The sequence below is a fragment of the Dasypus novemcinctus genome, chromosome 27 (assembly GCF_030445035.2).
Source record: "Dasypus novemcinctus isolate mDasNov1 chromosome 27, mDasNov1.1.hap2, whole genome shotgun sequence".
In the NCBI taxonomy this organism is placed as follows: domain Eukaryota; kingdom Metazoa; phylum Chordata; class Mammalia; order Cingulata; family Dasypodidae; genus Dasypus; species Dasypus novemcinctus.
The window spans coordinates 29538431-29610519 of NC_080699.1; the positions used below are offsets into that span (position 1 = coordinate 29538431).

The following is a 72089-nucleotide window of genomic DNA, read 5'->3' on the forward strand; positions in this document are numbered from 1 at the left end:
AGAAACCCCCTCCACACCCCAACCCCCCATAACTGGGATGAGATGATGTGAGGCACACCCAGTTAATAAACCCATGAAAACTTAACCAAGAAGGCAAAAGAAACAAAAGGACTGCATTCACTGACTTCTGACTTTCTAACATGATCAGCATGTTTCAAACCATCTTTAAAAATTATTTTTTTAAAATTTAAAAAAATATTTTTGCCACTTAAGATTTTTCTTCTTTCATTAAATTCAGTGTGAAAAGAACATCTGAGCAGCAAAGGGGAAAAGTATCTCAAAGCCTGTTACCATAGGTGGAGGGCTTCTGAAGGAAAAGAATAAGGTGTAGCAAAGGGGAAGATAGGAAGACAAAGAGGAACAGGTCAAATTGGTGGTGGTTGAGATATAAGGATCTTCTGCTTGAAGTTTTATAGATTTTATGGTTAGGATCAAAGTACAAAATGGCATCGAGAATAAATGGAGACACTTAAAATGTAAAATAAAACTTTAAAAATCCTAACAATGCAAAAAAAAATTTTTTTAAAGGTATTGGGGATTGAATTCAGGACCTCATTTATGCAAGGCAGGCACTCAACTACTGAGTTACACCTGCTCTATTGCACTTAACTGAAATGGTTTTTTTAGTTGTCTATGATGGGCAGGACGTAGTGTTAAGACAGTGGAGAGCTCTGCCTTTGAAGGTAGATGGCCAGTGTTCTAGCACCTGCTCTCCCTCTTAAAGGTGTGTAATTTTGGACAGTCATATCAGTCTACATCTCAAGTGGGGAAGATTCTATATCTACCTAGTCAGAGAACTAAATCAGATCTTTTGAGAAACCACTCTGCTCTTTGATAAAGAAAGGGCCTTTGAGAGGAACAAATATAAATGGCTTCTGCATTTAGTATTTGGATCCTAATATATGAGCCTCAGAAAGTGAGAGATATGTATTCAAGGGTTGAGAAGGGCTAGAGGCTGAACACAGATTTGAAGAGGCCAGAATCATGATCATACTGGCTAAGCTCTAACACAAAGCTAGGCTTTTTAACCTGAAAGAATATTACCCAGAAGTGGCTATTGGGACTAATAAAGCAAGTCAATCCATATGCCTCAGTTTAAAACAGAACATCATGAACTAATCTGAATTAGGAACAGGGTGGGACATCAAACCTGCCACCCACCCTGTTGAGGGCAGCAGCTCTTATCTGGCAGCCAGAGTTAAACTAGATGTATTCAATTCTATAGACACAATCAATGCCAATCCCATGGGACGGTGAGAGGACCCATCGATTAACTGGCAATAGCAGGATATTATAAATACAGCCTGACCTGAAGTGTGGATATGAGAACAACAGTCAATTTAAAGCCATTTACTATGATTTTAGCTTTGTAATGAACATGATCTGCCAGGATATCCCCTGCTGTGTGTCTAGATGACCTATGATCAAGGCATATAAGACAATAAAGGAAGGGACCTGCACCAGCTGAACACAGGAATCTAAGGAGTGCCAGGTTTCCACTGTAGGTCCCCAAGTAGATGTATTACCATGATGCCATTCTTACTGTGGGCACTGTGTCCAACTAGACTGCGAGCTCCATGAGGACAGGGGCCTCTCTATTCAATTTTCTATTTCCAGTCCTAGCACTTTCAAGCACTTGGTGTAAAAGGTGTCCAATACATGTGTCCTGAATGTTAATAAGCTGTGTATTTCTCTTACCCCAACATGGCTATAGAAGAGGTCCTGGAATCTTGAAAATGGTGGGTACCAGGACTTTTGGGTAGTGAACTAGCCATAGAATGCCACAGGAATATGATATTAACATTCATTCCAATCTTTTGGGGGAATCAGTGCCATAGCAATATCCCGCCTAACTGTGTGGCATATTAGTGGAGAAAAGCTCCTTTAAGGGGTTAAAGGGGCAGGAGATCGGGGCCATTTATTCCATAAGCCTCATTCAGCATTAATTGTGTATCACACTACCCAAGTTGTAGGGCACAGAAAGACTAAAAGAACAACCTCTGATCTTGAGGAACTTCACAGGTAGGTACGAAACTGCAGGGACTTAATCAATACCAGGAATTTAGAGCAAAAATCTAAGTGGGTGGAACCTGTATGATCAATATGGTATGCGCCAATTGAGAGAATTAAGAAAGAAAATCAAGAGAATCTGTGATTAATGCTTTATCTTAAATTTGGCATAAAATAATGTAGATTTCAGAGTTCTTTTAGCACATCTTTTTAATTTTATAAATGAAAGCTCAGACCTAAAAAGTTAAATTACCCACCTGAGGTAAGTTTCCAGCACAGAAGCACTGAAAGCACTAGCCTTTTGATTCCCAAACCACTGCAGTGTTTATGGCAAGAAGAGGTTTGACCAAAGGCTGTGGTTCTCAAAAGGACCCAGATCAGCACTTGGGAACTTGTTTGAATATAAATTCTCAAGCCCCATTCCAGAACTCTTATCAGAATCTCTAGGGGTTGGCCTCGACAATCTGTGTTTTAACAAATCGTTCATTTGCGGAAGATACCTAATAAGTATGGGAAGCACTTTCCAAGGCATAGGAAGTAAATTTGGAGGTCATGCAGGAAGGAACCATCTTTTCCTGTGTTGTCTAAACGAGGGTTTGTTGGCAAGAGGACAAGCAAAAGGAGAAAGAGGCTAGGGTGGTGTCATGTTTTATGCCTGAGCCAAATTTAACGAGAAAAACGACCCAAGGGGGCAAAATTCCCTTCTTCCCTCCAACACTGCCCACCCTCTCATCCTAGGTACCAAGATAAACTGCCATAAACGCTGACCGCCCCACCAGCAAAGCTCCCATGGCTACCTCATAACCTTCCTGCAGTGGTTTTCTGGATCAAGGCCCACGGGACAGCTTGGAAGAGAAGTTGGCTGGAGGAATTCCACTAGCATTCCTTAAAATAACTTCCGAGTGAGGCTGCCCCTGAGGTGTCACCTGCAGAGTGTGGACAGAGAAAAAGCAACAATTCTAAGCCTAGCTTCTAAACAAGAGGCTGGTTGTGGCGCTCAACCCAGGACCAAGGTGCTTCAAGAAGAGCTGGGCCTAGCAGCTTCCTTCTGGGGTAGCCACAACAGGGACGGAGGCAGACATGGCTATCAAAATGCCTGGGAGATGGAAGACATCCAATGCCCAGAAAAACTAAAATTGGGCTGCCAACCTTCTGAGAGAACTCAGCATTATCCACGGCATACAAATTAACTTTTAGTCAAGACAGAAGCAAGGGGCCGAACACTCCTGCTGAGAGTCACGGTGGTGTTGGGCAGAGGAGTGCCCAAACTGGCTGTCGGGAGTGGGGACACAGAAGTTGCAAGTGGAGACACCAAGTACCGTCTTGAAGGGAAGCTGGGGGTCTGTCACAGTGACAGCTGAAAAGCCACAGGCCAGATGGTCTCCAAGGCCTAGTATGATCACGGGTGATAAGATCACGGGTAAGTGTATCTGCGTGTGTGTTGGGAGCGGGGATGGGGGGAGAGGCGGGGGGGTAGTGGGAGAAGGGGTTCGCCGGACAGAAGGTAGGATACTCGACTATCTAAGATAAGAGGCGGGGTGAGAAAAGGCTGAGGGAAATAAAAGGGCCCAAACCACTCCTTCCTCCATTCCGGGGGGCAGTTGGCGCGGAAGCAGTACGGACTAACTGCGTTTCTGCAGGCCTCAGGAAGGGGCGGAGGGCGGCGGCTGGAAAGAGGAGGAAGGCCGGAGCACCATCCGCATCCCGGGAGGTCCTGGCTCCGTCACTGACCACGACGCTTCGAATCCCCGAGAACAGTCCGCCAGCGCCCCTTCCCCAGGACAGCACGATTTCCCCAGGCTCTCGGGGGGCGGGGTCTCCAGCCCCTCCCCCTCCTACCCTCCCTACCCGGCCCGGCACTGCCGGATCCAGCCCGGCCCGGCCCGGCCCCGCGCCCCCCGGCACTCACGGCTCCGACTGCTCTGGCGGCTCCTCCCCAGCCCCGGCTTCTCCCCCACCCACTCCCAGCCGAAGCAGCGCCGCCGGATCCGAGCCGCGCGGGGCCTGGCGGGGCGGAACACGTGGGGCCTTTACGCCCGGAACCGGAAGCTGCGGCTCGCCCCGCCTCCTCGCCGCGCTGGAGCCTGTCTAGACTGTAGGAGGTTCGGGCCTCTCTATGAGCCCTGAGGAGCGAGTGCCCGCCCGCCTGCTGGGTCTGTGCAGCCAGGCGACTACAGACGTGTGCTAACGTACACGCGTGCCTCTGTAGACTTTTTCTTTCTTTCTTTCTTTTTTTCCGTCCTTCCGTCCTCCTTTCCTCCCTTCCTCTTTCTCCCTCCCTCCCTCCCTTCCTTCTTCCTTCCTCCTTCCTTCTTCTCCCTTTATTTTCTTCCTTTCTCTCCTCTCTCCTTTCTTTCTCTCTTGCTCTTTCCTTTTTTCTTCTTCCCTCCGTCCCTCCGTCCCTCCCTCCCTCCCTTCCTTCCTTCTCTCCTCCATCTCCTTCTCTCCCTCCCTCTTTCTCTTCTTCCCTCCCTTCCTCCCTACCTCTTTCCCTCTTTCTTTCTCTCCCCTTCCTCCTTTCCTCCTTTCTCCACCCCCCCCCCCCCGTTTCTTTTGTGTTTATTTTATTTGTTTGTATTTCTTAACTTTAAGACTCTCTCCTTGGATGGCATTTGTTTATTTGTCTGACTTTTATACCTATACCTGCCATTTCCTTTTTTTAAAAAAGATTTCTTTATTTACTCCCCCCTCCCCACCCCTTGTCTGTTCTCTGTGTCTATTTGCTGCATGGTTTTCTTTGTCCACTTCTGTTGTTGTCAGTAGCATGGGAATCTGTTTCCTTTTTTTTTTTAATTTTAATTTATTTATTTTATTTATTTCTCTCCCCTTCCCCCCGCCCCCAGTTTGTCTGTTCTCTGTGTCCATTTGCTGCGCGTTCTTGTCCACTTCTGTTGTTGTTAGTGGCACGGGAATCTGTGTCTCTTTGTTGCTGCCTCATCTTGCTGTGTCAGCTCTCCATGTGTGGTGCCATTCCTGGGCAGGCTGCACTTTCTTTCACACTGGGTGGCTCTCCTTACGGGGCGCACTCCTTGTGCGTGGGGCTCCCCTACGCGGGGGACACCCCTGGGTGGCAGGGCACTCTGTGCGCGCATCAGCACTGCGCATGGGCCAGCTCCACACGGGTCAAGGAGGCCTGGGGTTTGAACCGTGGACCTCCCATGTGGTAGACGGACGCTCTCAGCCCTTTCTACCCTCTAAGGCACCACTCTCCATTTGTGGGGTCCTTCTCTTCTTTTCCCTGACTGCCTCTAACACTTTCATGAGACACCTTGTTGGGGGCAGTTTACCATGTTTTGAAACCCAAGGAATTCAACTCTTGTGGTGGGCAGTTCATGGAAGCATGTTGTGTGCTAGATGCTTTCTCAATATGTCTCACTTAATGTATTTAAATATTAAGTGCTTAAATTTGTTTTAAAAAACTAAAACATTACAGATAAAGCTAATGACCCTTTTTTCCTCTGTCTTGTCAAGAGTTAACTGTTCTGGGAGTCTGCCATGTTTATCTTGCAGATCTTTTCCTGTACTTTTATATACCATATACATATGTATGTATATGTCTATAGAAAATATATAGTAGTATTTTGTGTGTACATTTGTGAATGTGTATGTCTTCATGTTAAATTCCTCAATTTGTTGTTTTCTTTTATCAGTACAACTTGGAGATATGTCCATAGTAGTAGATACAGATTTTCCTTATTCATTTTACTTTCTGCATAGTATTCTTTTCTCTTTTTTTTCTGCATAGCATTCTTGTCTTTGTTTGCCAGGGTTGCTAGAACAATGTACTACAGACTAGCTGGCTTAAATAACAGGTGTTTTTTGTCTCAAAGTTTTGGAGGCTGGAAGTCTGAATTCAGGGTGTTGGCAGGATCCTTCTTCCTCTGAGGTCTGTAGGACTCTCACCAGAGTACTGGCTTGCCAGCAATCCATACCCCCCCCAGCCTCTGTCTCTCTCTCGGCTAATCTCTTCCTATCTACCTCCTACTGTGTCCAAGTTTCCTATAGATATAAAGACTCCAGTTATATTGCCTTAAGGTCCCGACCTCATTCAGATTGGCCTCATCATAATAAGGCCTTTGAAGATCCTATTTACAAATGAGTTCATTCAGAGGGCCAGGGTTTAGGACTTGAACATGGCTTTGGGGGGACATGATTGAATCCCAAATGATTCCACAGTCTGAATAACACAGTTTATTTAGCCATTTGCTTACTGATAACCTATAAGTTGTACGTAACTGTCGCTACCACAAACCATGCTGTAATGAATCTCCTCTTTGTGCATATATGTAAAATTTACTCTTGGTCAGATACTGAGAAAAGGTATTGTTGGGTCAGAGGGTATGCACATTTAATAGGTAACTGCCCAATTGTTCTCCCAAATCATTGCACCAGTTTACACTCTTAAGAGAAATATATAAGAATATTTTTCCCATATCCATTCCATTTTGTTAGCAAATTCAAAAATTTTGTCTAATCTGACAGGTAAAAAACAGTGAGTCATTGTTTTAATTTGCCTTTCCCTGATTAAAAGTAACACTCAATATCCTTTCATAAGTTTATTTGTAATTTGTAGTTTTCCTGTGAATTTGCCCAAATTTCTTTTGGATTGCTTGTCTTTTTCTTATTGACTGTTGGATGTTCTTTGTGTATTCTAGATATCAGTCCTTTGACACATGTATTGCAGATACTTCATTCAAATTTATTGCTTATATTTTAACTATGTCTATAGTACTGAAGTTTTATATTGGATACAGTATTTTACTTTGCATCTTATTTAAGAACATCTTTTCTATATCAAGATCCTGAGGGGAATCCACTTATAGTTTTTATACTACATTTTCGTTCAGTTTTTTAATGTTTAGATTTTTTATCTATTTTTGTGAATGGTACAAGTTGGGAATTCTAATTTAATTTGTCTATCTAATTAATTTCCACTTTGAAAACATGTAATATGGATATTTACTTACTAGAACTACAGATGATATAATCCACATGTAATTTGTTTTGTCAGTCCATTCATCTTGTCCATCAAGAGTCTGTTCATGCATTCATCAGTGGTTTATTGAACAACCACTATTTCCAGGCAATGCACTAATTATTCACAATATGCTGGAGAACAAGAAAGATACCATAACTGTCCTCATGGAGCTAACTTTCATGTGAGGTACAAGTGTGTATGTGTGTATGTTTGTGTGTGTGACATGAAGGAAGCACTTGGAAGGAAGGAAATAGTTGAAGTAATTTGCACAATAAATTAATTATGACTGGGATAAGTTCTACCAAGAGAAGTACAGGGTGCTATGAGAGATGGTAACTGGAGGTCCGAATCCTGGTGGTGGTAAAGAGGCTGTCTTGAATAGTGATGTGATTGAATCACATTATCCGCAAAAACCACGGTTGGGTCCTAAACCCTGGTTTTGTGGATGTGAACCTATTTGTGAATATGACATTTGAAGGTGTTATCAGTTACGTGTGCCCAAACTGCATGAGGGTAGGCCTTGATCCAATATGGCTGAGGTCTTATAAGTAAAGGAAATTGGCCACAGAAGAGAAAGCCGTGGGGAGGAGCTAGGAGTCAACAGAGCCCAGAAGAGAAAGGAGAGGACATTGCCATGTGATGGGAATGCCAAGGAACCCCTCTGAATGCATCTAGCTGGCACCAGAAGGCTACCTACCCCAGGAGCAAGCAAGCCTTCTAGTGTCAGAAACTGTAAGACAATAAATTCCTGTTGTATAACCCAACCCATTGTATGGTGTTAGAGGTTTGCTATAATTAAAAATCTGTAGCTCAGTTTCCCCTGATATGCACTGAGGAAAGTCTGATTCCATCCCCCATAAGCCTACTTGCCTAAGGGCATGGCACTTCCCCATAGGCTAAATAAAGAAACCACTTAGAGACCAGAGTAAAGGGAAATGGAAACCTTCCCTACCTACATATCGCAGGGAGATAAAATTCCTACAGAACGAAGAAACATCTGCTCCTGCAGCATTCCAAGAAACCATAACTCCCTAACCCACTATCTTCTAGTCACTATCAGGAAAAATTTTCACCTCTAGGGCTTCCTATTGGCCTTCAACCCCCTCCCACCAACTATCATTCCCCTGCCTAGGAAAGTTCTGTATAAATTCAAGTTCCTCTTTCCAAGGCGGGGGGGGGGGGGGGGGGGGGGTCTGTTTCTTAACCATCAATTGAGTTCCATGTGTCTGTCTTTATGCCAGTACCATGTTTTTACCACTGTAGCTAGCTAATATGATTTAAAGTCTGGAAGTGAGAGTCCTCCAACTTCACTTTTCCTTTTTAAGATGTTTCTGCCTATTCAGGAGCCTACTCTTTCAAATAAATTTGATAATCATGTTTTCCATTTATTTAAAAATTGCTTGTGGAATTTTTCTCAGGATTGCTTTGAATTTGTGTATCAATTTTGGTAGAGTTGATATCTTAATGGTATTTGTCTTCCAATCTGTGAGCATGGAAGGCTTTTCCAATTATTTAGGTCTCTTTTGATTTCATTTAACAGTGAGTTGTAGTTTTCTGAATACAAGTGCTTTATGCCATTTGTTAAGTTTATTCCTAAATATTTAATTCTTTTAGTTACTATTGTAAATAGAACTTTTTTCCTGACTTGCTCCTCAGATTGCACATTACTAATATCTTTTAAAGTCTATTTCATTTAATATAAACATAGATACTCTGGCTTTTTTGGGGGGTTACCGAATGCATGAAAAGTTTTTTCCAGCCTTTCACTTCCAATCTATTGGTTACCTTGGGTCTAAGGTGAGTCTCTTGCAGACAGCATATAGGTGGCTCATATTTTCTTATCCCTTCTGCCAGTCTGTGTCTTTTGATTGGGGAGTTTAATCCATTAACATTCAATGTTATTATTGTAAAGGCAGTTCTTATTTCACCCATTTTGACCTTTGGGTTTTATCTATCATGTTTTATTTTCACCATGCTTTTTGAGTCTTTTAGTTACTTTTACTGATATAATCTTCATTTCTAGACTCTCTTCCAAGCCTCTCTCTCCTGTCTTTTCTGACTGCAGCATGCCCTTTAGTATTTCTTGCAAAGCTGGTTTCTTGGTTACAGACTTCCTCAGTTTCTGTTTATCTGTTGCTGGATATAAGATTCTTGGCTGGAAGTTTTTCTCTTGCAGTATCTTAAATATATCATACCACTGTATTCTTGTCTCCATAATTTCTGATGAGATATACATTTTTAGAAGATCCTCTGTCTGCTGAGGAGAAAGGAGGGATAGGTGAGAGATGGTGGTGTTTGGATTAAAGAAGTAGTAGTGAAGATGGAGGGAATTAGGCTGTTACGTCTTTAGTACTATTTCGTGAAGAGCAAAGAATTAATTGTTAGGAAATAGTTATTTTGTACTTAGAATAGAGAGAGGTTATCTTCCAAAAATCAAAGAGGTGGCAGGAGTAATTAATGGAGTGGGCTATACCGGAAGTATATGTAGGAGTTCCTGTCTACATTTTCAGCCTAAGTCTGGTTGAATGTGGGTATAGAAAAGTGGATGGTTCTGGAAGACCTATGTGTAAATGGAATTTTTAGAATTGGAGTTATTTTAAACTTGCAACGAGAATTAGTCATTTAAAGTGCCCTGGTGGTGAGCCACTTTGTCAGATACTAGAGATTTTGGCAAATATTTCCAAATTTGTCTGTATAGTACTTCAAATTTTCTTGTACTGGATTTTAAAAATCTTATCTGTCTGTTAGCTGGACAATTGTGAATAACACAGAGTTATAAAATCCTGATAAAAACAGACCTTAGAGACCTTCAGGAAGACAGCAGAAAATCTTTAGCTTGAGGCACATTGAGAAAAATTGTTCTGTAGTTAGATAAGCTTGGGAGAGGCCATATACACTATCTTTGTGTGGGGATTTGCAATGCTCACAAAGATCATTAGAACTGAAAAAGCGAGATTGAATTTATTACTTGCAGGGTAAGGGAGAGCTGCATCATTCAAATATGATTTCAGTGAGTCTTTATGAGTTAAAGGGGAAAGGGCTAGATCTAGGATAAGAAGATGGAGGTTTTTCCGCAAAGGTGGTCTTCTGAAGACAATTACTTGATTGGTTAAGGAGAGGGTCATGAAGTCTCCTTTTAGAATGGTCATTACTCTAGTTTGATCAGTAATTATGTACACATTTCTTAAAGAAGCCCAAGATGGTTTGCATAGATGATCTGTTGGGTTCAAGATCATCTGGCAGGCACTTTCATATGCAGGCACATTCATAAGCTTAGGATTTGGAAAACTTTTTCTTCAGTGTAGTGTCAAAGATTCTGAGCAGTTCTGGAGTGAAGGAATCTCCTTAACCTTGTCAAACTCTTTGTTACCACAATCTGAACTATATTTTAAAAAACTAATAGCCTGTGGAACGCATCATGGAAGCACTACTTTACTTTAAGTATATGTGTGTACATTTTCAGAAACAAATTAAGTCAAGAGCTTATTGTCAAGCCAGGATTTACCTTAGACCTATCTATGAGCTCAAGCTTGTCATTAAAGTTACCAATAGTAAAAAAAAAAACCAAAAACCCAGTATCTAGAGGTTGCAGGTTTATGATATTGTTTGGATGGGTCCTTATGTTATTCTGACTTTTTTTGGAGAAAGATAGGATATGCACATTCTGGAGAGACATATGGGCTCTAGAGACATAGGAAACAGTAGGACATATAGTGAAATCTCAAGCTCTGTCATGTTGTCTCAGTGTCCAGGGATACATTGCCTCAAACAATCTTCTAGCACCTCCAGGCACTGGAGGTACACAACACTCTCCTTTGACCTCCCATGTTGGTGAAGGAAAGTTATATTTAAGGCATGGCTCTCTGGAAGTCCACTTGTAATTCCCATCGCTCTTGATACTCAGGTATTGGAAACACCACCGTAGCACTTGCATAGACTTCTCCAACTCCTAGAATTAATTCTCTGACAGATTGCAAAAATTTTTCTTTTCAGTAGAAACAGCACCAAGCACATTACTTGGTACACAATGGTGCTTAATAAAAGTGAAAAAAAAACCCAACATGAATAAATGGTGTCTATTTTGAGTTTTGTAACTTGAAACCAATGTGATATTCTTACACCTGCTCTCCTCGCTTTTATAGGATCTGACATTGTGGTTTTCTTTTTAAAGATTTATTTATTTATTTCTCTTCCTTTCCCCCCCATCTGCTCTCCGTGTCCATTTTTTGTGTGTTCTTCTGTGTCCACTTACATTCTTGTAAGTAGCACCAGGAATCTGTCTCATTTTGTTGCGTCATATTGCTGCATCAGCTCTCCGTGTGTGTGGCACTACTCCTGGGCAGGTTGCACATTTTTCATGTGGGGCGGCTCTCCTTACGGGGTGCACTCCTTGCATGTGGAGCTCCCCTATGCAGGGGACACCCCTGCGTGGCATGGCACTCCTTGCGTGCATCAGCGCTGTGTGTGGGCCAGCTCACCACACAGGTCAGGAGGCCTGGGGTTTGAACCCTGGACCTCCCATATGGTAGGCAGATGCTCTATCAGTTGAGCCAAATCCATTTTCCTGTCATTGTGTTTTATGTTACCTCTGTCTGCCATCAAACATGAAGTCCTTGAGATAATAGGCTCAGCCCAGGAAAATGAGTGTTTATGAAACTCAAAGGTAGATTTTAAATATGTTTCCAAATAGCATTATAACCCAGATGCCTGAAGTCCTCTAGATAGAGATCACGTAGGGCTACTTGCTCACCTCCCTTGAAAGTCTGAAGTTCTTCCTAAAATTTTGGCAATTTCTAGGGTCATCTCTGTGAGCCTTTCTGTGGACTGTTTCTAATCCAAACCAGGCCATTCCAGACATGAAACTCAACTCCATCTTGATTTACATACACAACACATGCACACATGTGTGTGTGACATCCATATCCCATTCAAAAATGAATTTGTTAATGTAGGAGACTTTCCTGAAGGTTCAAAGGGAAAACAGACTAACATTGTAGAAACATGACCTCAAATTGTGCAATAGACATCCTCATTCTTAAAATGTTCCTTGAATGCCACAACTCTGGGGAATTTCCACTGGTTTCTTCCCACAAACTTCTGTGCTTCATTACATCTTTTTGGTGCCTTTCTCCTCTCTCTTCTTTCTCTGTCCTTTTCTTCTGAAGAACATTAGGTATTACCCTAATTTTCTTGTCAGCTATTTAAACCATTATTTTAATAACAGGGATCTTGATGAAATTCATGTCCTTAGGGTCCCTCTCTTTACCTTCAAATGATTTATTTCTCCCCCTGTGACCCTCCTCAAGAAAGTTCTTTTCCTAAGATAACAGTAGTTGAGATAATAACACTTGCAACTAATTACACTTAGTTTTGCATTTTCAATTTTCAATTCATTACTAAAAGAAATGTGCAGTAGTCCTTTTTTTAAAAAAATTGCAGTTTTAATGGATTTTAGTAGTAGTCTTTCTTTACCTTGAAAGAGGGGCATACATAATACATATTACTACAAACTAGGACTCACCTGCATCACTATTCTTTTTTTTTAAAAGATTTATTTATTTATTTCTCTCTCTGTCCCCCCCCCACTCCCCCCATTGTCTGTTCTCTTTGTCTATTTGCTGTATCTTCTTTGTCCACTTCTGTTGTTGTCAGCAGCACAGGAATCTGTGTTTCTTTTTCGTGCGTCATCTTGTGTCAGCTTTCCATGTGTGCGGCGCCATCCTGGGCAGGCTGCACTTTCTTTTGTGCTGGGCTGCTCTACTTACGGAGTGCACTCCTTGCGTGTGGGCTCCCCTACACCGGGGCCACCCCTCTGTGGCAGGGCACTCGTTGCACACATCAGGACTGCACATGGGCCAGCTCCACACGGGTCAAGGAGGCCCAGGGTTTGAACCGCAGACCTCCCATGTGGTAGATGGACGCCCTAACCACAGGGCCAAGTCCACTGCCCATCACCATTCTATAAAAAGCTTTTTCAACTAGATGTCTGACTGAGGGCAAGGTTAAAGCAATTGATTTGTCACATGCATTGAGGGACCTTACAAGCCAACCCTCAATGCAGGATTTAAACTTCATATTAATCTTAGAGATGAATTTTTCCAGCAAGGAAGCCTACCTATTGTTTCTGAGATGTCTTTCTAGATTAAAGACATCCTGGGCACATGTCTTACCTAGATCAAAGCATAGAAACCAGGAGTTTTGTCAACTGTAAATTGGAAATTTTCACCAGATATTCCCAAGTTTTGGTGTTATGAGAGAAAGAAACCTTTAAGTTTATCTAAAGTTTGCATTATATCAAGGTGGAAGTCCCCATTTTGAGATATTACCAAACAAAACTGATTCATTTCAAACATTTCTGGAAGACCATTAGAATTGATTAAGAGGCTGCAGGTAGCTTCTTTTTTTCTCCCCCCTGCCTCCACTTTTATGAAGGGTATTTATTTGAAGTAGAAGCCTACAGTTACCAGGCCATAATGCATAAGTTACTTCCCTCACCAAAGACTGTTGCCATGTATTGGAGCAAGGAGCTTATTTTACTGTGAGGAAAAGAGGTACTGAGAAAATGAGACGTGGAGCTTCTTATGCCTTTGCCTTGGAGATGAGGGGCAGAGGGTTGTCATAAGCAAAGAGGGAGACAGGGTTCCCTACATTTCTGCTAAGTAGCAGGCAGTCTCAGACCTTAATGATTTCTAGTTCCAGCTTACAGTTGAGAAAGCCCTGACTTCTGCCTCATGCAGCTGAGGATATCTCAGGATTTTTCTTTTTTTGTGTGTGGGAGAATTAGGACATTTCTCCTTCTCAGGGAGAACTCCCAGGTCATTTATATGTAGCATATTATTATAGCGGACCCTATCCACATCTTTATCTTGCTACAAGAATGAACCTGAACTTCTGAGAAGTTTTATCACACCTCTCCCCAATCCTCTCTTACAGTTTACGTTTGTATCTACATTAAGTTCTTTTTGCTGTTTTACATGTTTTACTCTTGATGATGAGACTTTGGAAAGGCCATCACTTTCCTTAAAGCTCCTTTCACCTCCTTGTTTCTAATGGTATAAATAAAGGGATTCAAGAGTGGGGTGAAGATAGTATTTAGTACAGATACAACCTTATTAATCTTAAAGGAGGAGTGTGTTGTGGGTCTCAGGTACATGAACAGAACAGCTCCATAGAGCAGTGACACAACAGTCAGGTGAGAAGCACAGGTGGAGAAAGCCTTCTGGCGGCCAGTGGCTGAAGGAATCTGGAGGATGGTGGACAGGATGTAGATATAAGAAATCATAGTAAAGAGGAGTGATCCTGGGATCACCAGGATGGTTGCCAGGAGACCCAGTAGCTCCAAAAGGCTGGTGTCTGCACAGGCGGCTTTCAAGATGGGGCCAACATCACAGTAGAAATGATTGATGACATTGTTGCCACAGAATGACAACTGGATGAGCAGCAGCATCTGACAAAAGACAATGGCAAAGCTGATCAACCAGGAGCTGAGGGCGAGCTGCAGGCAAAGGTGGTTTGTCATGATGGTGGGGTAGCGAAGAGGCTTGCAGATGGCCAGGTAGCGGTCAAAAGACATGACCGTGAGGATGAAAAACTCAGTTGTGCCCAGGAAGAAGTGGAAGAAGGCCTGCAGCAGGCAGCAGGAAATGCAGATGACAGCTCTTGTCACAACAAAGGTCTCTAGCAATTTGGGGATGACCGTGGTGGTATACCAAATCTCTAGGAAGGACAAGTTGCAAAGGAAGAAGTACATTGGAATTTGCAGTCTGGGCTCAGCCCAGACGATGGCAAGAATGAGTCCATTACCTGCAAGGGTTAATATGTAGATAAGAAAGATCACGATAAATAGAGGGAGTTGTAGTCCTTGGATATCAGGAAAGCCTAAGAGGATGAACTCTGTGATTGCTGAGCCATTTCTCATGCCCCTTGATATTCTAGAAAAGAGGCAAGAAAGAAGCTCCTTAGAAGTTTAACGGCACACTAAAATATAATTCAGACATAAAAAATAAGGATTCTGACTCTAATTTTTTTTAAGGTCCTTCATAATACCTACACATACCCACAGCACCTTTCCTTACTGGTGATTTAGCTTGTTCTTTTTTTAGCTAAACCTGCTTTTAATAGACTTTGAAAATATTAAGTACACATGAAGAAAGAAAAAGTATTTTTTTACCCTACACAACCATGGGGATAATAATTTAAAATATCTGCCATTAATCAATATAATTATTTAAAATGAACAGTATATATTAATATAATGTCATGTGCAAAAACACAGCTTGTGAATTCATAAGACATTACCCCCCAATCCTGTATTATATTCTGAAAGAGAATTCTGGCTTTCGTATAACAGATATGTTTAAGAAAACTGAGTATAATATTTGTATGTATGTTTTTTGCATGTATGCATATAACTAAAAATCACTGCCATTATATTAGTGCTGAGATACAATTTAGATAATGTAACAGATGCTTTTATAAGTATATACTTCCAAACTCCAATTCAAACTCATTTTGTTAGAGAGACTCAAAATATTTAAAGCTAAGTGGGTAAAACTGCTCAAGAAGTAGGGAAATATGCTAAACTTGAATGCAAAATTCCAAGACCAATGGAATCAGGCCCGAGTATACAGTAAATACCTAATAAATATTTATCAGATTAAAATCTACAGATACTAACCTAAAAAAATGTTAAGAAGATAGCGCATGCTTAGAATAATAAACTGGAAATTCTGGAAGGTACATTCCTACCAAAACCTTCCTTTGTGACTTATCTTTTCATACCAAATAAAGAATTCCCAGTTGTATACGCAAATTGATAGGCTGAGAATTTTCTGTCCTTCTACTAATATTCACTAGAAAATATTAACACCGCTTCCTTTCTTACTGGGGCTATTCTTTTGTAATGTTCTCATTCAGTATGGGTAAGGTAAATTACTGTGAAATGAACTGCACAATTTTCAAAGTACATAGGAAAATCAGCATGAAAGAGGCAGCTCACAGTTCTTGAAATGTTGCTTTATTCTTCCCCCATTTGAAAGAACAGGTACTTCCATTCCCTTCTACATGCTAAACCAGAAGAGGATTAATCTTTGTCTGTAATGCCACAAGTTCTAGCGCTTTTCCATGAAACTAGAAGAGAAAGAGAAATATTCGAATTTGCACTAATGGCCAATCTATCTGGCTGTGAGTCTGGTCCCTCGTGATAGGGTAGATAGGGAATTATCTTCACTCCCCGCACAGAGGAGAGTGGCAGTCTCTCCACACCAGGATAAAATTTCTAAGGGCTAGATATCCTGCAATGTGGAGAATTAGACCTATTAAGTTCACAAGCATTTGTTGAGAGCGTGCTAAATTCCAAATCCTGCCAGGGAGCAAGAGCATTTGTAATTACCACATAACCCAGTGAGTAAAACTGTAAAGTTGCGCAGAGATTGTTCGGAAACACAGCGGAAGAATCCCTTCCCCGGCCAGGGCAGGGGTTAAACTCCTGGAGGTTTTCCAGAAGAGGTGCCAGAGCTCAGTTCAAGAGGAGCTAAATGGGAAGGGAGAGTGGGGTGGGGGAGAGGAAACACATTCCAGGCGAGGACCCAGGGTCTCTGGAAATGGAGCTCGAGCAGAGGATCCAGCTTGAGCTGAAGCTGAGGCTGGGCCTTGTCCTGACTTGTTTGATAAACTAAGAGGTGGGGCAAGGTCCTGAGTCCGTTTACAGGATGGGTTTTCGAGGATTTTGGAGGAGAAAATCTTGAGTCAGGGAATTTGCTAATGTGGGAGGAAATGTGTGTGTGTGTGCGCGCGCGCGTGTGCGCGCGGCACGGTATTGCCCTGCCTCCTCCATACACGCACGCACGCACACACACACTTCCATAAGCTTTATGGAGGAAAGGGCCACAGGGGGTGACGGGATGACTCCTTTGAGGTCCTGGTCACAGACAGCACTGCCGCGCTCTCCAGGTGACAAAGTGGGACACGTCTTAGAGGGGAGAGACGTTATCTTCTCTGGGTTTGCAAGGAACGTGGCTTCGCCTTGGTACCACAGGGACCCAGGAGCCCAGCAGTCGAGTCAGCAGAAGCGGAGCCAGCTGAAGCGGTGGAGCCGGCTGAGAGCAGGGGTTCCCGGCTGCGCCCAGGAGAAGGGAAGGAGAACAAGAAGAGGCAGGGCCCAGGCAGTCGCCGCCCCGACTGTGAGCACGCGCGCAGTTTGGTGTGATTTTGGAGGAGGTAAGGGGGCTGGAGTTAGCAGGCAAAAACAATATTTCAAAGTATCACCGGAAAGTTACCTTAGGAAACTGAGGTTACACTGAAGTTAAAATACTGCACAAAATATGGCCATCTGTATGCTCACTGAAATTGAGTTGTATATTCTAGACTCTTCCATTTCCTTTAGAAAAAGTCACAATGTATAGGGTCAAACGGTGTCCCTCCTCATTTTCCCATTTCGCTCAGCCACCAGGTCCTGTTAACTTTACCTCCTTACTGACTCTCCACTCCCTTCTCTTCTTGCCATCTTATCTGAGGCTGCTTTAAGAGCAGCCTCCCGACTGGACCTCTTGTCTCCCCACCTGCCACACTATTTCCTCTCCGTATTTCAAGTTGTTGGGATGGGTGGTCATTCAAACCCCAATTCTGACCATGTCACTCCTCAGCACTGTGAGGGCTACACCCAGGCTCCTTAGTGGGACATTCAAGGCCATGGATGGTCCAGCCTTACCTGCCTGCTTGTCTGCTGTTTCTCCTTTTCTCCCCATACCACTTAAAAAAATTTTTTTAAATGTTACATTAAAATAATATGAGGCCCCCATATACCCCCCACCCCCCTCATCCCGCTCCTCCCCGCATAACAACAACCTCATACCTCTTGAGTTACTGTGGTTCAGAGGTTGGCTCCCCCAAAATAAAGTTTAACAGGAACACAGCTGTGCGCATTTGTTTACAGATTGTATGTGGCTGCTCTCAGACTGCAAGGGTGGAGTCGGAGAGTTGTGTCAGAAGCCACATGGCCCACAAAGCCTAAAACAGTCGCTATCTGACGCTTTACAGAAACAGCTTGCCGACCCCCACTTTAGTTCCTGAAAGCATCATCCTCCCTCTTGCCTCCTATCCTAGCACATGCTGTTCCCTTTGCCTGGAATACACTCCTCCCCTCTCCATCATTTGGATAAGTCCTCTGGACTTCCGGGCTCAGCTTAGGAGCCACCTCCATGGGAGGCCTAACCCTTTCCAGTCTGGTTAAGGAACGACTCTCACGTGTCTCCGTAACACCCTGTGCTTGTCTCTATCTGCACAGTCACACAGTTGCATTTCCCATTTATTTGGTTGGCCTCTTCCACAGATGCTATTTATCTGCCGGGGTCTGGCACAAAATAAGCCCTCAAAAGATATATATATGTATGTATCTTTTTAAAAATAATTATTTACATGAATAGCTTCTGCTTATGTATCATTTTGTGTATCCTGATGCTGCCGTATGTTTATATGTACTGCTATCTCTTACATTTCTAAGTTGAAAATGTTATGACAAGGGAATGTTTGCTGAATACTTGGACTCATGCTGCTGCTCCCAGCTTTTCTTTTTTTGAGTTTTGCTGTGTAATCTTTCCCTAATCAGGCATTTGCTGTTTCTTAGAAGTTGGGAGAAAAACCAGAGCACAGTGAGTACAGTAAGCTTTCTTTACACATTTAATGCTCAGTGGTTTTGGGATTGAGTTGAGTAATTTTTGTTTTTGTTTTTTTTCCCTAAGCTATGGTTGTTGCTGTCAAGGACCCTGCAATTTTCTTAAACTTTTCAAAGTATTGGAAGAAAAAAAAAAAAGAAAGGTATTAATGCATTTATTTTCTGTTCTAGATTTGGCTAAGGGCAATATGTCCTAACTCTTGGGGTTTATTCTGTTTCTATTAATAAATTGTCAATAGGGTCCAATTTCATTTTTTTCGAGAATTTGATCATGCAGTAACATATCCTATAGGTTCCACAAAGGGAAAGAGTTCACCCAGAAACACTATTTGGGGGACTGCCCAGAGCTGGAATGCGAATAAAGATAATCAGTTTTGAAATTCATCTCATGGATTGATGGTTCTGGGAAAGATGCTGTGAATAAAGACCTCTTTTGTTTAGGAAGATCCAAGTCCAGATAATTGTTATGACTTTTCTGCATGAAGCTAAATTCATTTATTGAAATTTACCTGAAGGCTTTAAGGCATCAAGACTATTTGTATCTGTCATTCTGGCAAAAAGCAAAACCTTATTCAAAATAGTACTCTTTCTCTCTAAGTGGCAAAGCAGTACTTACAGTGCTAATGATTCCCAGGGAAAAACTTCTGGTCCTGAGGTGTGTCCTCACCCACAGCTAGACTGAAAGAAAAGGAGAGAGACTGGATTTACGTCTGTTAATTGAAACAGAAAAATTTCCTTTTCCTTTCTGCACTGGGCAAATGAATCTCTCTCTCTCGAATTTAAGGCAAGTTTCGTGATGTTTAAGTCAATTCTATTCGTAAAGCTCTCAAGAAATTGCAAGACTTCTGCATTTAGGAGAATTGTTTTGAGGGTGATTAATACAGCAGTTCGTATTAGGTCAAGATTTCTTCTCTTCAAATAATGATTTGTTAGTGGGACACCTCCATAACTTCCTCTGGGACATCGGTCTCTATGGATGTGAGGTAGAGAATCCCAGGAGGTAGTCTCACTAAAAGTTTATTCATAATTCAAACTGAGGAATTTGCAGTTTTCTAAATTCTCATTGGTACTCATCATCCCTGAACTCCTGAGATAATTAGTCAAAGCCTGGAATCCATGATTTTTTTTTTTTTTTTTGCATCGTCTCTTGATTCAGTTTCTCCAAAATGGGAAATCAGTGGTACCTTAGTAATTAAAAGGGTTTCTCTAATGAACTGAATTGAACCAAAGTTGGAAAGTTGATCAATGATATAAAAAATGGCCATATATTCAGGAATGCAAGAATAAGCAAAATAGATGTTTTTTTTTTTTTGAGGTACCAGTGTCAAGGATTGAATCTGGGGCTTTGTATGTGGGAAGTCAGCACTCAACCAGTGAGTCACATCATCTCCCCTGAGTTGGTTTTTTGTTTGTTTGTTTGTTTTGCTTGTTGTTTGTTTTCTGTTTTGTTTTTAGGAGCTACCGGGAACGAAATCTGGGACTTCCCATATGGAAAGTAGGTGCTCAATAGGTTGAACCACATCCTCTGCTCCCTAACAGAATAGATTTTAACTTGATTTTCTTGTAAACTATTTAATGGTGATAAGTGAAAAGACAGTGGCCTAAAGTGTTGAGGGTCATATAGAGAGTTGATGGATATTGCAAGTATGACTAATTGTTGAAAGAAACTCTTCACAAAACAGGAAAATAAAATCGGAATTGTAACTTTGAAAAAAATCAGTTTTATGGAGACACAACTCACAGAATAAAATGTCCTCATTTTAAGTATACAACTCAGTGAATACCAGTGTAATCATCACTCCAATTAAAATGAGGAATGTTCTCAGTACTACAAAAAGTTCCCTTGTGCCCATTTGCATTTAGTTGACCTCAGTACTCTCTCCCCTACCCCACCCCAATCCCAACAACCACTGATGGGATTTCTATGTCTAAAGATTAGTTTTGCCTGTTCAATAATTTTATATAAATGAAATCATATGGTATATATACCTTTCGTGCCTGGCTGCTTTTGCTTACCAAAATGTTTTTGAGATTCATTCATGTCATTGAGCATAGAAAATTCATTCCTTTTAATTGCAAGAATAAATCACACTTTATCTGGTTGCTAGTTGATAAACATTTGGGTTGTTTCCATTTTGACTATTGTATTAGTCAGCCAAAGGGGTGCTGATGCAAAGTACCAGAAATCTTTTGGCTTTTATAAAGGGTATTTATTTGGGGTAGAAGCTTATAATCACAAGTCCCTAAGAGTCCAACTCAAGGTACCATTAGAGGTACTTGCTCACCCAAAGTCACTTGCTGTATGTTGGAGCAAGATGGCGGGCATTGTTAGCAAGGGTTCAGCCTTCCTTCTTTCTTTTAAGACTCTGTGGTGCCAGCTTCTTCCAATCTCAGCTGTAGGCTGTCATAAGGCTCATCTCTCTCCCTGGGGCTTGTTTCTATCCAGGCTCAACTGCTCTGTTCTCTTCACAAGGTCAGCTGTAGACTATCAGTCTCATCTCTCTTCCCAGAACCTCTGCCATGTCTAATGAGCTATCTCTCTTCCTCTGCCATGTCTTTTTCTCTGTGAGTGTATGCCCAACAAGGGGGTAGGGACTCATCACTCTACTGACATGGCCGAGTCAAATCCCTAATCTTAATTTAATCAAGTAAATGTAATCTTTGATTTTAATACAATCAAAGGGTAATTACTGCCCAGAGGAACCGACCAGTTTACAAACATAATCAAAATCTGTTTTTGGAATTCGTAAATAATATCAAACTGCCACAATTATCATTAAAGCTGTGGTGAACATGCATATAGAATTTTTTTGGTTATCATATATTTTCATTTATCTGAGGCAAATGGGTAAGACTGAAATTCCTGAGTCATAAGGTTAAGTGCATATTTAACTTTTAAAGAAACAACCACACTCTTCTCTAAACATTTTGCTCAATTTTACAGTCCTACCAACAATGTATGAAGAGTTCTATTTGCTCTACCTTCTCACCAACATTTGTTGCTTTATTTTAAATTTAATGTTATAGTAGGTGTAAGGTTTCCTCATTATTAATTTAGTTTGCATTCCTCTGATGACTAGAGATATTGAACACATTACTTATGCTTATTGAACATTTATATATAATGAAGAATTGGTTAAAATCTTTTGAACATTAAAAAATTGGATAGTTTTTTCCTATTATTGAGTTATAAAAGTACCTTATTTCAGATGTAAGTTCCTTGTGAGACAAAAAATTAAAATAGTGATTGTAGCACAAAATTGTAATAAATGTAACTAATGCCATTGAAGTGTAGGTAATGCTCTAAAATCATTAAAATAGCAAATTTCATGTTATATATATGTTGTCACAATTTAAAACAAACCTGTAGATATACTAAAAATGAGAATATTTTCTTCCAGTCTGTGGTTTGCTCTTGATTTTCTTTACAATATATTTTGAAATACAGAAGTTTTTTATTTTAAAATCTAATTTATCATTTTTTCTTTTTATGTCTCATGCTTTTTGCATTTTGTCTAATAAATCTTTCTATTCTCAAGATTGCAAAATTTTTCTTTTATGTTTCCTTATGGATGTTATGGGCTATGATACATTTTGGGTTAAATTTTGTGCAAGGTGAGAGGTAGTTGTTGAAGTTAATCTATTTCCTGTTGAATACCTAGCTGTTCTAGTACCATTTGTCAAAAAGACTACCCCCTTGAATTGACTACATTCCTTTATAAAAATCAATTGATGATATATGCATGAGTCTATTCCTGGGCCCTTCTGTTCTATTGATCGTCTCTCTTTGTGCCGATACCGTTCTATCTTGGTTACCGTATTTTTTAAGTGCGTCTTGAAGTCAGGAAGTCTATGTCCTATAACTTTTTTTTTTTTGGTCAAGGTTGTATTGACTATTCTAGGTCCTAGGCATTTCAACATAAATTTTAGAATTAGCTTGTCAATTTCTACAAAGCAACCCCCTGGGTAGTTTATAGAGTGGGGCTGCATGGCATCAGTTAAGGCAATGTTGCTAATTTAGCTTCTTTAATTTATTACAACAACATTTTACAGTTTTGAAGTTTTCAGTATAGTATTTTGTTAAGTTTATTCCTGAGGATTTGCTATCTTCTGATGCTAGTATAAGTGGAATTTAAAAAAATTTAATTTTCCAATTTTTGTTGCTAGTACTTGCAGTCAGCATATGCCCATAGTAAAGAAACACAATATTTTAATAGGCATTTTATCCTACTGCTTTGCGAAATTCACTTATAGGATTTCCTACATACACAACCGTGTCAGTGAATAAATACCATTTATTTCTCCCTTTCCAATTTGTATACCTGTTATTTTTTTTTCTTCCCTTATTGTACTGGCTAGAGCTCTAGTACAATGTTGAAGAGAGATGATGAGTACAGACATTCTTATCTTGTTCCCGATATTGAGGAAAAATGGTGTCTTTGCCCAATAAGAATATTAGCAGTAATTATTTGTAAATACTCTTGATCAGGTTGAGGAAGTTCCTACATTGCTGAAATTATTTTTTAAATCATGAATTGCTGAATTTTGTCAAATGATTTCTCTGCATCTATTGAGATGGATATATGGTTTTCTTCTATAATTGTTAATGTGGTGTATTATTACTTTGCTTTATTTTAAAATATTTAACCAAAATTGGAATTCTGGTATAACCTAAGTAGTCATGAAATATTTGTTCTTTTCTATATTAATAGATTTAATGTACTAATATACTGTTAAGGCTTTTTTTGTCTATGTTCATGAGGGATATTAGTCACTAGCTTTCTTTTTTTATATTTTCTTTGTTTTTTTTTAAATCTAGATTTTAAAAAATGATTTATTCCCCCCTTGTGGCTTGTTTTTTTTTGTTGTCTGTCCTCTGTTTCCATTTGCTGCACATTTTTCTGTGTCTGTCTCCCTTTTGTTGCATTATCTTGCTGCATCTTGCAACACATGGGCTGTCAGCTCTCCATGCCTTCACAAGGAGGCCCTGGGACACGAACCCAGGGCCTTCCATGTGGTAGATGGGAGCCCAGCTGATTGAGCCACAGCTGCTTCCCTTTCTTTGGTTTTGATATCAACGTAATGCTGGTTTCATAAAAAGAGTTGGGGAGTATTCCTTTCTGGAAACTTTTCCTTTACTACCTGAAGGAATTTTGTGAGATTTGGATTATTCCTTCCTTAAATATTTGGAATTAATTAAGCAGTGAAATCATCTGGATATTGACTGTCCTTTGTAGGAAGCTTTTAAACATCTTTTTATTTTGAAATACTTTCAAACATACAGAACAGTTACAAAAATGATACAAACCCCATACAGAGAACTCTATCATACCACCTCACCCAAACCCGGATACCTATATTCACCAATTTTAACATTTTGTCACAAGATATGATCTGGCAAATATTATTCTATTATCCATCTATCTATTTATCAATCTATTTCCTTAATATTTGAGTGTAGGTTGTATACATCATGCTTTTTAAACACTAATACTGCCATGTACATCTCCTAAGAACAAGGATATTCACTATGTAACCACCTTAAGTGCGATTATCAAGTTCAAGAAATTTAACAGTGATAGAAAGGTTATACTCTATATTCCATTTTTTTCATAAGTCCCAATAACATCCCTTTGAACCTTTTCTCCTCCCTTATTACATCTCATCCAGTATCGTGTATAGCATTTAATTGTCATTGTCTCTTTTGCTTTTCTTTCTTTCTTTCTTTTTTAAATTGTGGAAACATATATACAATATAGATTTTCCCATCTCAGCCATTCCAAGCATACCATTGAATGGGATTAATCACATTCATAATACTGAGGTACCATCTCTACCTTCCATTATTAAAACTTTCCTATCTCCCTAAAGAGAAACTCTGCACCTATTGTGCATTAACTCCCCATTTCACCTGCCCCACACCTCTGACAACCTGCACTCCAATTTCCGTCTCTATGAGCTTGCATTTTCTCTAATTCTTTGTAGTTGCCATGCAGCTTAAGTTTAATGTCCTGAATTTATAACAATCTAGTTTGCTCTGAGATTCCAACTTAAATTCAATAATATACACTAACTAGATTCCTATACCTCTCTGTCCCCCCACCTTTATGTTGTTTTCTTGTCACAAATTAATTGTTTATACATTATAAGTCTCAAATCACTGATTTATCATTACATTTTATTACAGCTGCCTTTTAGGTCCTGTAGGAATTAAAAGTGGAGTTACAAATCAAAAATACTGTAGTACTGGCATTTATATTTACCCATGTTGTTACCCTCACTGAGATCTTTATTTCTTCACATGGCTTTGATCTCTATTGCCCTTTTCTTTCAACCTGAAGAACTCTTTGTAGCATCTCTTGTAGGGCCAGCCATTCAAGTTTTGTTTATCTGGAATGTCTTCATCTCTCCCTCATTTTTTTAAACTTCATTACTTGAGGTAACAAGCATGCTACCATCGTTGGGCAGGCCCAGCACGTTGAGATGAGGCCTCGTCTCCTGCTGGGTGAGTGCTTGGCGCGGGTAGATCGTTGCCCCCCTGCTACTCTTGCCCGTAACGGCTGCCTCCTCTATCTCCACCAGCATCCGGTCTCCATAGGGGCCGCCCTAGGGTAATCGGCCTGCCTCTCGCGCCTCACCAGAACCCAACCCACAACTTCCCCTTATCTTCTGCCCCAGCCCCCATATACCCCCCACCAGAATGATAACCTCGCCTCTGCCCCTTTACCTAGCAACAGCCTCCAACAACCAATCGGAGGTCACCTTCAGCTTAAGCCAATCCGCACCCCACACGTGGCCCCTTACCCTCCTACCTCACCCCCAACCGTCCCCCAGCCAATTAGCGGCCTCCCCTCACATACATTGCCTTATTTGGCTTAGCCTTGCTACCGCCAGCGCCCTAGCCTATATAAACGCTTGTCTTCCTCAATAAAGCAGACGCATTGCCACCACTCTCCGTCTCCGCAGCATTCTTCACGCCGGTGTGCGTCCGCCCTTGACACCGCCCGCTGTCGGCCGTGCGCCCTCAATTACTTTTTAAAAATTTTTAAAAAAGATACTTAGATAAAAAAGATACATAAATAAACTTTATTTTTAACAAAGTTTTAGATTAAAGTTATATAAAAAATATAGGGGATTCTTATATGCCCCACCCCCCCTCACGTTTTCCCCTATTAATAACATCTTTCACTAGCATGGTACATTTGTTAAAACTGATGAACAAATATTGAAGCATTGCTATTAACCATGGTCTATAGTTTACATTATGGTTTACACTTTGCACTGTACGATTTTATAGGTTTTGACAAAATGTATAATAGCCTGTGCTCATCATTGCAATATCGTGCAGAAAATTCCAATGTCCCCAAAATGCCCCCTGTTCCACTTATTCTTCCCTCTCCCTCTCCTTAGAACGTCTGGTGACCACTGTGTTTATATCAATGTTACAAGTTCTTCCATTACTGGAATAACAGTAAGTCTACTTTGGTACATAGTTGCATTCCCCCCCTTATGCTTGTTCACTTCTCAATCTTGAGGAGTTTGGGATGGTGATGCCCACTCTGTTTTTGATTGAGAGGGGGCTTAGATCCTTTGGGTAAGATGGAGGAAATATCTTGCTTGCAGTTGTAGATATGCTCTTTTTTGGGGGATGGGCATTGTCCATCATTATCACTTTATTAGTTGTCCTGGACAAGACTGATGACCTGGAGAATAGGTGTTGGCCAGAACTTTGCTGCCATTCAGGGCTCAACTGGCATATGAAAACATGGAAGATTTAAATCTCTGGGACATATATTTAATGGGTATAGTGCTAATTATAGGTTCAAATAAAAGTGGTAGAAGAATCATATGCAGGGAAATTATAAATGAGTCTAACTCTGTTGCACTGGGGAGATAGGTTAACATATATTCCAAGGTAAGGCCCATCAATGGGGTGTGGATTTCCTGGGGTTGTTTGCCCTTCCTATAGTGTCTAGATGTCTCTAGAGCCTTCGGGAGCACTTGAGGCACTGTTTATTATGGCAGTCAGCGAGGTTCTCCTGAGATGTGTCTAAGAGTGATCTCTGGAATGACCTCCTGACTCATGCTGAAATCTCTTAGCCATAAAAACTCTTTTGTATTTAATATTTCCCCGTACCTTTTAAAAAAAGATTTATTTATTTATTTCTCCCCTCTCCCCATTGTCTGTTCTCTGTCCATTCTCTGTGCATTCTTCTGTGTCTGCTTGTCTTCTCTTTAGCAGCACCAGGAATTGATTCTGGGACCTTTTGGAGTGGGAGAGGGGTGCTCAATCTCTTGCACCACCTCAGCTCCCTGGTCTGCTGCATCTCTTATTGTCTTTCCTTGGTATCTTTTTTTGTTGTATCATCTTGCTGCGCCAGCCTTCAACTTGGGCCAGCTTGCCGCATGGGCCAGCACTTCACTAGGGCCAGCTCACCACCTGGACCAGCACTCCATGTGGGCCAGGTCTTTGCTTGGGCCAACTCACCACGTGGGCCAGCTTGCCTTCACTAGGAGGCCCTGGGAATCAAACCCTGTACCTCCCATATGTTAGATAGGAACCCAATCCTTGAGCCACATCTGCTTCCCTATTTCCCCCTTTTGATCAAGGTCTTTTTCCAAATGCATCACTTGTTCGATCTTGGTAATAATCCCTTGGTGCCAGGGAGGCCCATTCCTGGTAGTCATGTCCTACATTGGGGTGGGGCAGGGGGGATGCCAGTGAGACTATATGCTGAGTTTGGCTTAGAGAGAGGCCACATTGAATAACAAGGGTTTCAGACGGTAACTCTTAGGCAATATATATATTATTAGGCTAGGTTTCAATTTTACAAGAATAAGGTTCATAAGTACAAGTGTTAATGTTAAGGGCCTGGTGTATTGGTCTGTCCTCTTTCACTAGGCACTGCCTATGTTCTCTAGAGAGTCTTGCCACTCTATTGGAAAATGTAGCAGGCCTCCCCAGGATGAGAATTTAATATTTTGTTGTTTATTGTGTGGGTCTCCACCCACTGAGATAGCACCCCATGACCACATGAACACATTCATACTCCATAGAGGCATTCCCTGGGTGCCTCCTTCCCCACACATACCCCCACCACTGATACCTTCACCAGTGATTCTCCCCTGCCATAGCTGTAACTTTTCTGTAATCCAAAACCTCCCCAAAAATGAAGCCAAAATGTTTCTTGCATTGTGCCCATCACCACCGTTAAGATCTGTTATCTTTTATGTATGTTTGTAATTTCTTCTGTAGTTTTCCCCAGTGTCTTCATGTTTTTTCACACTTTATTTTCAAAGAAGCTTTAGGTTACAGAAAAGTCACATGGAAAATATATGGGATTCCTATATATCCCACCTCTCCCCCTCTCACATTTTCCCCTATTAATGACATCTTACATGAGTATGGTACATTTGTTATGAATGTTTCAAAATACTGAAGCAATGCTACTACCCATGATCAATAGTTTATATTATGGTTTACACTTTGCACCATACAGTTGTATAGTTTTTGACAAAATGTATGACAGCCTGTATCTGTCATTGTAAAATCATGCAAAACAATTTCAATGCCCTAAAAATATCCTATGTTCTACTTATTCTTCCCTCCCTCTCTCCTTGGAACCTATGGTAACCACTCAGTTTCAATTTTTCAAAAATAAAATTCACAGTTACATGCATTAATATTGAGGGCTTTACATAATGGTCTGTTTTCTTTATTAGGCACTGCCTATGCACTCAAGAGATTTTTGCCCCTCTATTTGAGAACATAGCAGGTCTCCCCAGGGTGGGAGTTTAATATTTTGTTGTTTATTGTGCAGGTCTCTACCCAGTGACAAGATGAACACATTCATATTCCACAGAAGCATGCCCTAGGTCCATCCTTTCCCACACATTCCCCCACCACTGACACCCTGCACCAGTGATCCTCCCCTGCCATATTTGCCAAAGGAACATTCCCTCAGTTGAAGTTTCAACCAAAGACCTACAAATCTTGAGTATTCACCTGTTCCTTCCTTCAGTCCTCCCTCCAGTTCCATGGATAGTCCAACCTACCCATCCCCACCCTGCTCACCCTCACATTCCAGCACCATTGACCTCACTCACATCCCTGCACCACTATCACCCCCCTCTACTGCCAAATCACTCCCTTCCACCTTATCATATGTTCTTCCCAGATTAAGCATTGTCTCATTACGCTCTTCTCCCTTTCTGACTCTTGGTAACCTGTCTTCCAGATTCTGTCTCTGTAAGTATATTCAATATGCTTCAGTCAGGTCATGCAATGTTTGTCCTTTAGTGACTGACTTACTTTACTGAACATAAGGTCTTTGAGATTCATCTGTGTTGCCACGTGTCAAGACTTCATTTCTTCTTATAGCCGAGTGATATTCCGTTGTATGTATATACTATGTTTTGCTTATCTATATATCTATTGTTGGATACTTGGGTTGTTTCCAACTTTTGGTAAGAGTGAATAATGCCACTATGAACATTGGTGTTAAACTGTGAGAATGTTCCATACTGCTTTCAATTCTTCTGTATATACTGCTAGATAGTAGTGGGATTGCTGGATCATATGGTAATTCTATGGTTAGCTTCCTGAGGAACCACCAAACTATCCTCCACAATGGCTACACCATTCTACATTCCCACCAGCAGTTGACAAGTGTTCCTATTCCCCCACATTCTCTCCAACATTTGTAGTTTTCTTTTTTTTTTTTTTAAAAAAATAACTGCCAGTCTAATGGGATAAGGTGATATCTCAGTGTAATTTTGATTTACATTTCCCTAATAGCTAGTGATATTGAGCATCTTTTCATGTGCTTTTTAGCCATTTATATTTCCTCTTTGGAAAAGGGTCTATTCAAATTTCTTGCTCAGTTTTAAAATGGGATTGTTTGTCTTTTTATTTGAGATGTAGTATTTCTTTATATATGCTGGATATTAGATACTTATCAGATAAGTGATTCCCAAATATTTTCTCCCATTGAGTATATTGCCTTCTCACTTTATTGACAAACTCCTTTCAAAACACAGAAGTTTTTAATTTTGTGGGGGTCCCATTTATCTATTTTTTCTTTCATTGCTTATGCTTTGGGTGCTAAGTTTATGAAACCATTTCCTACTACAAGATCTCCTAGATGCTAACCTACATCATCTTCAAGGAGCTTTATGGTCTTGAGTCTTATATTTAGGCCTTTGATCCATCTTGAGTGAATTTTTGTATAGAGTGTGAGATAGTGATCCTCTCTTATTCTTTTAGATATGGATATCCAGTTTTTCCAGCACCATTTGTTGAAGAAGCTGTTCTGTCCCAGCTGAGTGGGCTTGGTTTCCTTATCAAATATCAGTTTACCATATATGCATGGATATATGTCTGAACTCTCAATTCTGTTCCTTTGGTCAGTATGTCTATCGTTGTGCCAATATCATGCAGTTTTGACTGTAGCTTTGTAGTATGGTTTAAAGTTGGGTAACATGAACCATCCAATTTCATTTTTCTTTTTCTATTTGTTTTTGGTAATTTTGGGCTCCTTGCCCTTCCAAATAAATTTCATAATTGGCTTTTCCAATTGTTGTAATTTTTATTTGGATTGAATTGATCCTGTAAATCAACTTGGGTAGGACAGACATCTTAATGATATTTAGTCTTTCATTCTATGAGCATGGAATCTTTTTTCATTTGTTTAGTCTTTTAAAATTTCCTTTAACAATGTTGTGTAGTTTTCTGTGTACAAGTTCTCTACATCTTTAAGTTTATTCCTAGATATTTGATTCTTTTAGTTACTATTGTAACTGGCATTTTTTTTTTCTTGATTTTCTCCTCAGAATGCTCATTATTAGGGGACAGAAATGCTACTGATTTTTGCATATTGATCTTATATCCTATCATTTACTGAACTCATTTATCAGCTCTAGAAGCTTTCTTTTAAAATTTTCAGGTCTTTCTGTGTACAGGATCATGCCATCTGAATAGTGAAAGTTTCACTTCTTCCTTCCAATTTGAAAGAAATTTAAAATGAAATTTTATTTCTTTTTTTCCCCTAAGGGCTCGAACAAGTACTTCTAATACAATGTTAAATAAGAGCAGTGAGAGTGGACATCCTTGTCTTGTTCCAGATCTCAGAGGGAAAGCCTTTATTCTTTCACCACTGACTATGATGTTAGCAGTGGGTTTTGCACATATGCTCTTCATGGTCAGGAAGTTATCTTCTAATCCTATATTTTGAAGTGTTTTTATCAAGAAAGGACACTGTATCTTTTCAAATGCTTTTTTTTTGCATTGATAGAGGTGATCATGTGATTTTTTTGTTTTTGATCTGTTAATGTGGTGTATTACATTGATTGACTTTCTTGTGTTGAAACATCCTTGCATACCAGGGATAAAACCCATTTGATCATGGTGTGTAATTCATTCGATGTGTTATTGATATGATTAGCACATATTTTGTTGAGGATTTTAGCATCTAAGTTCATTAGAGAGATTGATCTATGGTTTTCTTTCCTTGTGCTGTGTGGTTTTGGTATTAGGGTGATGTTATCATCATGGAATGAATTAGGTAATGTTTCCTCCACTTCTATTTTTTGGAAGAGTTTAAGCAGGATTGGTGTTTGTTAGTTCTTTCTGGAATGACATGTAGAATTCACTCATGAAGCCATCTGATCCTGAACTTTTCTTGATTGGGAGGTTTTTGATGACTAAATCAATCTTGTTACTTATGATTGGTCTGTTGAGTTCTTTTTTTTCCTATCTGGCTGTGTCATCATCTTTATGGCGCATTGCTTTGCCTCACAGGGGGTCTGCACCTCTCTGTACCATGTGGGGGCCTGTGCCTCACCGCGCAGGTCTGGGATGCCTTTTTTTTTTCCTTTTTCTACCAGAAGGTCCCAGGGATCAAATCTGGGTCCTCCATATGGTAAACAGGAGCTCAGTTGCTTAAACCACAGCCACTTCCCTGTTGAGTTCTTTTATTTCTTCCTTTGTCAGTGTAGTTTACTTGTGTGTTTCTAGAAATTTGTCTAGTTCATCTAAGTTGTCCATCTTGTTGGCATACAATTTTTCAAAGTATCCTCTTATGATACTCTTTATTTCTGAGAGTGGTGATAGTCCCTCTCTCATTTTTATTTACATCTTCTCTTTTTTCTTTGTTAGCCTAGCTAAGGATTTGCCAATTTCATTAATCTTCTCAAAGAACCAGCTTTTACAAATAGTGTTGTTAAATTTTTCTAGTATTTTTTTAATTCTCAATTTCATTTAGTTCTGTCCTAATATTTTTATTTCTTTCTTTTTGCTTGCTTTGGGATTAGTTTGTTGTTCTTTTTCTAGTTCCTCCAAGTGTGCAGTTAGGTCTTTGATTTTAGCTTTTTCTTCTTTTTAAATAAAAACATTTATGGCTATAAATTTCCTTCTTAGCATTGCTTTAGCTGCATTCCATAGGATTTTTTTTTGAGTTTCAAGAGCTTTTATAGGCTCAAATAAATGCATTTATTTGATCTGAATTTTTAACAAATCAATTTTATTGATACATATTAATAAAGCATAAATCCATCCAAAGGGTACAATCAATGGTATTTGGTATAATCACATATTTGTGCAGTCATCGCTTCAATCATTCTTAGAGCACTTTCATTATTCCAAAAATAATAAACAATGAACATACAAACAAAGATCATCACCTCTCAATCTATGCTTCCCCTGCTGTACAAGGCTGCTATTCTTTCTCCTTCTCTCTAGTATATTTGTATTCATATTTTGTAAACACAGTCTTATTATGCAATATCACCCATATTTGTATTTTATATGAGGTTTTACTATCTTGTAGTCTCATGTTACAGTTTTTAGCTTTCCTTCTAATAATACACGTGACCTTAGTCTTTTCCTTTCAACCACTGTCATACCTGTATAATAACTTTGCTAGTTACAAAAACCATGATGTGCTTTTACCATTTCTATTCACTTCTAAAGATTTATAAACTACCTTTTTACCAACTCTGCACAGAATAACCCTTAGCTTTCCATTCTCTACCCTCCTACTATTTTCTGGTGACCTATATTCTAATTATTAATTCCATGAATTTGCACAATATATTTTGTTCATAATAGCGTATTCATACCATATTTGTCCTTTTGGGTCTGGCTTGCTTCACTCAACATAATGTCCCCCAGGTTCATCCATGTCATATGCCTCACGACTTCATTTCTTCTTACTGCTGCATAATATTCCATCATGTAAAATATACACCACAATTATTTATCCATTCATCAGTTGATGGACACCTGGATTGTTTCCAACTTTTGGCAATCATGAATAATGCCACTGTGAACATTGGTGTGCAGATGTCTGTTCGTGTCACTACTCTCAGTTCTTCTTGGTATATACCTAGTAATAGTATTGCCAGATCACAGGGTAAGTCTATATTTAACTTCCTTAGAAACTGCCAAACAGTTCTTCACAGTGGCTGTACCATTCTACATTCCCACCAACAGTGAATAAGCATTCCTATCTCTCCAGCATTTACAGTTTTCTGACTTTTAATAGTGGCCACTCTTAGAGGTGTGAAATGATATCCATTGTAGTTTTGATTTACATCTCCCTAATTGCTAGCAATGTTGAACATTTTTTCATGTGTATCTTTACAATTTGTATTTCTTCTTTGGACAATTGTCTTTTGCCCATTTTTTAATCTGGTAGTTTATCTTTTTATTGTTAAGTTGTATGATCTTTTTATATATCATGGATATTAACCCTTATCAGACATGTGATTGCCAAATGTTTTTTCCCCTTGAGTCGGCTGCCTTTTCACCTTTTTGACAAAATCCTTCAAGTGCAGAAGTGTTTAATTTTAAGGAGGTCTCATTTATCTAAATTTTCTTTTCTTGCTTTGGTTATAAATTTAAGGAACTACTGCATAGATCTTGAAGATGTTTTCCTATATTTTCTTCTAGGTGTTTTATGGTTGTCATTTTTATATTTAGGTCCTTGATCCATTTTGAGTTAATTTTTGTATAAGGTGTGAGATAGGGGTCCATTTTCTTTCCTTTGGAAATGGCTATCCAGTTCTCCCAGGACCATTTTTTGAATAGTCTGTTAGGGCCCAGCAGGGTGGGTTTAAGAATTTTGTCAACAATCACTTGTACGTAGATGTGAGTGTCTATTTCTGAGTTCTTGATTTGGTTCCGTTGGTTAGTCTGTCTGTTTTATGTTAATACTATGCTGGTGTTTTTTTTTTGTTTTTTTTTTACTACTGTAGCTAAATAATGTTTTAAAGTCAGGAAGTGAGAGCCCTCCAACTTTGTTCTTTTTAAAGAATAATTTGGCTCTTCTGGGCCCTTTATTCATCCAAATAAATTGATAATTGGTAATTTCTGCAAAAATGGCTGTCAGGATTTTTATTTGGATTGCATTGAATTAGTTTGTCTATCTTATTTTTTAATTCTAGCTTTGATGAATACAGAATTCTTGGCTGGCAATTTTTTTCTTTTAGCACCTTAGCTATGTCATACTATTGCTTTCTTCCCTCCACGGTTTCAGATGAGAAATCAGTGCTTAATCTTATCAAGCTTCCTTTATATATGATGGATCTCTTTCCTCTTGCTGCCTTCCAGATTCTCTCTTTGTCTTGAGTGTTTGACAATCTGATAAGTATATGTCTCGGGGTAGGCCTGTTAGGATTTATACTGTTTGGAGTGGGTTGGGCTTCCTGGACATGTACATCCATGTCCCTCATAAGAATTGGGCATTTTCAGCCGTTATTTCCTCTAACACACCTTCCGATGTCTTTCCCTTCTCTTCTCCCTCTGAGATGCCTGTAATGTGTGTTTTGTGTTGTCAATCAATTCCCTGAGTCCCTGCTGAATTTTTTTCTATCTTTTTATCTACCTGTTGAATGTTCTATCTTCAATGCCACTAATTCCTTACTCTGCCTGTTCCAATCTGCTGTTATGTGCTTCTAGCATATTTTAAATTTTTTGCATTGTGCCTTTCATCACCATCAGATCTATTTTTTAAAATGTATGCTGACAATTTCTTCTGTATGTTCCCCCAGTGACTTTTTTGTTGTTGTTGTTCACTGGCTTATTTTTCCAAATAAGCAGTAGGCTCTTTACAAATAAGCAGATCTCCAATGATGTATATTAAAATGGTAATCCTATCATCATTGGTAATCTAAATGAAAAAAATTCATTAAGGCACATCTGATCTCTAAGTTTTAAACAAACATTATGATGTAATGACAGACACATTTTAGTTTTGTCTCCCCAAACATGTAAACACCAAAATTGTCAAAGAACACTTAATATTTAGTAAAACAGTAAGGAATATAAAAATTAAGGAGGGGGGAGTTTTCAAAAGGAAATCTTTGGAGATCATTTCACTGCAAATAAAATATACTAACCAGTGAGTGCACACTCCTGATAAACATAAATACTAATAACTAACAGGTACTCAAGAAATGGCTGAGCTTAAAACAATGGATATTAAATAAAGGTACTGGAGATGCAAAGAAGAAAACAAAACAGTAATTAAATAATGAAATAACCATCTCCATCAACATAACAGACATGAAGGATGAAATGAAAAACCTAGGTACAAGTTATCCCCCAATGTTTTCATCAGGATGGTTTTTTTTTTTTTTCTTTAAGCTTACATGCATTACATTACAATAATTCTTCTTTCCATCCTAAATATTAATATTTTACCCTTTTAAAAGAAGGGTCAGGAGGAGAGAAAATTCCAAATCTTTTTTGAAATTTACTGGCAGTTCCATTTAGGCCAAACCAGTGACAGTCTGTACAACCAGAAGAGTTATATATATTTTGCTTCCCTTGTCCCACCTGCTTTGATACCTTACAGAACCACAGGAAGCACAGTTTGGGGGAAACAATCAACTTTGGAAAGCTCTTCTAAGGATGATGCTACAACTATGACCACATCTCCTTACTTTACAAGTGAAACACTTGTAAAGTGTTTTTTTTTTTTTAAGTAAAAATTGTTGTAAAAATACCAAAAGGTACAGTCTGTGCAATGTTAACAGTAACAATGGACTATCTGCCAGAGTGGTGGTATTCTGTTATGATAATACTCTGCAGGAGCATCCAACATTTTTCTGCCATAGAACTGTAGCAAAGTAGTTTGAAAACAAAATGTAAAAAAAGTTTTGTTCATCAGTTTCAAATCATGGCTAAGCAGTTCTGCTACATAAAATTCAGCAAAGATGTGTTCAAAGGCAAATATTGATCATGTTTTTATTCTAAAAGCTCAATATTAGTCATAAAGGAGTTCTTTATAAGAAAATTGTGTAAAATATATCCTTATATGGACTTCAAAAACTGATGATACAAAATTCAAAAAAGATAAATTAGATAATTAAAAGTGTCTTTTCCCGCAGAGCTGGAGATTAGGCTATCCTCACTTAGCCATTATTATTGCTGCTTTTATTGTAACTTGGATTGTTTTTTTTTTAAAGCCATATTTCAGCCAATTGCTCTGTGGACCCATGTGAGGCTGCTTTGGACCCCAAGCACATTTGTACTGTTTGGGGTCAAGATTGGGGTCACAGAAGACAGGATGGTGGATGTGGACAACTCCTACTTCGTGGCTTCTGAATGTCTCCAAACCTGAACAATTTTGTTGAAAAGGTCTACATCCTCAAGTCCCATGACTTGGATGGAAACATTAAAGCCACCTACTTGGACAAGCTCTCCCTTATAAATACAAGTGATGCCAAACCCATAGTTTCTCCAGAAGCCAGTTTTTGTTTCTGTTTTTTTTTCTGAGTAAAGACAAAATGGTTGTCACTGGGAACTTTCCCACTATAAACAATCTTTGGGTTATACTGGCTAAAGATTATTGGGAAATATATTTTCTGGACCAGAATCGTACTTAGGCAACATCACTGGAGGAATTCTGTAGTAAACATGAGGTCAAGATCACAGAAGAAGAATTCATTATTAAACTGGGAAGATCCTACTTCAAGGTCTAGCACTCTGGAAAATTCTCCAGACACAGGCAAAATCTGCATATCAGCTTTAGGATACTTGATGTGATAATCTCTCATTAGTTCAACTTGCTTAGCCTTACCAGGATTGGAATCACAATTGAAAAGCAGAACAAACTTGGGATAAGACATGTCCTTTTTTTTTCTTCCATTTTTTTTCTTTCTTTCTTTTTTTAATATTACATTCAAAAAATATTAGGTCCCCATATACCCCCCACCCTCTTCACCCTACTCCTCCCCCCATAGCAACAATCTCCTCCATCATCATGAGACATTCATTGGATTTGGTGAATACATCTCAGAGCACCACTGCACGTCATGGTCAATGGTCCACATCATAGCCCACACTCTCCCACGTTCCATCCAGTGGGCCATGGGAGGACATACAATGTCTGGCAACTGTCCCTGCAGCATCACCCAAGACAACTCCAAGTCCCGAAAATGCTTCCACATCTCATCTCTTCCTTCCATTCCCCACACCCAGCAGCCACCATGGCCCCTTTCTCCACACCAATGCCACATTTTCTTCGATTAGTAATCACAATAGTTCATGAATAGAATAGCAGTAAGTCCACTCTCATCCATATTCTAATCCACCATCCTGTGGACCTTGGAATGGTTGTGTCCACTCCACATCTATATCAAGAGGGGGCTTAGATTCCACATGGATGCTGGATGCAATCCTCCTGCTTTCAGTTGTAGGCATTCTTGGCTCCATGGTGTGGTGGTTGACCTTCTGCAACTCCATGTGAGCTGAGTGGGGTAAGTCCAACAAACCAGAGTGTAGGAGCTGAAGTTTGTTGAGGCTCAGGGCCTGGCTATCATATGGTCAGTCCAGAGATTCAGATCCCCTGGGTATATATTAAACCCCAGCACCAACTACAGTCCTGGTAAAAGTAACAGGAGAGGCTTGTGAAAAAAGATTACATCTGAGTCCAGCTCCATCACAAAGAAACACAAACTCCAAAGAAGGGCCAACTGACATGGCACTGAACTCCATCTACCATGACCATAGAACTGTGGGTCTCTGTAGCCCTCAGAAGAACCAATACCCGGGGTTGTATCTACTTTATCTGTCTCTGGGACTCTGCTGAAGTGTGCATAAGGGCAACCCCCCTGATAACCTCCTGGCTCTTTTTAGTGACTCATAGCCATATTAACTCATTTGTCCTTTCCATTTCCCCCTTGATTCAGGTCAAAAAGCATTTTTAACTCCTGGTATTATATGTAGACTGAGATATTCTGCTGGTCCGAGTTGACCCTATTATTCAAGGTCATTTTCTTTTGACATCATCAGCTGGTACTTGGTAGTAATCCCTCGGCACCAGGGAGGCTCATCCCTGGGAGTCATGTCCCACGCTGGGGGGAAGGCAATGCATTTACATGCTGAGTTTGGCTTCGAGACTGGTCACATTTGAGCGACATGGAGGCTCTCAGGAGCTAACTCTTAGGCACCCTGAAGCTCTAGGCCTTGTTTTTATTTCAGGTGTACAGGCTCACAAGCATAGTCATTAGTGTCAAGGGCTCATTGTTGGACCTTCATTCTTTTTTGGTCATTGCCATTGCACTCGGGGGATTGTTGCTGTTCCTTTAGGGACTGTGATAGAGCTCCCCTGGCTAGGAATTCAGCACTCCCTCAGTTGTTGTTTTTAATTGTATCCACTATGAAAATATCCAAACATTTTTATGTACCCTGGATATATGCCCTGTAGAACTCCCTGCCAACCATGTGTCCCCTGTCAATAACATCCCACACCAGTATTCCTCTGCTGCCATTGTTGAAACTCTTTGTGGTCCAAAACTTCCTGAAAAGTGAAGCCCAATATATTGCCAGGTTCCCTTAATAGTAAAATGGAATATAGCGATGAGTTTAAAGGTTAGATATAGAATACATATTAATTTGGAAAAATTATGGTAAAAATAAATCAGGGTATCAAAAAATTTAAAAATGCAAAAGTTTTGTTTTTGATGTTTTGCCTTCCATCACTGCAATAAGTTTTGCCCTGTATGCAAATTGGCAAGGCAACTATTTCCATCTTTTCCTCAGTGTCTACGTCCTATCTTTTTCTTTTCTTTTTTCTAATTAGTAAGCTTATCTTCACAAGAGTTTTAGATCACAGTAATTCATATATACAATTTAGAAAATTGTATAGTCTAAAATATAAACCACAATGTAAACACAAATGTTACCTTGTTTGAAAGCTATTGTCTCAATATCTGTACATCAGTTCCAGTAAATATAGTATGAATATCTAAAAAGATTATTGCTGTGAAAGGGAAAAGGTTTTATGCTGGAAATGTGGAAGACATGTCTTTTTAAAGTTTCCCATGAATCTCACAAACACATCAAAATGACTGATAAAGGAATCAATATATTTATCTTTTTATCTTTGGGTTCTTTGTGTTCATTTTTTGACCCAGGGAGCTGAAATGAAACAAGCTTTTTCAGGGAATTTGAGAGAAAGGATAAGGATCCAGATTTTTGGTTAATTCTATTGGCCACTTCCTCGACATCCAGTTCCTTGTACTACACAAACTGGATATTGCTGAAGGTCTGCTGTAGATATGCATGCTTCCTGGAGGGAACCGTTATCTTCTTGCCTTTGTGCTTTATATAGAGGAGCTGCAGCTCTGGGACGTATTCAGCCCCATACATGGGGTTAATGCGACGATAGACTACTGTTTCTCCTTAAAATCAATGACGCACCTGTAGCCTTGGCGTTGGCGTTGATCATTTCCATGACCTGCATGACAGTGTCATTCAAGGCTTCCCTCTGGGCAGAGTCCATCCCTCTTTGAGGGGGCTGACCATCAGCAGCTGAATACAAATATTTTCCAGTAAGAAACTCCCATTCCAAAATTTCTTCTCCGTGGCAGGGCTGTAACCTCATAAAAGAAGGAGGAATTCCCAGTTGCTGATCTTCTTTATGAATCTCAGTGTTACTGTATTTGCTTATCAGGACAATTTTTTTGGTAGAGCTGACTCATGCCATAAAGAATTTCAGCTATCTTGTGATCAAGAATCTAGCTGTGAAGTCGGTACTGAAAGGGTAGGTTTTTGTTGGGGTGTAGTGTGATGGCTCAGTGAATTTTACTGTTATGGAGATCTCAAATGTAACATTTTTTGTACTGTTCATAATTCTCATGAAAAAGCTGCTGCAATGTTCATTTCCTAGGTGGGTTGAACCTTGCAAACTGCAGGGCCACAAGGTGACAAGTGAGGATAATCTGATTAGATCAGACACACTGTACCCCTGCACATCTCTAACACATCTCCCCACCTCCACATCCTCATGGGTGGTGTGCATTTCTCAGAGACATTTTCCAATGTGTGGCACCATCCTTGAGCACCGCCTAGCTCATGACCACGTGATCCTCTGCCCCCCGCAGAAGTTCTCATCGGCTTGGTCGCCAGTGTCCCCATTTCTTCCATGATGACCAGTCCTGTCTGCCCAAGGAAGTGGGGCTCCCTGCTATTCAGACTCCTCAGGAAACTTACCAGATGATCTCCTTTGATGTAGACGTCATCATCCACTCTCATAAACCAATCCTACTTGTCCAGGTAGTGGTTATGCATGTATTTTTTTTTCACTTCTTAAAAATTTATTGAAATACATCACTCGTACATAAACAGTAAATGTATAATAGTTGTGAACTTCAAAACAAATGTATATTACATCAAACATATATCTCACCCTACCACCAATAACTTGCATTGTTTTTAAACTTTAAAAGTAATGATTAAAGAGCATTATCAAAATATTACTACTAACCAAAGTAGCTTTCCCCTAGCCAATCCGATTGTTATTATCATTTATATATGAACATACTTAAACAATTACGTGTATAGTAAAAGTTGCGAACTTACAAAGCAAACATGCATAACATCCTACAGGGGTCCCATACATCAACCCTCCACCAACACCTTGCATTCGTGAGATGTTTGTTACAAACTATGAAAGAACATTGTCAAAATTTTACTACTAATTATAGTCCTTATCTTACATTGGGTGTGTTTTTTCCCAACCCACCCTATTATTATTTTTAAAATATATTTTTTATGACAGAAATTATAAACTTATAAAACAATCATGCACATGTGCAGAATTCCCAAACAACACCCCTCCATCAATGCACCACAATGTGGTGTGTCATTTGCTACAGATAAAATAATATCATCTGATTCTTACCATGTCCATAGTGTACATTTGGCTCACATTTTCCATACTGCCTCAGTATCAACACAGTACATCTTTTGCATAGATGCAAGAATATTATATTATTACTACTAACCACAGTCGATAGGTCACTCCAGGTGTATTTTTCCCATGCTTCTCTACATTCCCATCACCCTGCAGTAGTGATATACATTTTTTCTAGCTAACAAAGGACACTCTTGCATCTGTACCATCAACCACATTTCTTACCCACCTCTTGGTTTACTGTGCTATTCAGTTCCTAGATTATTCTCAAGCATTCTATCAATTGACATTTACATAACTAGACTACCACTTTTAGTCACATCCCCACTTATAAACTAGCTGTTACTCACTGTGTGTTACCATCCACTCTATATATTTCCACACTTTTACAGTAAAGCTAATTAAAACTTCTACATACATTAAACATCAGTAGTCCACTCAGTCCTTTTCTTATCTCCTTTAAGAATCCACCACCTACCACCAGGTCTTGAAGATATTTTCCAATAATTTCTTCTAGAAATTTTATGGTTCTTGCTTTTATTTTTAGTTTTTTGATCCATTTTGAGTTAATTTTTAGAAAAGGTGTGAGATAGGGATTCTCTTTCCTTCTTTCAGCTATGGGTGTCCAATTTTTAAAGCACCATTTGTTGAATGGATTGTTCTGCTCGAGCTGTGTGAGTTTGACAGGCTAGTCAAAAATCACTTGACCACACCTGTGAGGGTTTGTTTCTGAACCATAAATTTGGGCTCATTGGTCTATTGTGTCTGTCTTTAGGCTAGTACCATGTTGTTTTTACCACTGTAGGTAGGTACTGTGATTTAAAGTCTGGAGATGAAAGTTCACTTTTCCCTTTTATGATGTTTCTGGCTATTCAGGACTCCTTACCCTTCCAAATAAATTTAATGATCATGTTTTCAATTTTTTCTTTAATGCTGGTGTTATTTTTATCAGGATTGCATTAAATCTGTATATCAATTTGAGTAGAATTGACATTTTAATGATATTTAGTCTTCCAATCCATGAGCATGGAATGTTCTTCCAGTTATTTAAGGCTTTTTTGATTTGTTTTAACATTGAGTTGCAGTTTTCTGAATAGAAGTGCTTTACATCATTGGTTAAGTTTATTCCTGACTATTTGAGTTTTATCTGTTATATTTTATTTTCACCACTCTTTTGACACTTTTAGTTATTTTTATTGATATAATCTTCATTTCTAGACTCTCTTCTTCTAGGCCTCTCTCTCCTGTCTTTTCTTTTCAGGCTCTAACACACCCTTTAGTATTTCCTGAAATTCTGGCTCTTGCTTAGAAATTCTCTCATTTTCTGTTTATCTGTGAATATTCTAATCTCACCCTCATTTTTGAAAGACAGTCTTGCTGGATATAAGATTCTTGGCTGAAAGTTTTTCTCTTGTAGTATCTTAAATATATCAGACCACCGACTTCTTGCCTCTGTGGTTTCTGGTGAGAATTCAGCACTTAATCTTATTGCTATGCCTTATATGTTATACATTGCTTTTCTCTTGCTGCTCTCGGAACTCTCTCTTTGTCTTTGGCCTTTGACATTCTGATGAGTATGTGTCTTGGAGTTGGTCTATTTGGATTTTTTTTGGATGGGAGTACGTTGTGCTTCTTGGACACAGATATCTATGTCCTTCAATAGGGTTGGGACATTTTCTACCATTATTTCTTTAAATATTCCTCTGCCCCTTTTCCCTTCTCTTCTCCTTCTGGGTCACCCATGACACATATGTTTGCATGCCTTTTTCTGTCATTTAGTTCCCTGAGACCTTGTTCAATTTTTTCCATTCTTTTCTTCATCTCTTCTTTTGTATATTCGCTTTCAGAGGCCATTTCTTTAAGGTCACCAATCCTTTCTTCTGCCTCCTCAAATCTGCTATTATATGATTCCAGTGTTTTTTAATTTCATTGATTGCACCTTTCATTCCCATAAGATCTGCTATTTTTCTATGTATGCTTTCAAATTCTTCTTTGTGCTCATCCAATGTCTTCTTAATATCCTTAATCTCTTTAGCCATCTTATTGAATTTATTAAGGAGATTTGTTTGAACATCTATAATTAGTTGTCTCAACTCCTTTATGCCATCTGGAGGCTTATTTTGTTCCTTTAACTGGGCCATAGCTTCCTGTTTCTTGGTGTGGATTGTAATTTTTTGTTGGTGTCTTCGCATCTGGCTTCCTAGAGTATTTATTCTGGATGCAGTTTTTCTCTTTAGTTTAGGGCTTCCTATCATTTCTCCCTTGCTGGTTGTGCAGTCAGAGCGAAGCATGTAGTTGGTGCTGTAAGCTGTGGAGGCTCAAGCTGCCCTCATTGCCCCAGGGACCAATGAAGCTTCTTCCAACTTTCTCCTTTGCCAGGGGTAGGGACAGAGTCATAGCTGTGTGGAATAATCCAAGTGCAGGACTAGACTGTAGCTGCCCAGAGAGACTGATGAAGCTTCACATCCCTTTCTCCCCCACCTTGGGCAGGGATGGAGCTGCAGGTGTGGGCAGCAATCTATGCAGTGCGGGTCCAAAATGACTGCAGTTGCCCTGGTAGACTTCTGATTTTCAATCTATGGCAGACAAGGTAACCTGCAGTTACCTATAAAGGCTGGTGCAGTGATCCTCAACCTCCTCCCTGCCAGAGGCGGGGCTGAAGACTGGCCTAGGGCTGCAGGCTGATCTGTGTGAAAGAAACTGGTTTCTGCTGACTCAGTTTCAGTCAGCCCGGCTTCCCCTCAGGCTGGGGGCGGAGTCAGAATGGCAGCTACTGGCCTCTTTCTGACTTGGGCTGGTTCATACTCCCCTGTTCCCAGGGTTCTCTCTTAGCCAGCCAAGTCTACCAATATCTCCTCCTCCCCTGTTTCTGGGAAATGGAGCTTCCAATTCCTGTCACAGAACAGCTCCTGGGAGGCTCCTGCCACGAGAGTAGGATAATCACCAGCCTCTGCAGCTTGGCCGGTAATTTCCCAGAGAGGGTGGCACAGGTCCCCGCAGCTTCCTCCCTGCTGGAGGTGGCACTGGGGCCTAGGCTAGACCTGCAATGGGCTCTGGATGGGAAGAAGCTGGTCTCCACCATCACTGGGATTTTCAGTCTGTCCCGCTTCGCCTCATGCAAGGAGGCGTGGAGTTCAGATGGTAGCTCCTGGCCTCTTTCTTAGTTGGACAGGCTCGAGCCCTAGCTGTTCTCAGGATCATACTGTAGCCCCCTGAATTTCTTCATCATAGCTGAAGTTGGTGCCCAACCGTCTCTTCCTCCCCCGTTTTGGGGAAGTGGAGCTTTTGATTCCAGCTGTGGAACAGCTCCGGAGGTGGCTTGTGCCTCCAGTGGAGGATGGGCACCGGCCTCCGGGGTGTGGAGCACTCTACCTATGAGTCTTCTCTGCAGATGGGCATGTCCTCCTTCCACTCCTTCAAGGATGGTGCAGGACGCTCTTCTGATCTCCTGGAGCCCCCAAACAGGTGCTTCAGCTGCTCCAGAGAGCTCTAGGTGTTTACTAAGTGCCCTGTAGCAGGAGCTGACTCTAGGAGCTCCCTACTCGGCGCCATCGCGCTGGTTCTCTCATCTTGCATGTATTTTAGCATCCTAAAGAACTTCTGCGGTGGGTGGGAGTCACCCACACCCCTGAGCGCCACTATGGGCCTAGGCATCGAGGTGTCTGAGCCCTCACTGGAGAAGAATTCACTTCTCCCAGGAATTGTCTTGGACCACGTTCTGTAGGGCAGCCAAGGCGCGCGTCTGCGGGTATTGCTGGGCGGTCATGACTCCCACCTAGAGATAGACACGGGGGTCGGAGACCGGAGCCAGGCCATTGGCCAAAGCATCCCCAGCCCGGGCAGGCAGCCCTTGGGGCTGGCGCGGAACCGCGGGCCCTCTGGCCTCACCTTAGAAGCGCAGGGCGGGATGACCCGCAGGGCTCGTGCAGCATCCGGCGCTCAACCCGCAATCCCGCCCACGCAGGGCAGCCCGCCCTAACGCCCTGAGGCTCAGCCCCGGCGAGGCCGAGGTCACTGTGCACGGATCGCGGCCCCGGATCCGCTTGCAGGCCCCGCGCCAGCGCTTTGCTTGTCCAGTCTGCTCTGGCTCAGCAGCTGCGCCTTTAAGAGGGGTCTGTGACGGGCGGGGGCTGCTCGGCGTGACCTGGCGGTTCCTGTCGCTGGCTTTCGGCCTTCGCTGCAGTTGCACATCCTCCGGCTTAGTTTGCCATTGCAACAGGGCAGGACTCCCACACCCCTTTCTTAATATCCTTTATCTCTTCTTTCACTTCATTAAGTTGATACATGGTATTTGTTTGGACATCCTTGATTAGTTGTTCCATGTTCTGTTGTTTTTTAGTTTATTTCTTAGACTAGGCCATGTCTTCCTGTTTCTTAGTATGGCTTGTAATTTTCTGCTGGTGTCTGGGTATCTGTTTATCTTGTTGGGCTTATTCAGTTGGTTAGTTTCTCTTTCTACTATAGGGTTTTATTTCATTTTGTTTTGTGTTAAGGGTCCTCTTTGATGCCTGTTTTTTTTTTTTTTTTTAGTGAGGTATGTTCATTGCAATTGATTGAACACATTTTGGAGCATTGCCACTAAATGTGGATTGAAGTTTACATTGTAGTTTACGCTCTCTCCCACCCAATTCTGGACGTTATGGCAAGATTTATAATGGCCTGTATATGTCGTTGCAGTGTCATTCAGGACAATTCCCAAGTTCCAAAAATGTCCCCGTATTATACCTGTTTTCCTCTCCCTGCCATCAGAACCTCCAGTGGCCACTGCCACATTAATTATATAATTTCTTCCATTGCTAGAAACACAGTAAGTCTATAGTAGAATACCAATAAGTCTACTTTAGTCGATACTTCATTCCCAATCCTGAGTATTCTGGGATGGTCATGTCCACTCCATCTCTAATTGAAAGGGGGCTGTGATTCCATAGAGTCGATGAATGGGACTCTCTTGCTTGCAGTTGTAGACTCTCTTGGCTCCTTGTTATTGTAGTTGTCCATCATCACCTCCATGTTCGTTGTCCTGGGTGAGACCAATGAATTGATGAATTAGAGAGTAGGTGTTGCACCTCCATTGAGATTCGGGGTCCAGTGGGCACATGGACAGCCCAGAGAGTCAAGTCTCTTGGATGTACACCTACAAACTCTAGTACTAATTATAGGTTCAAATAGAAGGACAGAAGATCCGTGTGTAGGGAAACCACAACTGAGTCAAACTCTGTCACTCTGGGGAACATAAATTCCAAAGTAGGACCCACTGGGAAGGCACCAAAGTCCTGAACTATCTACCCTGACTATAGTGTCTGGATGTCTCCAGAGCCCTCAGGAGCCGCTCTATTTGGTGCTGTATCTACTCCGCATCTACAGTCAATGAGCTCCTGCTGAGCCGTGTGTAAAAAACGCGACCCCTGGAATCACCTCCCAACTCACTTTGAAGTCTCTTAGCCATATAAACTCATTTGTCTTTACCTTTTACCCCTTTTGGTCAAGGTTGTTTTTGTTTTTTTTTTTTTCCAGTTGCAAACACTTGATTTTACTTACTCTACATCCTTGTAGTTACCTGTATTCTCCCTAAAAAATATTAAGCCCAAAAAGAAGGAAAGAAAGAAGAGAATAATAATCATAATCATAATCATAATCATAATCATAATAAATGGTTGGAAAAGGAACCATAAAAGACCCAGGAAAAAAATAAGCAATAAGAGTGAAAAATCATAAAAAGTAAAAAGAAATAAGAATAAAAAAGGTGGAATAAAACAAAGAAACAGGAAAAAAATAAGACTGGAAAGATGAGAACAAAATGAAGACTAAATAAGAGAAGGTGAAATTAAAGAAAAGAAACAGAAGAGGGGAAAATGAAAGAAAGGAAAGAAATTAAAAAATAAGGTGAAAAAAGGAAAAAAAGGCAGTAGAAAGAAACAAACAAAAAACCTGGAAAAAACAGGCCTCCCTCTCAGGCCTCTAGCCTGTCTCAGGCTGCCAGTGCTCACCAATCAATCACCCTGCAGTCCACCCTCCACAGGTAAGGTACCCGGGTTTAGAGAAAAAAAATAAAGAATAAGAATTAAAAAAAAAAAGAAAAAAAAATCTCAGCCTAAGTTCCCTGTCATGAGACTGCTTGTCCCTCAACTCTCCCACCCCCAGGGAGCTGGCTGGTCCCTGACAACCTGCTGGATTGCTACCCGATTCTGTATTCCACAAAGCTGTCCTTTAAAAATGAGGGTGAGTTCAAAGTCTTCACAAACCAGAACTGATAGAATATGTTACCAAAAGACCAGAATTATGAAATACTAAAGGGAGTGCCACAGCCTGAAAGAAAAAAACAAGAGTGAGAGATTTGGAGAAGAGTTTAGAAATGAAGATTATCTGGAAGGGTAAACTAAAGGATAAGAAGAGAGACAAAAGAATAATATGACTACAGAAAGCTGAAGGACAAAATGAATGAAGTAAATAATGCCTTTACAGTAATAACACTGAATATTAATGGATTGCCCTCCCCAATCAAAAGACAGACTGATAGAATAAATTTTTAAAATATGAGTCATCCATATGTTGTCTGCGAGAAACCCAACTCAGATGTAAGGACATAAGTAGTCCCTTTTCCCTCAGACCAGTTGGGTTTCTGATGGCTGGCCGGTTGCCTCTCCAGGCACCTCCCCTCTCTTCCAGGGCTGTTAGGCACCTGACAGCCTACCCCCTCACTGATGCAGTTCCCTTCTCTCCCAGGAGTGGGTGTGACAAACCCCGATCATTCCCCCCCCCGCCCCCCCCCTTCCTGGAGCCACTTCAGCACCAGCTGGCATCTTTCCTTTTCCCAGGAACTGGCTGAGATCCACTCTGCCTGCCCTATCTCCCCTCACTCCCTACTCCTGAGCAGGCCGCAGGCCATCCCACAATTGTTTGTCCTACAGCTGCCTCACCTCAAGAGCCTGCTGGGCCCCAGGACACATCTCTGGTTACCTGGGGCTTTTCACACTCTTCGAGCTGGCTGAGTGCTGATCGTCCAGGAACGCCACTTCACCCACTTCCCTCTCCCTCTGAGCCAGTGATGTGCTGGCTTGGCCTATCTCCCATAGCTTCCCTCTCCCTGGCCAACTTTTTCCCTCAGTCTAGCTGCCCTTGCCAATTGCCCCTATGGTCCCGTGGCTTCCCTTTTACCTGGAAGAACTACCTTCCCACAGTTTCTGGAAAGGAATGCGGCCTGGCGTTCCCTACTCTGCCATTTTAGATGCTTCTCCATCTTTGAAAGACAGTGTTGCAGGATGTAGAATTCTTAGTTGGCAATTTTTCTGCTTTCAACACTTTAAATATGTCAACCCACTGCCTTTTTGCTTCCATGATTTTTAATCAGTACGTAATCTTATTGAGGCTCCCTTGTATGTAACATTTTGCTTCTCTCTTGTGTCTTCCAGTATACTCATTATCTCTAGTGTTAGATGGTTTGATTATAATATGCCATGGCCTGAGTCTTTATGGGTTTGTCTTGTTTGGTGTTTGTTGAGCATCTTGGTTGTGTATTTTCGTGTCTTTCATTAAATTTGGAAAGTTTTCCACCATTATTTCTTTGAATATTCTCTCTGTTTCTCTCTCTCTTCTGGGACTCCCACAATACATGTATTGGTATGCTTAATGGTACCCGATAGGTTCCTCAAGCTCTGTTCACTATTCTTCATTCTTTCTTCTTTCTTTTCATCAGAGGAATTATTTCAATAGTCTTATCTTCAGGTTGTCTGATTCTTTTTACTGCAAGCTCCAAAATGCTGTTGAACCCCTCTATACCATTTTAAATTTCTGTTATTGTTTTCTTCTGCTCTATTTGGTTCTTTTTCATAATTTCTCTCTCCCTATTGATATTCTCTTTGTGTTTATCTCTCATTTCCCTGATTTCCTTTAGTTCTTTGTCCATGTTTTCCTAAGCTATTTGAACATAATTAGGATCATATTTTAAAGTTTTTGTCTGGTATGTTCCAGGTCTGGTCTTCCTTATTTGGTTTCTTTTTTTTTTTTTTAAAGATTTATTTATTTATTTAATTCCCGCCCCTCCCCCGGTTGTCTGTTCTCTGTGTCTGTTTGCTGCGTCTTGTTTCTTTGTCCGCTTCTGTTGTCAGCGGCACGGGAAGTGTGGGTGGCGCCATTCCTGGGCAGGCTGCACTTTCTTTCGTGCTGGGCGGCTCTCCTTACGGGGCGCACTCCTTGCGCGTGGGGCTCCCTTACGCGGGGGACACCCCTGCGTGGCACTGCACTCCTTGCGTGCATCAGCACTGTGCACGGGCTAGCTCCACACGGGTCAAGGAGGCCTGGGGTTTGAACCACGGACCTTGTATGTGGTAGACGGACACCCTAACCACTGGGTCAAAAGTCCGTTTCCCCTATTTGGTTTCTAGTACTTCAATTTTCTCCCTTGCCTGGGCTATCGCTCCCTATTTCTTTGTATGTTTTGTAATCTTTTGTTGAAACCTGAACATTTTGATATTTCAATGTATTATCTCTGGTATTTATATCTGAGGCATCTGATTCTTAAAATTGTATCCAGCTAGAGTCATGACAGGGCTTACCTTGAAAGCCAGGAGCTAACAAAATAAAAAAAAAGAAAGCACCTTTCTAGTCTTTGCAGGTTGTTCTGTGCAAGTGCTTTCTTTCAGGGCTTATCCATATAATCAGTTTAGAGAATAGTTCCAGGTCAAAGTGAAGGGGACTTCCTAAACCTTTCTGCTCCTCCATTTGGACTTGTGCATGTGTGTGGCCCCAGTAGTTACTCCAATTACATTTCTTCATGGTCCTGGATACTACACTGAATGGCCAAAGTCAACGATCCTTTGCCCCAGGCAGCAGGACCTGACTGCTATCTCAGGACATTCTTTAGGAGAGTTCTGTGTGCTGCCTTCTACATGCTTGGCAGGTTCTGGGATGATGAGTCCCTTGGGCCACCGCCAGAGAGATTGGGACAGACATACAGGCTCCCGGTATGTTCCCTTCAGAATCAGGGTCAGGGATACACTGGGAGTGCTGGGGCCTACTTTGCCTAAGTCACTGAGCAGAGGGGGAGGGGTGAGCCAGGGCACCAAGAGACATACCTCTTTGTTTTTTTAAGGAGGCACCAGAGATTGAACCTGGGACCTTGTATGTGGGAAGCAGGTGATCAGCCACTGACCACATCTGCTCCCCAAAGACATACCTCTTTTTTTTTTTTTTTTTTTTTTTGCTTCTTTTCTTTTGTTTTTTAATCCTCAAGACATATAGAAGAGTAAGCAGTGGTAGCAACCTGGTAATCTTAATCAATACTGCATGGCCTATAGATTTTGGCATATAAAAACAAAACTACTAGTAGTACTAGAAAACCATGACATTACTGGAGCAAATACACTAAAGAAAACAAACATAAGAACAAAATCTAAAGTATTCACAGATAACATTTGTCAGTCTTTTCCATTTATTTCTTTTTAAGGTAAGCCAATTAATGAAAGAAATTGAGGGCAGTAACCTGCTTCTCTCTCACTCTCTTTTATTTTTCATTTTAGTCTCCCTAGAAGCAGGCTTGACTCAAAGATCTTTTGAAAAGGTGTGGAGGTTAGAAGTCATCTTGGCTATAATCTTGTTAGAAGTCATCTTGGCCTAGTACTAACTATCTTTCCAGTTAGTAATAATCATATGAGCTGATTACAAAATTATTCAGATTTATCTTTTTTAAAATATATTTTTTATTTATTTTAAAAAGATACATAGATTACATAAAAAATTACATTAAAAAATATAGGGGATTTCCCATATGCCCTTTTCCCCACACCTTCCACTTTTCCCACATTAACAACTTCTTTCCTTAATGTGGTACATTCATTGCAATTGATGTACACATTTTGGAGCATTGCCACAAAGCATGGATTATAGTTTACACGGTAGTTTACACTCTCTCACACTCCATTCAGTAGGTTATGGCAGGATATATAATGTTCTGTGTCTGTCTTTGCAATGTCATTCAGGACAATTTTGAGTCCCGAAAATGCCCCTATATTATACCTCCTTTTCCTTCTCCCTGCCTTCAGGAACTCCAGTGGCCACTGTCCCCACATCAATGATATAATTTTTTCAAGTGCTAGAATCACTGTAAGTCTGTAGTAGAATACCAATAAGTCCACTCTAGTCCATATTTTATTCCCCAATCCTGAGGATTTTGGGATGGTTATGCCCACTCCACCTTTAATTGAGAGGGTGCTTTGATCACATATGGCTGATGGATGGGAATCTTGCTTGCTGCTATAGACACTCTCGGTTCCTTGCTGTGGTGATTGTCCATCCTCACCTCCTTGTTAGCTATCCTGGGTGAGTCCAATGAATTGGAGAGTAGATGTTGCAACTCTGCTGAGACTCAGGGCCCAGCTGGCACATGGATGGCCCAGAGATTCAAGTCTTTTGGACATATACCTACCAACTCCAGCACCAATTATAGGTTCAATAACAGGGACAGAAGAGGCATGTGTAGAGAAGTCACATTTGAGTCCAACTCTGTCACACTTGGTAGCACAAACTACAAAGTAAGGCCCACTGGCAAGGCACCACACTCCAGAGCTATCTGCCATGACCATAGGGCCTGGGTGTCTCCAGAGCCCTCAGGAACCTCTTGACTGTCTTTGAGATTCCGTTGAGATGGTCATAAGCATTACCTCTCTGATGGCCTCCCAACTCATTTTGAAGTCTTTTAGTCATATAAACTCATTTGTCTTTACCATTTCCCCCTTTTATTCAAGGTCCTTTTCTAGTTGCATCACCAGCTGGTGATTGGTAGTAATCCCTTGGCACCAGGGAGATTCATCCCCAGGAGTCATGTCCCATGCTGGGGGCAAGGTAATGCATGTACTTGCTGAGTTTGGCTTAGAGAGTGGTCACATTTGAGCAACATGGAGGCTTTCAGGAGGTAACTTTTAGGCACCTTGCAACCCTAGGCTAATTTGAAATATCTAATGCAAAAGCTCATAAGCATAATTGTTAGTACCCAGGGCCCATCCTTCTTCCCTGGTCATTGCCCCTGTACCTATCTCTTTTAAGTAGACATTTTCTTGATTTGGCACTCACCCTATTCCTGCAGTCTTTTCACTTTTCTGAAGTTTTAAGAAACATGTTTCTGCCAATTCTTGCTGATTGTTTTAAGGCTGCCATCTTGCTAACTACTTTTTTTTTTGTCTTTATTTTTTTAATATTACATTCAAAAAATGAGGTCCCCATATACCCCCCATCCCCCTCACCCCACTCCTCCCCCCATAGCAACATTCTCCTCCATCATCATGAGACATTCATTGCATTTGGTGAATACATCTCTGAGCACCGCTGCATCTCATGGTCAATGGTCCACATCATAGCCCACACTCTCCCACATTCCACCCAGTGGGCCATGGGAGGACATACAATGTCTGGTAACTGTCCCTGCAGCATCACCCAGGACAACTCCAAGTCCCGAAAACGCCCCCACATCACATCTCTTCCTCCCATTCTCCACACCCAGCGGCCACCATGGCCCCTTTCTCCACACCAATGCCACATTTTCTTCAATTACTAATCACAATAGTTCATGAATAGAATTTTCCCCATCTGTTTCCTTGCTTCTCTGTTGCTCTTTTGATCCTTTCATGTGAATTCTTTGTAGTATTACTTATCTTATTTATATTTCTTTTATTTTTATTGGTTGTGCTTATGTTTAAGTTACCACAGTCTAACTGCATATCTTATATCACTTTATGTATAATGTTAGAATCTTGCATGAAAAATTTTCACTTTCCTCTTAAAATTTTTGCTACAACTGTCATACATTTTACTTCTATATTTGTTATGAACTCTATAATTAAACTGACAATCATCCTTTAAAGATATTTAGAAACAAAAACGTGTTTTATATTTGGCTTCCTATTTACCATTATCAGTGGTCTTTACTTTTTTGTGTGTAGATTTGAGTTTCTGTTTTTCTTTGGTCTCAAGAAATTCCTTTAACATTATTTGCAGTGAAGGTCTGATGGCAAATTTTTTTTTTCAGATATTTGTTTGAAATTCTATTTATATGGCTTTCTTTTTTTTTTTAAGACATTTTTCTGTGTCTGCTTGTCTTCTCTTCAGGTGGCACTGGGAACTGATCCTGGGACCTTCCGGAGTGGGAGAGAGGTGCTCAGTCTCTTGTGCCACCTCAGCTCCCTGATCTGCTGCATCTCTTATTGTCTCTCCCTTGTGTCTCTTTTTGTTGCACCATCTTGCTGCTCCAGCTTTCCGCTCAGGCCAGCTTGTTATGTGGGCCAGCATTCCTGCACAGGCCAGCACTCATGTATGTTCCAGCACTCCGCTTGGGCCATCTTGCTTCATGGGCCAGCACTCTGTGTGGGCTAGCTCTCTGCTTGGGCCAGTTTGCGATGCGGGCCAGCTTGCCTTCACCAGGAGGCCCCAGGAATCAAACCCTGGACCTCCTATATGATACACAGGAGCCCAATCACTTGAGCCACATCCACTTCACTGGCTTCCATTTTTGAAGTATATTTTTACTGAATATAGAATTCCAGGTGGACAGTTCACTTTTCTAAAAACATTTTAAAGATATTGTTTCATTGTGTTCTGGTGTGCATGGTTTCTAATGAGACATCCATGACATTATAATATATGTTTTCATACAAATATTTTGTTGTAATATGTGTTGCTTTTTAACTCTCTAGCTGATTTTAATTTCTTTATCACTCATTTTCAGCAATTTAATTATGATATGCTTAGGTGTGATTTACTTTTGTTTAGCTTTCTTCAATTTTTTTTTTTTTTTTTTTTTTTTTAGATTTAAACTTCTGACTTTATATTTTTCATCCAATGTGGAACAATTTTGGTCAGAATTTTTTGAATATTTTTTCTTCAAATATTTTCTCTTCCCATGCCCTCTTTTTGGTATTTCAATTACACATACATTAAACCACTTGATAATGTCCCAAAGGCAGGTGACACTTTCCTCCTTTTGTTGTTAGCTTTATCCCTCTCCTTTCACCTGCAGTTTGCATAATTTTTATACCTAGGCATCAAATTTTTTATTATGAAATATCTACTCAGCTACTTTAGATTTTTTTTTATGAATAACAATTCAGATTTATTTCAGCATGTTTGCATTTTCACAACTAGAGTATTCCAGATCCAAGGTGAAAAACAGTAAAATTTTCCCATCCATAATTATTTGATTTTAAAATCTGGAAAATTTAATAGTATTATTATTTATCTTTTTTTAACAAATCAATTTTCTTGATACATATTCATGAAGCATAAATCCATCCAAAGTGTATGATCAATAGTATTTGGTATAATCACATAATTGTGCATTCATCACTTCAATCATTTTTAGAGTGTTTTCATTATTCCAGTAATAATAATAATACTAAAAAACAAAATCCAACCAACTAAACAAACAAAACTCATCACCTCTCAATCTCTCCATGCTTTCCCTGCATAGCTGCTATTATGTTTCCTTCTCTCTAGTTTATTTGTATTTTATAAAAACATTCTTATATATGCAAATTCACCCATATTCATATTTTACATGAGGTTTCACTATGTTATACAGTCCCATGTTTCAATTTTATTTTATTTTATTTATTTATTTATTTTTAAAGATTTATTTATTTATTTAATTTCCCCCCCTCCCCTGGTTGTCTGTTCTTGGTGTCTATTTGCTGCGTCTTGTTTCTTTGTCCGCTTCTGTTGTCGTCAGCGGCACGGGAAGTGTGGGCGGCGCCATTCCTGGGCAGGCTGCTCTTTCTTTTCACGCTGGGCGGCTCTCCTTACGGGGCGCACTCCTTGCGCGTGGGGCTCCCTTACGCGGGGGACACCCTTGCGTGGCACGGCACTCCTTGCGCGCATCAGCGCTGCACATGGCCAGCTCCACACGGGTCAAGGAGGCCCGGGGTTTGAACCGCGGACCTCCCATATGGTAGACGGACGCCCTAACCACTGGGCCAAAGTCCGTTTCCCCCATGTTTCAATTTTAAACTATTGTTTTAGTAATATAGATGTCCTTGTCTTTCCCTTTCTACCACTATCATACCTATGTAATAGTTCTGCTGATCACAAACACCATGATGTGCTTTCACCATTTCCATTCATTTTCAAAGATTTACAAACAATGTTTTAACCAATTCTGCACAGATTAACCATCAGCTTTCCATTCTCTACCTTCCTTCTCATTTCTGGTGACCTATATTTCTAATTAGTAATTCCATGAGTTTACATAATATATTTCATTCATAATAGTGTAATCATACAGTACTTGTCCTTTTGTGTTTGGCTTGCTTCCCTCAACAGAATGTCCTTCAGCTTCATCCATGTTGTCATATGCTTCATGACTTCATTTCTTCTTACTGCTGCATAATATTTCATCGTGTGTATACTCCACAATTTGTTTATCCATTCATCAGTTGATGGACACCTGGGCTTTATCCACCTTTTGGCAATCATGAATAATGCCACCACTGTGAACATTGGTGTGCAGATGTCTGTTCGTTTCACTGCTTTCTGTTCTTCTGGGTATACACCTAGCAATGGTATTGCCAGGTCACATGGCAAGTCTATATTCAACTTCCTTAGGAACTGCCAAACAGTCCTCCACAGGGGCTGTACCATTCTGCATTCCCATTAACAGTGAGTAAGCGTTCTTATCACTCCACATTCTCTCCAACATTTACAGTTTTCCAACTTTTTAATACTGGCCAGTCTAATAGGTATGAAATGGTCTCATTGTAGTTTTGGTTTACATTTCCCTAATTGCTAGTGGTGTTGAACATTTTTTCTTGTGTTTTTTTTTTTTTTTTTTTTTTTGCCATTTTACTTCTTCTTTGGGCAGTTGTCTTTTATCCATTTTTAAATCAGGCAGTTTGTCTTTTTATTGTTGAGTTGTATGATCTCTTTATAAATCATGGATATATTAGATATGTGATTTCCAAATATATTCTCATGTTGAATCTGCTTCCTTTTCACCTTTTTGACAAAGGCAAAGTCCTTTGGGGTGCAAAAGTGTTTAATTTTGGAAGGTCTCATTTATCTATTTTTTCTTTTGCTGCTCATGTACTTGGTATAGGGTTTAAGAAACTGCCGCCTACCACAAGATCTTTTCTCCATTTTCTTCTAGGAGTTTTATGGTTGTTACTTTTATATTTAGGTCCTTGATTCACTTTGAGTTAATTTTGTATAAAGTATGAGACAGGGGTCCTCTTTCCTTCTCTTGGATATGGCTATCCAGTTTTTCAGGGCCATTGTTGAGTAGACTGTTCTGACCCAGCTGGGTGGGCATAATAGCCTTGTCAAAAATCTCTTGAGTGTAGAGATGAGGGTCTATTTCTGAGTTCTTGATTCAGTTCTATTGGTCAGTGTGTCTTCTCTATGCCAGTACTGTGATGCTTTTACCACTGTAGCTAAGTAATATGCTTTAAAGTCAGGAAGTGAGAGTCCTCCAACTTTGTTCTTCTTTTTAAAGACTTTTTTTTTTTTTTTTGGCTATTCAGGACCCTTTACCTTTCTAAATAAATTATGCTATTGACTTTTCAATTTCTGCAAAAAAAAAAAAAAAAAAACAACAAAAAAAAACCTGTTGGGATTTTTATTGGGGTTGCACTGAATCTGTAAATTGGTTTGGATAGAATTGGTATCTTAAAGATAGTCTTCCAATTCATGAACATGGAATGTCCTTCCATTTATTTAAGTCTTTGGTTTCTTTTAGCCATATTTTGTAGTTTTCTGAATACAGGTCCTTTATGTCCTTGGTTAAGTTTATTTCTGAATATTAGATTGTTTTAATCACTATTATACATGGAACTTTTAAAAAAAAATTTCCTTCTCAGATTGCACATCAGTTGTGTGCAGAAACGTATTTACTTTTGGATGTTAATCTTGTATCCCATCACTTTTCTGGACTCATCTATTAATTCTGGTAGCTGTGTTGTGGACTTTTTCAGGATTTTCTAAATATAGGGTCATATCATCAGCAAATAGTGAAAGTTTTACTTCTTTCCCATTTGGGTGCCTTTAATTTCTTTATCTAGCCTAATTGCTCTAGCTAGAACTTCTAGCACAATATTAAATAATAATGGTGAGAATGGGCATCCTTGTCTTATTCCTGAGCTCAGCAGGAAAGCATTCAATCTTTCACTGTTGAGTACAATGGTAGCTGTAGGTTTTTCATATATGCACTTTACCATATTGGAAAAGCTTCTTTCTATTCCTATTTTTTTGAGTGTTTTTTTTTTAAAGATTTATTTTATTTATTTTTCTCCCCTTCCTCCCCAGCTCCCACCCCGGTTGTCTGTTTTCTGTGTCTATTTGCTGCGTGTTCTTCTTTTTGTCCACTTCTGTTGTTGTCAGTGGCACGGGAATCTGTGTTTCTTTTTGTTTCGTCATCTTGTTGTGTCAGCGCTCTGTGTGTGTGGCGCCATTCCTGGGCAGGCTGTACTTTCTTTCGCACTGGGCGGCTCTCCTTACAGGGGGGCACTCCTTGCGCGTGGGGCTCTCCTATGCGGCGGACACCCCTACATGGGGGACACCCCTGCGTGGCACGGCACTCCTTGTGCGCATCAGCACTGTGTGTGGTCCAACTCCACATGGGTCAAGGAGGCCCAGGGTTTGAACTGCAGACCTCCCATGTGGTAGACGGATGCCCTATCTACTGGGCCAAGTCTGTGTCCTTGGTTTTTTTTTTTAATCACATTTTCTAGTTCCTCTGTGTGTGCAGTTAGATCTTCAATTAGCTCTTTCTTCTTTTTTATTGTAAGCATCAGGGGCTATAAATTTCCCTCTCAGTACTTCCTTTATGGTGTCCCATAGGTTTTGATATGTTGTGTTCTCATTTTCATTCATCTCAAGATATTTGCTGAATTCTCTTAAAGTTTTTTCTTTGACCCACTGATTATTTAAGAGTATGTTGTTTAGTCTCCTATATTTATGGCTTTTCCCTTTTCCTATCATGATTAATTTCCAGCTTCACTCCATTATAATCAGAGAAAGTGTTCTATATAATTTCAATGTTTTGAAAATTTATTAAGACTTGTCTTGTGACCCAACATATAGTCTGTCTTAGAGAAGGATCCATGAGCACTTGAAATGAATGTTTATCCTGCTGTTTCGTGATCAATGCTTGATAGATGTCTGTTAAGTATAGTTCATTTATCATATTATTCAAGTTCTCTGTTTCTTTATTTATCCTCTGTTCAGATGTACTATCCAATAGTGAGAGTTGTGTATTGAAGTCTCCAACTATTAATGTAGAGACATCTATTTCTCCCTTCAGCTTTGCCAGTGTGTGCTTCATGTATCTTGGGGCACTCAGGTTAGGTGCATAAATATTTAGTATAGTTATTTCTTCTTAGTGAATTACCCTTTTTATTAATATATAATTACCTTCTTCATCCCATAGGTATTAGTCAGCCAAAGGGCTGCTGATTCAATATATCAGAAATCTGTTGGCTTTTATAAAGGGTATTTATTTGGGGTGGAATCCCTCAGTTACCAAACCATAAAGCATTAGTTACTCCCTCACCACAGTCTGTTGCCATGTATTGGAGCAAGATGACTGCTGAAGTCTGTAAGGGTTCAGGCTTCCTGGGCACCTCTCTTCCTAGGGCTCATTTCTTTCTGGGCTGAGCAACTCTGCTGTCTCCATAGGGTCTCTGCTGTGTCCAACTGTGCCTTCTCTCCTTCCTCATCTATATGTGTTTACTTCCCAGGCTCCAGGATCAAAACTCCCTTTTCTGTGGTGTGGTTTCTCTGTGAGTCCCTGCCCACCAAGGGGGTAGGGACTCAATGTCCTACTGATGTGGCCCAATCAAAGCCTTAAGCATTATTTAATCAAGTAAAAGTGAACCTCTGAGTCCAATATAATCTAATATGCCCAGATGAACAAACAAGTTTAAACATAATCCAATATCTATTTTGTAATTCATAAATAATGCCTAACTGCTACACCATATAGCAGTTTTGCATTTAAAATCTATTGTGTCTGATATTAATATCACTACTCCAACTCTTTTTTGGTTACTAATTGCATGAAATATCTTTTCCAAACTTTCACTTTTAGCCTGGTTGTGTCCTTATGCCTGAGGTGAGTCTCTTGTAGACAACATATAGATGGCTCACTTTTTTTTTTTTTTTTTTTGAGGTACAGGCACCCGGAGACCTGAAACCTCATAATTGGGAAGCCAGTGCTCAACCTCTGAACTACATCGGCTCCCCTGAGTTGTTTTTTTCATTTGTTTTGGTTGTTGTTTGTTTTTGTTTTGTTAGGAAGCACCAGGAACTGAACCCGAGACTCCCATGTTGGAAGCAGGAATTCAACTTCTTGAGCTACATCTACTCCCTGGCTCATAATTTTTAAATCCATTCTATTAGTCTATGTCTTTTTTCATAATTAATTTTTAAAGAAGCTTTATATTTCATAAATGCTACATAAAAAATATAAGGGATTCCCATATGCCCCACTCCCTCCCTCCCCCTCACAAACTTTCCCACATTAACAACATCCTTCATTATTGTGGTATATTTGTTACAATTGATGAACCCATATTGAAGCATTGCTACTAACCATAGATTACAGTTTACATTATAGTTTACACTTTGTCCTGCACAATTTTGTAAGTTATCACAAAATAAACAATGTCCTGTATCTGTTATTGCAGTGTCATTTGGGAAACTCGATGTCCCAAACATGCCCCCATATTACACCTATTCTTCCCTCCCCCATCCCTCAGAACTTCTAGTGGCCACTCCCTTTACATCAGTGATAAGAGTTCTTCCATTGCTAGAATAATAATGTCTATAATAGAATAATAATAAGAAGTCTACTTTAGTCCATTGTTCTACCTCAATCTTCAGGATTTTGGGATGGTGATGCCCACTCTGCTACTAATTGAGAGGGGACTTAGAGCCCACGGGGCAAATGGATAGCACTATTTTGCTTGCAGTTGCACACATTCTATGTTCCTTGGGATGGGCATTGTCCATTTCCTTGTTATTTGTCCTGGGTAAGTCCAGGGGACTGGAGAGTAGGTGTTGCAACAGTCAACTGATATTTGACAAGGCCAGCAAGCCCATTTAACTGGGAGAGAATGACCTCTTCAAAAAATGGTGCGTCTATATCCAAAAGAATGAGAGAAGACCACCATCTCACACCCTATACAAAAATTCAGTCAAGATGGATCAAAGACCTAAATATAAGAGCAAGTCCATAAATCTCCTAGAAGATAATGTAGGGAAGTGTCTATGAAATCTTGTAGTAGGAAATGGTTTCATAAACTTATACCCAAAGCATGAGCAACAAAAGAAAAAAATAGATAAATGGGACCTCCTCAAAATTAAAAACTTTTGTGCTTCAAAGCAGTTTATCCAGAAAGTGAAAAGGCAGCCTACTCAATGGGAGAATATATTTGGTAACCAACTCTCTGATAGGGGCCTAATATCCAGTGTATATAAATAAATCCTATATCTTGGAAAAAAAGAAAAACAATTCATTTAAAAAGTGAACAAGAGATTTGAATAGACACTTTTCCAAAGAAGAAATACAAATGGCTAAAAAGCACATGAAAAGATACTCAACATCATGAGGTATTAGAGAGATGCAAATCAAAACTACAATGAGATATCATTTTACACCCATTGGACTAGTGATTATTAAAAGAACCAGAGGACTGCAAATGTTGGAGAGGATGTGGAGGAAAGGAAACACTTATCCACTGCTGGTGGGGATGTCGAATGGTGCAGCCATTGTGGAGTACAGTTTGGCAGTTCTTCGGGAAGCTAAGTATAGAACTGCTATATGAGTCAGCAGTCCCACTGCTGGGTATATACCCAGAAGAACTGAAAGCAAGGACATGAACAGATATATGTACACCAATGTTCATAATGGCATTATACACTATTGCCAAAATGTGGAAGCAACCCAAGTGTACATCAACAGAGGAATGGATAAGCAAACTGTGGTATATACATACAATGAAATATTACTCAGCTGTAAGAAGGAATGTAGTATTAACACATGGGATAACATGGAGGAACCTTGAAGATCTTATGTTGAGTGAAGTAAGCCAGGCACTGAAGGACAAATATTACATGACCTCATTGATATGAATCAAGCAGATTGAGCAGACTCACAGAGCTAGAGTCTGAAAGACAGGTTTACTGGAGACAGAAAGGGAGTAGAGGGTGGTAAGCTGATGCCCATAAGAGCAAAATCTATGATAAATTAGATGGGTGTCATTGGGCAGTGGATGGGTGTGACAGTGGTCTAATCCATGTCTTTTGATTGGGAAGTTCAAGTCATTAACATTCAATGTTATTACTATAAAGGCATTACTCACTTCATCCATTTTGTCCTTTGACTTTCTGATGTCATATTGTACTACTGTCTTTTTACTCTTTAATTCACACTTCCTAATAATCTACATTTCGACACTCTTCTCAATGTCTCTCACCCTTGTTTTTTTCCTTTGAGGCTGCAGCACTCCCTTTAGTAGTATCTCTTGTAATTATGGTCTTTCAGTAATATATTTTATCAGTTTTTGTTTGTCTGTGAATACTCTGAACTCACCTTCATTTTTGAAGGACAGCTTTGCTGGATATAGAAATCTTGACTGGCAGTTTTTCTCTTTTAGTTCCTTAAATACACTGTACCACTTTGTTTTCTCCTCTGTGGTTTCTGATGAGAAGTCAGCACTTAATCTTATCAAGTTTCCCTTGTATGTGATACTTTGCTTTTCTCTTGCTGCTTTAGGATCCTCTCTTGAGCTCTGATATTTGTAATTCTGAATAGTAGATGTATCAGTGTAGGTCTATTCAGATTTATTCTGTTTGGGATGCATTGTCCTTCTTAGATAATGATATTTATATCTTTCATGAGGGTTGGGTTTTTGGTCATTATTTCCTCAAATATTCCTGATAACACTTTTCCATTCTTTTCTCTTTCTGGGACACTGCTAATGTGTTGGTTTGTGTGTTTCTCTTTGTCATTCAATTCCCTGAGACCCTGTTCTAGTTTTCCCATTGTCTCCTCTTTCTGTTCTGTCTTTTCCAGTTCAGATATTCTGTCTTCAAAATCACTAATTTTGTTTTTGAGCAATTCAGATCTACTCTTATGTGCCTCTAATGTATTTTTAATCTCATCTATCACACCTTTCATTCCCATAAGTTCTTTTTCTTTGCATGTTTTCAAATTGTTCTTTATACTCACCCAGTGTTGTCTTCTTCTTCTTTTTTAAAAAGAGAAATCTTTTAACTCATGTCTGCTTTTATCTGTATAAGTTTCTAGAAGTGGAATTTGTAGGTCCAAGTTGATGATTGATTTTTTAAAAAATTCTTGTTATATTATCTTTTTTTTTCAAAGATACATAGATCACACAAAACCCAGTGTTTCTTAATATCCTCTGTCTCTTTGGTCATATTTTCTTTCAATTCTTTGAATTGATTTAAGAGAGTTGTATGATTATCATTGATTAACTATCTTAAATCCTGTATCTCTTCAGGATATTTGGTTTGCTCCTTTGGCTGGGCCATCTTTTCCTGTTTCCTAGTATGACGTAATTTTTGCTGATGTCTGGGCATTTGAATATGTTGGTGAATTTACTTTGTTGGCCAATTTCTCTCTTTTGCCTACTGTTTTTTCCACAGCTCTTTTGTGATATTTGGTTCAACTTATTCTAAGTTTTAAAAATTGCCCAGCTTATGTTATCAGAATCTTGCTATGTACTTACTAACGGGGCACAGATTTTCTCCCAGGAGTTAGGGTACAAAGAGGACCAAAAGCAGTTTTTGGCTATGCAATTTCCTGACTGGCCAGCAGGTGGAGCTCATTGGTGCACTTTTTCACAGACCTATTTCAAGCTCCCTTTTCCTGTGCTTTCCTCTGGCCAGAACCTAGGTTCAATGCAGGCTCTGTTGGCCAAATTCACGAAAGAAAAGCCCCTACCCCCGCCCCCCCCCCCAATTCCTCCTCTCTTTTCCCTTGTAATAGCTGACATGGAGGAAGATGCCTGTTCCCCTCTCAGTTGGATGCAGGAGCCAGGGGTATTATCCAGGCTTAATGTTTGATGGTGGGGAATGGGAGTCCTTCTTAGCTGCCATGGGGGTTTGATAATTCATGTTTGTTGTTTTGGGTTCTTCATCTCTCTGTCTCTCAGCCTCCTGGGAGTTGTGCAGCATTGCCCTGGTCTGCTGACCCCAAAGCAGGTCCTTTGGACAGCTTTAGGCCCTTTCTCCATTGTTTTTGTGAGAGAGTGGAGCCCTGTCTGCCTAATCTGATGCCAGCTTCCCACTATTCCATATTATTTTCCTCCATTTGCCTTTTTATAACTTCAATTTCCTTCCTTATTATGTTCCTGTTTTTAAAAAACACCATAGAATATATTTATAGCTGTTTCAAATTCCTTGTCTTGTAATTATATCATTTCTGTTATTTATGTATATGATCCTATTGCCTGATTTTTCTTTTCATTTTGGATCATATTTCCTCTTTATTTTTGTCCAATAATTTTTTTTTACTGAATGCTGAACATTATGATTTTTGTTGAATGTCTTGTTATTGTTTTCTTCCTTTAAAGAATGTTGCAGTTTGTACTATCAGACTGTTAATTTACTTGCAGATTTACGTGATCTTTCAAAATTTACTTTTACTCCTTGTTAGGGCACATGTGGGCTTTATCCCAGGTAATTTCTACTGTTAAGACCTGAGGTCTCTTAAGGCACTGGATATTCAATGAGGTTCCTTCACTCTAATTGGTTGGATATCAAACATCTAACCCTCTGGTAGTTCTGTAATTGTTCACTTTCACCTCCCCAATAATTGATCTTCCTCTTATAGTTATTCCTTGCCTAGCCTTGTAGAGTCTCAACTTATGTCTGAATGTACAGCTTATTATTCATCTATACACTATACATATTCCTGGAACTCTTTCTTTGCATAGATTCCTCTTTTTTTCATAGTCCTCCCCACAAATCTCAGGGGCCTCAGCCTCCTTGAACTCTGAACTCTGTCTTTTTAACTTATTGAAACTGCTGTGCCCTGCTAGGGATTCCCCTCCCTATACTAGTGTCCAATAGGCTCTTCCAGACAGAAATTCCTGTATATATTAAGACTCAACAAATATGTCTCCCCTCTCTCAGGAATCAGTGTCCTTGACTTATTGTCCAATCCTGAAAATAGTGGTTTCATATATGTTGTCTAGTTTGTTTGTTTTTTTAAGATTTTATGATGGGAGAATTAGTCCAGTAGAGTTACTTTGTTATATTTGACTACTGAATTCTTCTGAAATACTGAAATGAAAATTTGAAAGTGCTATGTTCCCTAAAAGATAATTTAATCAGAATCAGAGAGGCTTGAGATAGTTCCAAAGCAAGGAAGGCAGCATGGAAAGAGGAGAAATGGTCATCTTAGGGAAGTAAGCTTTTCTGTAACAGAAGTTAATATAAAAATCACATATTCTATTTAAGTGTATAGTTATTAACATTAATGTAATTGATATTCTTTTCTTGCCACCTTTCAGAGCATTCTTGATCCAATATTCTGTCTTTGGGGCAACTGTAACTTCCTTCCACCAAGCAAGTTGGCCTCTTCTCTCTGCCTAAATAAGGCACAGTTCTCTATCTATCTTACAATCCACCCCCCCCCCCCCCCATAAAACCCCACACTCAGCCATCCAGTTGTCTTGGATTTCTTTTGCAAAACTTCTTAAGTAGTATGCACTTTCACCTCTATTCTTTCTCTTCTTTAGTTTCCTGAGATTTGGTTTCTACTTCCTAATTTTATTGAATCTGCATTCCTAAAGGAATACTTACATTTTATTCTTATCTTTGAAATCCAAAGTGATTCTTTTAGTGCTCATTTTAAAAATCAACCATTAATCATCAGTACAACTGGCTATATCCTTTGTGGAACTTGCTTCTCCTCCACTTTTTTTTTCTTTCACATTACACAGTCTTATTTACATCTCTTTTTTATTCGTGTGGGAAAATCTTAGTTTTTCCTAATTTATTCTTTCTTTTGTGTAACGATAGCCAGCCCCAATAATGATCAGAATACATTCAACTGAGTATCTTGTTTAAACAAAACCCTTTAAGGTCATGTGTGAAATGTGATAATATCATCCTATTGCATTTCTCTGTGTGTTTTGGAATATTCAGAAAACTTGTCACTTGTCTTGGAATTCATGACAGTAGAAGGTAAACCAGGAGCAAAGAGAGGGACCCAAAAGTAATTGGAATATGAACATTAATTAGTTTCAGAAATTTTGGGGAAATGCTTGAGGAACCTCACCTGGCTATACTATTTTTGATGCCATATTACTATTAGTTAGTAAATTGGGCTCCACCATAGTTCCTTGAAAAACCTACGATCAAGACTGAGACTCTAACCTAAGAAGGTTTTCTTAGCCTTAACATCAATGTTTAAATAGAGAAGAAATGAATATGAAATTCCAGCAATACGAAATGAACAAAAGATTGGAGCTGAAGACCTTAAGTGCTTGCTTTTTGCCCATTGACCAGATAGCTAGAACTATCTGCATTATCTATGCAGCATGGGTTTTTAAATTATTTTTACCTAAAGATGTCTCTTTTTGGCAATGACAAATGTGTTTTTAAAAAGGCTGGTTTTTCTCAATGCACCTTTAAAGGTCTTAAAATTGTTTCATGTCTGGTTAAGTTAAGATTTTTAAGAACTTCATTTTTAATTGATAATAAAAGTTTAAAACTTGATTTTTTCAAATAAGTCAATAAACTGCAAGCACCTGGTAATAAAGGTCTTAAATAATAAAAAATATTATTAATATCAACTTCCTATTGTATGATTTTAAAAAAATTATAGGTATCCAGTACATTTAATTGAGAAATGCATGTTTTTCTTCAACTATATTTTCTTTTTAGTTTTTAATTGTTTATATTTTCAATTTTTAAATGTACAAAATAAAGTTATAGAAAGTTTGCTTCTACTTCATCATTTAGCTTTGGTCCTTGCTTGAAATGATTTTATTCCTCTTTATCAATCCATTTTACTTGATAAAAATTGTACAATATTCTACCAATCTGGAAGACTCTACTCAAGATTCATTTTCTTCACAAAAGTTTCCCAATTAAATTATTTGCACACTAGTCTTCAAGGCTCTTCTATGCCACGTGTTCCATATGATTGCAATTTATGCATAAACACAGGGCTATGGTAATGGCTGCTAAAAACAACCATTCTGCAGGAGTTTAAGGATCGCCATCCCCAGTGAGTCCAAATAACTTTCAGGCAGGTAAACCCCTGACCTGGTACAACACTTCTAGTTTCAAAGAACATGACAGAATAAGCCTGATTCCCAAAGGAAACACAAGAGTTCAGGCTAAGTGTTCAGAACTGTCTTTAAAAAGGAAAAAAAAAAAAAAAAAAAAAGCCAGACCATCACGGGGGATGGATGCAGGTGGAGATATCTGAATATAGAGAAAAATTCTTCCTATAGCCATGAGCATACCCTCTGTTCTTCTGCCCTTCCCCATGGGATAACCTTTTACGTTATTCCTCAGAATTCTTAACATTATTATTTGGACATTTAATTTGCAAACCAGTGAAATAGAGGGCAAAATGATTTATGCGACAGGAGGATTCCCTATCAACTGCACATTTTAACTGTTTTCATGGGAAAGGAAATGGGAAATTAGAATGACCTGGAAAATATGTGTCTTTACTGAAATTCCACCTTGTTAATATATCTTCATGGGGCAGGCCTGCCTTGGACAGTTGTTCTGGTTCATTTAATACATTTTGATTTTATGCTTTTTGAGGGCTAGGGGAATAAAAGAATAAAATGGCCACCTTCCCTGCCACCATTAGGGCTTAAGTGTGCACATCACTTCCCACCACAAAGGACAATGAGAGTAGCAGAAGCAGTGGCAACACGCTGAGATGAACGAGCCATTTCCCTGCACCCCTCTCCCCCAAGCAAGAAAACAAGCAAGGTCATCCTATTTCTATCTTTTGATTTTAAAATTAAAAAAAAAAATTTTTTTTTAAACTATACTGATTTCTAAAGATACATGGTGATTTTTGGGTATGACAATTCTTTTAGAATTTTTCCCATGAAACTGGGCAACTTCAGTAAGTATTTTTTCCTTTAAACGATGGCTCTTTTTTTTTTTTTTTATGAGCTTGTTCTTCAAAAGTTTTAGGCTCTCCAGTAAAATTTGCAAGTAAACTTGTTTTTTTTTCCTGAAAGCTTTTGCCTTTGAGTCTTTCTTTGGCAGGGCAAAGGCTGTTTTCAATATTCTTAAGAATCACCTTCCTTTCCTTACTGAGTACCTAATAGGTGCTGCACACTGAATTTGGGCAGATGTGCAGAATAAGAAGACTGATTTACTAATTTAATATAAAAGAGAAGCAGAGTTACAAACAATCACAATAAAACATAAATGCAAAGACTAATGCAAATTGGGGAAGGACAAAAAGAAAACAAATAATGTGAGGTGGAAGTAAACCTCAAATTACTCAAATCTGGCCCATTCATTTTAAAGTTAAGGAAAAGGACCCCACTGAGAGATGAGGTGATTTTACTCGGTACTGCCTAAGGATTTAGTGTCTGATCCTAGATAGAACTCAGGTTTCCTGAAGCATTTTAGAGCTCTCTGTAATTTATGTTCTTCATACTTGTTATTGCAGTGCACTTCTATAGGACCCTGCACATGGGATGAAAGCCATTGCCATCTAACTCACTCACATGGTTAATGGGATTATACTTTTAAATGGATTTGAACACCAAAGGAATCACTCAGTAAAAATATTTAAAATAGTTGCCTCTCGGGGGAGAGGGGTTAAGTATTTTAATATGCTTTTCAGTTTTACAAGTATTTTTGCAATGCCCATACATTAATTTTCTATTTAGAAAAAATTGAAAGGAAAAAGGTAAGTCTTATTTTCAAATTTGGCAAAAGCATTAATAGAGAGGAATCAGGAAATTGCAGGAAGGAAAGGAGTGGCTGGTTTGGCAAAAGAGGGGAGGAATGAATACTGGCAGGAGAGGGTGGCTTGGGTGGATTTGTGTCCCAGCGGAAGGGGAGTCACATTTAGAGAACTTGGCAGGAAGAAGCTTCAACCCTAGAAACTCCTAGGAATACCCCTTGGAGAGCTGCAGGCAGGCCTGCCTTAGCCAAGCTGGTCCCTGCCTTAGGCAAACTGATTCCAGCTTGTCCTGGAACAGACCCCGAGAGTGATGGGGTCCTGTTCCAACCTAACTCCTGAAGGGCACGGGTGGGGCATCTACAAGACCAAAGAACGACCTGGCATGGAATCAGACATAAACTTTATTTATTGGGACTTAGGGACAGGAGAGATTCTTTGGTGGTGGCGGACTGGGTAATGAAGATAGCATTCCGCGAAGAGGTGGGGAAATGAGGGGCAATGTATAGGGTCTCAGAACAAAGACATTTCATAACAGAGTTTCTGCTAGGGTCACATGAAGCACACATGTGGGGTCTGGTGATGTTATTGTAGGAAGAAATGTATAGCCTGGAGAAAAAGAACAGTCTAAGATACTATCTGTACTTTGTTTCCCTGCGGGGAGGTCTGTTACATTTTAACTTGTGTCCTGGGGCATGCAGGCAGCTATTTTTCCCTTAGGGAGGGGGAGCCAGGGCTGGGATCCACTGGACCCCTACAAGTTCCTAAGCCCCTGCCCCTTTTTATTTTCAAAATCTGGGTTTTGAAGTAGCTTCTGGTCTTGTCTTGAAGAGAATATACAAAATTATTGGGTTAGGTTCCTCAGGAAATAAGGTTGAGCAACCAAAAGCTTTGGAAGGAATTTATTCAGAACATAAACACTTCCATCAAAGTACATGAATAATCAATTGGTTAGGAAGGAGGGAGGGAGAGAGGCCACTGCAGTCCTTGTGAGACACTAATGGCCCCAAGAAGAATATAGAAGGTGAAATAGAAGACGGGCAGAATAAATATTTTGATGACCACGTCTTTTTTTACCAAGGGTCTCTTGCTAAAAAACAGTCAACTCTGAATGTGGCACATATGACTTTGCCTTTTCTCCCCCAATTCTTCCAGGTCTTTCCCCTTCCAGTCGAGGCAACTTTCCATTCCTAAATAATTAAAAGGAAGCCTTGGGAACTGGTTGTGAACTGGTGACTGATGAGTAAATCTTCCAACACTGGGTTCCTTCGAAGTTCTACTGTCCCTCACGTGCCTTCCCCACCTGCACGTGGACATGCATTATAAAAGACCCCTCTTGTTTTTCAGCATGCAGACCATCAGGCTCAGAAAATGCTCTCTCTTCCTGCTGCCAAGGACGAAGACCCCACATAAGCCCTCTAAATAAATGCTCTTTACTTGCCAAGCTGGACTTGTCCAAGTCTTTCTTTGGTCTGACAGATCCCTCCCAGTTTAGTGGGAAGCTGTTGTTTGACACAGCTCTTTGCCATACTCAGGACAGTGAGTATGCCCGGAAGTATTTTAGACTGTGATAAAGTTCAGAGGAAATATATTGGAGGAGGAAAAGAAATCGAGGGGGATGGAATGGAGGGAAAAGATCTTAAAGATGAGGGATGCCATCAAAGATGTTAATTAGCATTTATGTAGCAATTATCTATAATCTCTCTTCCCCACTCATATGCCAAACATTTCATTGATCTGAACTGGACAAATCTGACATTAACTTCTTTTAGTACCACAAAACAATTCAATAATAATTCAAAAGTCATGGGAAGTGGACTTGGCCCAGTGGATAGGGCGCCCGCCTATCACATGGGAGGTACGTGGTTCCATCCCCGAGCCTCCCTGACCCGTGTGGAGCTGGCCCATGTGCAGTGCTGATGCGCGCAAGGAGTGCCCTGCCATGCAGGGGTGTCTCCCGTGCCCTGCGTAGGGGAGCCTCACGCGCAAGGAGTGTGCCCCATAAGGAGAGCCGCCCAGTGCGAAAGTGCAGCCTGCCCAGGAATGGCACCGCACACACGGAGAACTGACACAGCAAGATGACGCAACAAAAAGAGACACAGATTCCCATGCCGCTGACAACAACAGAAGAGGACAAAGAAGACGCAGCAAATAGACACAGAGAACAGGCAACTGGGGTGGGGGGCGGGGAGAGGGGGGAAGGGGAGAGAAATAAATATAAATAAATAAAGTAAAATAAAATAAAAATTAAAAAAAAAATAATTCAAAAGTCAAAACCTAAAGGAAAGAGAGGGGCCGGGAAAGGGCCTGAAGGAATTCTTCTGATTTCTTTAGAGCCCTTCTCTTTTCTCCCTTATTCACTATATAGAGATGCTTAAAATTCTATTGAAAATCATTTGGTCCCCAGAGCCTATGGAATAAGAATGTCATAGTTAGCAATGCAGTTATTTAAACAAAATTTCACCACTAAAAATTGTTTGGCATTTAAAAAAATAATGCGTCCATGTATAATGCGGTTCAGAGGAATTGGGATAATTGTTACACTTTTGATAGTTTACTATTATTCCAGAAGTTATTGAGGTTCAGTACTTTCTAATTAAAAAATTTGTTATTAGGAGGAATGAATTCTATTTGATCTGTCTTCAAAGTTACTGATCCTTTCTCATGCCCTTTCCATTCTACTGTTATCCCATCCATTGGCTTTTTAATTTAAGACATCGTACTTTTCAATTCTAGAGTTTCCATTCTATTCATTTTAATTTTTCCCTATCTCTGCTGAGGTTCCCCAGCTGTTAATTCATTATGACCATATTTTTCTTTAAGTTAAAAATCATATTTATAATATCTCTTTTAAAGTCTGCTAATTTCAGCAGTTGGGTAATCTAGGAGTCAATTTCTATTGATTACTTTTTCTCCTGACTATGGGACACATTTTGCACATATCCAATGAGTTTGGTTGTATAGTTGTCCTGTATAATGTGTACTAGTGAATGATAAATTGTAGAGACTCTGGATTTTAAAATCTTTCTTTGGAAAGTATTCATTTTTGTTATATCAGGAAGATAAATTACTAACCAGTAACTTTGAATCAGTAAAAATTAGTTTTTGTACTTCTTTTAGGGCTGGGTGTTTTTGTTTGTTTTGTTTTCCTTATTCTGAGAGCAACTACATAGTCTTAGGACATAGCTTTTACTCCTCTGGTATAGGGTTTCAATGGAAAGTCTAAGGTATTTACCAAGTCCTCAAACTTGGTGGAATTTAAGATCCAAACTTGCTTTCCTTTGTCATGAACAGCAGCTGAACTCTTTCCCCAGTTTCTCAGCCTTCCAAAAGTTGCTGTTTACTGAGTTTCTTGGAGTATCCTTTGCACATTCACATTTCAGGAGTCAGAAAACTATTTGAAAGACATTTAAATGCAAATTCTGGGGCTCTACCATTTGTTTCTCCCTTCTTTCTGCTTAAGTTATAACCACTCTATTATGTGGGTATGCGAGGGGAAAACCACATAAATGTGTGTCTTCTCCATTGCAGTTCCCTTCTTTCAAGGTTCTGTTCTCTCGTTTCTGTCTGCTCTTTCGCTCTCCAGTGCATTCAGAAAGGTATGTTTAAAAACTTTATCCACATTTTAAAATTTCTATCTTTGGAGGAGTAGTTTTATACAAACTAGTCCACCATTGCTCCAACCAGAAATCAGGTAAATACATTTTAATAATGTCTGATTACTTTGTAAAATATTAGTAGCTACTTACATTTTTTGCCAAGTTTCCTAAAGTGTCAATCCTGGGTATTGCCTCTTTTTTGAAAAATTTTGCCTATTAGATGTGCAGAAACTTATTGTTTAATTGGCATTTCCCTAATTATTATGGTAGTGAAGGTGCCTGTCATTGCCCTTGTTTGCTGGCCATTTGTAAGTCCTCTTCTGTAACTTGCTGGTTCATATACTGAATATATATATTTTATCTATTGGATTGTCCTTTTTATTTTTAATGAATTTGTAGGTTCTTTAAAAATATTAAGTATATTAAGCATCTCCTTTTATGGATATTGCAAACACTTTTCCTACTTAATCATTTGTAGGGTTGGGCTTTGATTTTAGTGTCTTTACAATGCAGAGATTTTTTTATTTTTATGAAGTTAAATGTATCATATATTTTCTTTAAATCTTACAGGTTCTTGAATTGGTTAGGAATGCTTTCTGTCACTTAAATTCATAAAATTTCTTTCAATATTTTATTTATTTGTATTTAATATTACTTTATTGAAAAAAGTATTTAAATAACAACAGAAATCCAAGACAAAATTACCTCAGTTCCACCTTCTAATATCATCAAG

At 39.7% G+C, this 72089-nt stretch overlaps 2 protein-coding genes, 1 long non-coding RNA gene and 1 pseudogene across 4 annotated transcripts in view; 1 reads left to right on the plus strand and 3 right to left on the minus strand.

Annotated features, from left to right (window-relative positions):
* Positions 1 to 4063, minus strand: part of ZNF202 (zinc finger protein 202) — a 17767-nt gene extending 13704 nt beyond the window's left edge. The window contains exons 1-2 of one of the 2 annotated variants that reach the window (XM_058289470.1): positions 3920 to 4048; positions 2808 to 2936 (exon numbers count right to left, since the gene is read on the minus strand). The gene's annotated coding sequence lies outside the window, so the exon portion shown is untranslated. Of the gene's footprint in view, positions 1 to 2807; positions 2937 to 3919 lie in introns of both variants that reach the window. The other variant, XM_058289471.1, reaches the window with a different exon arrangement.
* Positions 4064 to 13967: 9904 nt separating this feature from the next.
* OR6X1 (olfactory receptor family 6 subfamily X member 1) lies at positions 13968 to 14906 on the minus strand. The gene has a single exon (XM_012525542.4). The coding sequence runs from the start codon at positions 14904 to 14906 to the stop codon at positions 13968 to 13970; it is 939 nt and encodes a 312-aa protein (XP_012380996.2).
* A 2084-nt stretch (positions 14907 to 16990) lies between these two features.
* Positions 16991 to 18892, plus strand: LOC131276336 (uncharacterized). Its single transcript, XR_009183841.2, has 3 exons — positions 16991 to 17206; positions 18594 to 18636; positions 18727 to 18892. It is a non-coding gene; the product is annotated as an uncharacterized lncRNA (long non-coding RNA).
* Positions 18893 to 36074: 17182 nt separating this feature from the next.
* On the minus strand, positions 36075 to 36791 carry LOC101426993 (chondroitin sulfate synthase 1-like; annotated as a pseudogene).
* Between the last annotated feature and the right edge of the window lie 35298 nt (positions 36792 to 72089).

Coding starts and splice junctions, on each gene's coding strand:
- OR6X1 (XM_012525542.4), bottom strand. CDS start 14,906: ATGAGAAATGGCTCAGCAATCACAGAGTTCATCCTCTTAGGCTTTCCT.